The 64632-nt window shown below is 32.8% G+C and overlaps 1 protein-coding gene across 1 annotated transcript; it reads left to right on the top strand.

The window, feature by feature from the left end:
* The first annotated feature begins 1096 nt into the window (after positions 1-1096).
* On the top strand, positions 1097-60563 carry LOC142236342 (uncharacterized). The gene is made up of 2 exons (XM_075307593.1): positions 1097-2556; positions 58619-60563. The coding sequence occupies exons 1-2, from the start codon at positions 1776-1778 to the stop codon at positions 59971-59973; spliced, it is 2136 nt and encodes a 711-aa protein (XP_075163708.1). The 5' UTR covers positions 1097-1775; the 3' UTR covers positions 59974-60563.
* Positions 60564-64632: the final 4069 nt, after the last annotated feature.

A 64632-nucleotide genomic window follows, 5' to 3' on the forward strand; every position in this document is an offset into this window, starting at 1 on the left:
TACAGATGGCTTGCCAAACCAGATATTTCTTTGCGAACTTTGACAGTTTTTTTGTGCTTGAAAATATCTGCTACCTTTCCCCTTCCTTTTGCCGTATAAAACTCCTGTCGCGGAAGCTGCTTGTAGTCGGCTTTGACGTAGGTTTCGTCGTCCATTACCACGCAGTCAAATTTCGTCAGCATCGTCGGGGATCGCGCTTTGGCCGTCGTATTTTGTTTATCATCGCGATTTGGAGTCACTACCTTCTTGTAAGTCGATAGTCCGGCTCGTTTTTTGGCTCGATGCACGGTTGTAGACGATACACCCAGCTTATTTGCGGCATCTCGGAGAGAGAGGTTAGGGTTTCGCTTGAAACTACCGGCAACTCTCTTTGTCGTCTCAGCGGCTTCCGGTTTTCGATTTCCCCCCGATCCAGACTTCCTGGCTGTCGACAAACGTTCCCCAAACACTTTAGCTCGAGTAGCTCGGATTTTCGCGATGCGCGAGCAAAATTTTGACACGCTGCCCTTCTTGCTTGGACGGCATTTTGACAACTGAAGAGTGAATTCCAAAATCAAAATAGGAGCAACACACACACACAATGAGGGGTTTTCAGGTTTTTTAAATGCAAAATTGAAAGAAATACGTCAAGTTTATATTGACCAAATTTTGACCGTATCACCCTTTACTTCTGAATTTCCTGAAATTTGTAGATTTTACCAATAATGCGCCAATCATGAACTTCGTATGGCACTAAAGAGAAATTTTTGCAATTTTTAACTCCAATAATAAAAATAATAATTTTGTCTAACATTTTTTTTTTTAATTTATCGAAAATTATTTGCTTATTTTTGTGAAATTGGAATGGCATTTGCGTTTTTGATACAGTTTAGTTAAAAATTTCTAAATTTAATTAAAAATTTCTTTCCTGATGTGTTCACTATTCTTTCAGTGAAGTTATAGCAGTTTTAAGTTTCCTTGCTGTGGACTTCCTAAATTCGTAATCAATTTTATGGCAAGCTTGTCAAATGCTTTGAATCAATTACGAATTTTACTTCCTTTATTCTCTTACAATTTATAATATTTGTTAAATTTTTTCTACTTCTTACAGAAAACAAAATCAAAATGAACAAAGTAGCCTTCTGCTGCAAGGTCATAAAGCAACAAATCGATTTGAAGTCAATAATAACCGAAGCCAATTAATATTTGAACAAAATTACAAGAAAACTTCGTAAAAACAACAAACAAAAATTTCAACCTCCCCCCAAGTCAACTAAAACAACGAAAGCAATACCTAAATCTGTGAAATTATTTAGAAAATATTCGTTAAGAAGAAACTCGGAATTACCGCCCCGCCTCCAAAAATATCCTATGAATTTTGATCCGATTCTCAAAACAAATTAAACGAAGATTCTCATTTAATAGGAAACAAAACTTTGGAAAATTTCTATGGAATTATCTGCCAGTGTTTACAAAACAAAACGAGAGGCATTAAATCAGCTACACCTAAAAGGAATAACAAAAATATTAGCAAGCAGGACCGAATCCTTTTGCAGGATACCAAGAAGAAAGAGAAAAACCTCAAACTGAACACCCAAAAGGTTGTAAGACTACCCTTTTCGCCACCCCGCCCCCACTTTTCCCGCTCGCTTCTTTGAACATTCTAAATTGCTGGCATAGCCATTCATTTAAAGTGTAAGGCAAATTGGTAAAGTAAAAGGAACAGCAAAGGACCAAACGTAAAAAAAAAACAGGGAGCACAACACAACAAAACAAAAAGGGTCAACACCACAAAAATGTCTGTGGAGTGTATAGCGGCTACAAGTAAAATAGTGTTAGCCAAAAATTCTGCGGCATCCGCATATACACCATCAACACCATCTAGTGCCACATTTTCAGTTTCCACAGCATATCCAGCAACAGTCGCCACTACAGCCAAAGTTAGCCAACGCTCGTATCAACCACACGAGACAAACATCATTGTAAGCCAAGGTGGTCGACGTGGAGCACAAAATGCAAAACGTCAACATCAACATCAGCAACAGCAACAGCCATTGGCCTTCCAATCTCAACAAGATTTACAGGCGGACCAGCAACATCCAAAAGGCAACCAACAATTACAGCAAACCGCTACCATATACATTGTCAAAAAGTCTCCTGATTTATACCAGCCTTCGGCATCCCGACGCATAGTAGGCACCCCGGCAAATGAGGGTGATGCCATTGCCACTGCAAATAAGAGAAGTAACGATAGCCACGAAATCGACAAGAGCCGCACAACAAATGGTGGACCTGTGGTTAATGACAGCATTAATAAAAACTCCTCGCATCAATCTCTGGTCCACGATTTACCACCGCCACCACCACTGGCAGCCTTTTCGCCACCGACCACCCCAGCCAAAAACTGTGTTACGTTAGTCAAAGACGAAAATTATGTGGAATGGTCGGCGGCCCAGTCATTGGTAGAGATGACTTCAAAAGACAAAAATCGCCGCAATACCAACAGCAGCAATATTCACATAAATCGAGCATATTCAGCACCTGCTGTCAACATTAGCAACAGTAGCAACAAAATGGGTGAGTTACATTTGAATTTTTTCAATAAAAATACGGCTAGGTTGTACTGAGAAGGGTGGGTCATCTCTGTGTTAGGTCGATAAAGTTCTATCATTTATCTTTATAGAAAAAAGGTGAACTATTACTCAAATCTGGAGATCGGTTTATGTGAGAGCTATATATAATTATGGACCAACATTTTGCGTGATTTTTAGTAGGAATGTTATAATATCGAGCACCAAAATCCAACCGGATCGGTTACACTTTAAAGAGGATGGGATTGATTTTTATGAGTGCTATATATAATTATGGACCTATATAGACCAATTTTTACATGGTTGTTAGAAGGCTAGTAATAACATCGCGTCCCAAATTTCAATCGGAGCGAATGAAAATTTCGCCTCCAAGAGCGCCCGCTAGTCAAACCAGGTGGCCAGTTTATATGGGTGGCTAATGTTACCGGTATTGGCCATTTTTTTTTTTTTTTGTGGATGGGGACGAAATTTTTGAGTTGGCCACTTGGAGATTTGGTGGGAAATTTCAAATTTTTGGGGATTTTTATGGGTTTTTTCTTAAATCGGTTAGGCATAATAAATCTAGTGTACACGAAATTCTTTTTATTACTACATAATTAGAAGCACATCGAATCTTCAAAATGACAAAAAAAATAATAATTTGCCCATATTTATTTCACGGCATGTAATAGGGTGTATATGGAGCATTTGGGCTAAAATTGGACGCAGGACTTTATTCTGGGAGTCTATATATATAATTATAATTATATTTAATTATAATTTTACTTTGCCTGACTAAGACATTTTTCTACAATTATGAAATCATTTCGTTGGAACTCGGGCCTAAATGTTGCCCACTCATCAGTATTCCTCACTGATTTGGACAATATATCCCATAATTATAGAAATGATGAAGATGGCTGATCTTCATATTAATGTACCACCCAATTTTATTACTTAAGTATTTACCAAGTTAGAAGTAAATTTTCGTTCATAGTTTACTGATCGAAATCCCATTTGCATTTCACGTGAATTTGGGAGACGATCACTGCTGTCCTGGTTTTGTATTTCGAATGTTTCTTGATCTTATTGCAGCCCGCAAGCTGGTACGATAAAAAATTTATATATATTTTTTTCAATTTTTAAATTATTACTATATTCTACTGCAAAACAGATTTCTTTATTTTTTTTTTAATATGTCAAAAAATTTATTGGAGACTTTTGTGAGAAAAATTAATTTAAATTGGGGATTTTTGGGGACAAAAGAGTCCCAATTTAAAGATAAGTGTCACAAAAATACTGGCAACACTGATGGAGGCTATAACTAAACGTGATCCGATATGGCCCATTTGCAATGCCGTCAACAGATGAACATCGCCATCAGAGAACTGCAACCGGTGGCATTTTTACGTATTGCAATCTTACCCACACAATGGCACCCACAAAATGGCAGTGAGTATGACACCAACAGCGTTGTCACAATGTATTTTTATTTTGTACCAACATGTTTCCAAAATTGGGCCAAAATTCGTACAAGCGGACCATTTTTCCTAATAAAATTAGTATAATTTAAAAGTCGAAATTTTTACAAAATTTTATTTCGATAGAAAATTTTTTCAAATTTTTATTTCTATTCAATTTTGTCGAAATTTTATTTCTATAGAAATTTTTGTAAAATTTTTTTTTACAAAATTTTATTTCAATTTTGTCAAAATTTTATTTCTATAGAAAATATTGTCCAAATTTTACTTCTATAGAAAATTTTGTCAAAATTTTATTTCTATAGAACATTTTGTCAAAATTTTATTTCTATAGAAAATTTTGTAAAAATTTTATTTCTATAGAAAATTTTGTCCAAATTTTATTTCTATAGAAAATTTTTTCCAAATTTTACTTCTATAGAAAATGTTGTCAAAATTTTATTTCTATAGAAACTTTAAACTTAATTATATACGTATTTAATCGGTCTCTTTTAGTTTAATATATACCACGTATGGACTATGTGGTATATATTACGGTGTTAGGAAGTTTTAAGATATCTTGCCATCGGCAATTGTTACCGCAACCCAAGAAATTCGATTGTGGATGACAGTCTTCAGTAGAAGTTTCTACGCAATCCATGGTGGAGGGTATATAAGCTTCGGCCTGGCCGAACTTACGGCCGTATATACTTGTTAAATTATTACTCATATTCTACTGCAAAACAGATTTTTTTTATTATTTTTTTTTAACTTGTAAATTTTTTTAAATTATTTTTATTGGAGACTTTTGTGAAAATTTTTAATTTAAATTGGGGATTTTTGGGACAAAAGAGTACCAATTTAAAGATAAGTGTCACAAAAATACTGGCAACACTGATGGAGGCTATAACTAAACGTGGTCCGATATGGCCCATTTACAATGCCGTCAACAGATGGACATCGCCATTAGAGAACTGCAACCGGTGGCATTTTTTCGTATTGCAATCTTACCCACAAAATGTCGATGGCAGTGAGTACGACACCAACAGCGTTGTCACAATTTATTTTTGTTTTGTACCAAAATTTTTCCAAAATTGGACCAAAATTCGTACCAGCGGACCATTTTGCCAAACCAAATTAATGTAATTTAAAAGTCGAAATTTTTACAAAATTTTATTTCGATAGAAAATTTTTTCAAATTTTTATTTCTATTCAATTTTGTCGAAATTTTATTTCTATAGAAATTTTTGTAAAATTTTTATATCTATTCAATTATGTCAAATTTTTATTTTTTATAGAAAATTTTGTTAAAATTTTACTTCTATAGAAAATTTTGTCCAAATTTTATTTCTATAGATGCCATCAACAGATGAACATCGCCATCAGAGAATTGCAACCGGTGGCATATTTTCGTATTGCAATCATATAGAAAATTTTGTCCAAATTTTATTTCTATAGAAAATTTTGTACAAATGTTATTTCTATAGAAAATTTTGTCCAAATTTTATTTCTATAGAAAATTTTGTACAAATTTTATTTCTATAGAAAACTTGGTCAAAATTGCATTTCTTTAGGAAATTTTGTAAAAATTCCATTTCTATTTTTTCAAAGATTTATTTCTATAGAAAGTTATTGCAAAATTTTATTTCTATATAAAATTTTTACAACATTTTTGCATAATTTTGTATCTGTACAAAATTTTTTTGAAGTTTATTTCTGTACAAAATTTTGGCAAAATTTTATTTCTAAAAAAAAATTTTGTTAAAATTTTATTTCTATAGAGATTTTTGTGTACAGAAAATTTTATCAAAATTTAAAAATTTTGAAAAAAAAAATACAGATTTAACGAAAATGGACCAAAATCAACCAAATTCCATTTGGTCCGACCACCGGACCAAATTTAAAATTTGATAATTTTTTGGATCAATTTTGGTCTGACCGAAATGGCAATGGACACCAATTACAGTACGATCTCTCATAAAAATATAAGAAAAAACACCACCAGTATTCGTTTGCAATGTTTTTCTGTGTTAAACCAATAGGCATCGTAGCAATGCTCGGTACACAAAAAAAAGAGTGTGGTAGACAGGGCTGCCAATAAAATTTCAAGAAAAATCGTCACTTTTTTCCGAAGAAATCGTCATAATCGTCATTTCTATTTTGAAAATCGTCAAAAAATCTCTAATGTAAATAATTTTAAAACAAACTAATTTTTTGCTTAAAAACAAAAGCATATTAAGAACAGAACATTATCATTTCATCAACAAAAGCATAATGAATTCAGTTTTGCATAAACAAAAAAAAAATATGATTAGATTTAAGTTTTTATTAAAAAAAATATGTTTAATATTCACTTATGTAATCGGGCAATGATTTTCAAAATTTGATCATAAAAATCTTATTGATTGACTCTCTAATTAAGAGGTACAATTTGCTTTAGAATTTTGACAAATTTTCCATAGAAATAAAATTTTGACAAATTTTCTATAGAAAAAAATTTTGAAAAAATTTTCTATAGAAATAAAATTTTGATAAAATTTTCTATAGAAATAAAATGTTGACAAAATACTCTATAGAAATAATATTTTAACAAAATTTTCCATATAAAACATTTCTTTGGAATAAAACAACATTTGTTATATACTAACCACAAAAATTTGATCAACAACTTCAAAATATTATTTTTTTAATTAGGTAGATTTTTGATAAAATGTTCATAAAATTTTTATTTTTGGCACGAATGGCAACCGTGATACTAATACTGTAGATGTAGAATGAGGTCTACTCTCCTTTGCTGGCTCTAAACATGTAGACGAACTGTTTTTATTGAAAATTTTCGAACGGAGCTAATATCGTCATTTTTGGGGCAAAAATCGGAAAATCGGCATTTGCTATTTTTGGAGTCAAAAATCGTCAAAATGCCGATAAATCGGCAAAATTGGCAGCCCTGGTGGTAGTATACATACATTTAAGTGTGATTGCTCTCAACAATAACGACTATCAGCAGTTGGGATTAGCTTAAAAGAATCGAGAGAGTACCAAAGAAGAGAATACCAAACTGCTGAGATATGAAGCATAGATTATAGAGTAAAGGGTGATACGGTCAAAATTTGGTCAAGGGAAAACGCGTGTAAATCGGTGAAATCGTTTATTTAAAAAATCAAATTAAATTTCTTTTTCAAGTTCAATTAGTATAAAATTCAGGAAAAATATTCAGTTAGGCTTTCGCTTTTCCAAATCCGAATTGCCGCGCCTCACGCTTGACACCTGCCATCAGATTTTGTACAGCCACCTTGTCCACCTTCTTCGCCGCAGAAAGCCAGTTTGCCTTGAACTGCTGCTCGTCCTTAGCAGTTTTTTTGTTCTTCTTTAGGTTCCGCTTGACAATAGCCCAGTATTTCTCAATTGGGCGGAGCTCTGGCGTGTTGGGAGGGTTCTTGTCCTTGGGAACCACCTGCACGTTGTTGGCGGCGTACCACTCCATGGCCTTTTTACCGTAATGGCAAGATGCTAAATCCGTCCAAAACAGTACGTAACAACCGTGTTTCTTCAGGAAAGGCAGCAGACGTTTATTCAAACACTCTTTCACGTAAATTTCTTGGTTGACAGTCCCGGAAGCTATGAAAATGCTGCTTTTCAAGCCACAGGTACAGATGGCTTGCCAAACCAGATATTTCTTTGCGAACTTTGACAGTTTTATGTGCTTGAAAATATCTGCTACCTTTCCCCTTCCTTTTGCCGTATAAAACTCCTGTCCCGGAAGCTGCTTGTAGTCGGCTTTGACGTAGGTTTCGTCGTCCATTACCACGCAGTCAAACTTCGTCAGCATCGTTGTGTACAGCCTCCGGGATCGCGCTTTGGCCATCGTATTTTGTTTATCATCGCGATTTGGAGTCACTACCTTCTTGTAAGTCGATAGTCCGGCACGTTTTTTGGCTCGATGCACGGTTGTAGACGATACACCCAGCTTATTTGCGGCATCTCGGAGAGAGAGGTTAGGGTTTCGCTTGAAACTACCGGCAACTCTCTTTGTCGTCTCAGCGGCTTCCGGTTTTCGACGTTCCCCAAACACTTTAATTATATTTGTAACGGTTGATTTGGCAACTTTTAGCGATTTTGCCAGCTTTGCGTGCGAGTAGCTCGGATTTTCGCGATGCGCGAGCAAAATTTTGATACGCTGCTCTTCTTGCTTGGACGGCATTTTGACAACTGAAGAGTGAATTCCAAAATCAAAATAGGAGCAACATTTTACACACACACACCTTCAAAATGAGGGGTGTTCAGATTTTTTAAATACAAAATTGAAAGAAATACGCCAAGTTTATATTGACCAAATTTTGACCGTATCACCCTTTATACATAGATTATCCATTTCTCTCACCGAAAAAAATGTGCCAGTTCCAAAACTTAATTTTCTGACATTTCGTTTTGAAAAGAGTCAGTTCCAAACATTAATTTTCCGGCATTTGCTTGTGTGTCGTTCGTAAAGAGCAATACTGTTCAAAATAAAATTTCGTATTTTCGCGGTTTTGGTCACAATTTTTTGTGCAAACATGAGCTTTTGAGTTTTTAACTTATTTATAAATCCTCTGGTGCATCATAAACGTTCTAATTTTGAGTAAAATTGGCAAACTTCAAAAAGTAAAACGAAAGAGAATGTAAGCGTGTTCTTATTTTCATCATCGTGTCAAACATCGTTTGACACGGATGAACCATCTATATAATATAGGGTCTATGATATGAGGTAACCAATTTGAGTGATTGTTTTATTACGTTGTTTTCGAGAGACCAACACTCATACCAACAACCACCGTCAGTCGTCGGTTGCGTTGGATGTTGGTGGTTGAAACTCATTTTACCAATTGGTGTTTTAAGATTGCAAATATAGGTGTTTACTATATACACTGATCGGTTGCGTTCTCTCGGTTCTCTGATCGCCATATCGACTCAGACCTGACCACGACCCAGTATTTATGGGATGTTAATCGATATTTCGATCCCTGTTGAATTTGGAAAAAATCAGATCAAATTTATATATACACTGTTAGAAAAATATGTTTTTCATATGTTCCGATATAAAGAAAATGTGTTTCGGGCACAATTTTAAAACACAATATATTTAAGTGCAAACATGTAATGTTCCTAAACTAACACTAAATGTTTGGGACATCTATGTTAATATGTTAGAATATATTATGTTTGGGGCATGAATGTTTCATAAAAATCATATGTGTGAATGCAAACATATATAAATTGACAAATTTTGTACATACATATGTTGTGATATTTTATTCAAAGCGACAGAGAGAGTATAGAGAAAGAAATAGAGATGGAAACCGGGAGAGTTGACGTAAGATATCAACATAACACAGCGAAAGAATGAAAAGAAAACAATTTCTGTGAAACCGCTTGTATGTTTTTTCGGAAAACTGTTTTATGATAAGGCAAAAAATTTGATATGCTTAAGTCTAAATATTATTTAATTTGAATAAAGAGAATGGACATTCGGAACCAAGAGAATAGACATTTGAAAAACAAACAGCATATGTTTTCGCCTTGGGAGCAGCATTTTATGTATGTGTGAACATGTGTTTTGTTTATCATTTTGGCATTATGGGCACAATTTTTTTCTTGGTTCGTTAAAAGAAATCAGGGGTCTTCATAAAAATAACGAAAGGGCACTATACTCTTTTTAGAGTTGGGATAGTAAAATGAAATAAGGAGGAAATAGTGAAAAATTATACAGTAAAATGTATAAAAACAAAGTTTAGTTCTTCTTTATTAATAAGTAGTCCACGAGGAGTTGACGGACATCTTGAAATATAAAAGTGGGCATTAAGTTCGAGTTTTGCAGCTAAAACAATTTAAAAACAATTTAAAAAGTTTATTTTCTTTCAAATGAATTATTAAAGAAAAATAAAAGGCATTTTAGAGCGATGGTGTTAAATGCTAGTAAAAAACTGTTTACGCCTAAATAAATTTATGTTTATATTATAAAATTCTTTATGTATGTTTATACTCGACTCCACGTTCTTCGTTTGTTAGAGTTTTTGAATTTCTTCCAAATTTTAAAGTTTTGTACCAAAAACAGTTTTTTGTTACAAAATTGTTATTTTTGCAATAAAAAAATAATATTTTATCCAAAAATCAGTCAATTTCGTTTATATCAAGCACTGTTACTGACTATAAATCTTTAATAACCTACATTTCGAAGTTTCATTATAAACATTTAATATAGTATAAATATAAATGTGTAAATTAAAAACAAAAAAAATGTTCAGGGATTGAACCCACGACCCTTTGCATGCAAGGCAGGCATGCTAACCACTGCTCCACGTGGCAAACAAATGTATGTTTCTGTTAAATAATGTTATGTTTGCATGGGCTCGTAGGCGCTGCAAACTATGCTATATAAATGTAACTTATAACAATAATTATATACTGGTGACTATAACAGCTACGTAGCCCAGTGGATAGATTGTTGGCTTACAAACTGAATGGTCCTCGGTTCGATTCTCCGTGCAGGCGGAAGGTAAAATTAAAAAAAAGATTTTAAAAGTGAATAATTTCTTCAACATTATTTGTATTACAGAAAAAGGTGCCAAGAACTAAAGTATTTCGTGGAGGTGAAAATTACGAGTATTTCGTGGAAGTGAAAATTACGAGTATGGGAACAATCGTCTTTGCGAAAAATTCTTCCAAGCATATAATATTTTTGGGCTCAAAATGCTTCCAAACATATAATATGTTCACATAAAACAAACATATTAATGTTTCGGCAGTATCCAATAACATATATGCTTCCTGCAAAATATGTTTGGAACATATGTTAAAGAAGCGATTTTTTTTGAGGGTGTAGCCCCAATTTACATGTATCACTCGATTTCAATAAATGGATTCATATGGCGCTTATTTACTAACAGATTGTGATCAAATTTTACACAAACTAATTTCGAATTTGGCACAAAGTAATCTAATTTACCACCCTTTAAGTGTGCAAAATTTCATCGAAATCGGTTGGTCATTGACGGGGTAAATTTACACTTTAGTACATGACTTGGACCCAGTATGACATATGACATCGGTCCTGCCCGATTTTCTAATTTACTCGCCTGTTTCTATATATCAAAGGATTTAGAAGCATCTATGGGATATTAATTAAATGATCTATCATGAATGTATAAAAACTTTCCCAATATGACATACTCCATTCCATTTGGAACAGAATAAACGGGTTTATTTACCTTAATCGCATTACTTTGGAGCTGCCGATGATTCAATTTACTTGGTTAAAATACCCATGAAAATAAGTATGCTCAGAAAACCAAAATGTTTTTATTGACATATCCGCAAAGCCATCAGTACCACCCATCCATCCACAACGTATCGTAATACACACACATCCATCTCGAATCGCTCAAACATTCATGTATCTCCCACAATCAGCTTAAATTTGGGAAACATGAATACATATGTATATAAATCCCCCCGAGAGCGGCGGGGGGAAGAGGAGGACAAGGGAAAAGACCAGTCTGAAAGAAAGAATCAAACAAAGGAGACGCTGCTATAAAAAAAAATCTACGTAAAACTACTCGCATGACCATTATATCCATATGGACGAATACAAACACACTCACACACAGGCTTTCCATACTTTCCATAAGGATACAATATTTGGCCACCACGCACATGTTACCAACGAAAGCTTCAGAGATACAACCGTCAATGACATCAATAGTTTGACGGCATATGAATGAGAATTTTAAATAAATTCCTCCGAGGATAATTTCATAAGTCCGCTTTTATTTAAACACATGTGTCATGTTTTTGTTGTACGTATGCCCCTGTTGCTCTGCGATTTCAAGGGCCGTTTATTTGCTCTTTCTTTTGGATGGGTGGTGGACTTTTATTATTACATTGTTGTTGTTTTTGTAATATTTTCGTTTTTTTTTTTGGGCTTGGCAACATTTTAAATTCTTTTACTATATTGAAATGCTACAAAAATATTAACGGGAATACTAAGAGACTAAAAGGGACCAATGGTGGTCAAATGATAGCCTCAAAGTCTATGAAATAAAAATAATCATATATGGATTGAAGAATTTGATAATAGTACGTGTTGCTTTATTTTGTTTTTTTTTTATATAAACATTTTCGAGGGATGTATAGGTTGTAACATATAAGGACGGTGGCTTCGCGACGCTGAATTCTGATAACCACCATAATCGAACATGTGGTACACCTTTGGCGGAGCAAGGAAATTTCTCTGGGGGAGTGGGCTAAGCCAACGCACTGACTAAAAAAATACAAATGAAAGCAGTGATTAATAAATTTATACACGGAAAAAAGCTCGTCCGGTTCTTTACATTCTACACGCAGAGAAGGAATATGATCACCTCAAACATGTTTCAAGATCAAAATGTTATTTTTGTATGGTGACCATGTAACATGTTTGTCACTAGAATGTTATTTTCTCGTCAAATATAACATGCTTGCCGTAATCAGATACATGATTTCCGAGAAAATAACATGGTTGTGAAAACCATGTTACATGGTCATCACCCAAAAATAACATTTTGCTCTTAAAACATGTTTGAGGTGATCATATTCCTTCTCTGGGTGTATGATTTGGGATTTTATTATAATACTTTGGCATTTTTTAAAGTCTAAAAAGAAGATAATTAAAGCAAGGATACAGTTATGACACATTTAAATTTAAGTTTTGAATACATGTTACTAGGAAATAAGAAATAAAATTTTGGTAGATTATTTTTAGCTCGAGTGCCAACCATGACTATGAACCGATATGGACCAATTTTTGTATGATTGGAGATCGGCTGTATATATGAATTATGCTCCTCCAAGAGGCTCCGGAGGTCAAATCTGGAGAACGGTTTATATGGGGGCTATATATAATTAAGGACCGATATGGACCGATTCTGGCACGGTTGTTAGACATCATATACTAACACCACGGTCCAAATTTCAACCGGTTTGGATGAAATTTACTGCTCATAGAGACTCCGCAAGCCAAATCTGGGGGATCGGTTTATATGGGGGCTAAATATAATTATGGACCGATGTGGACCAATGTTTGCATGGTTGTTAGAGACCATATACCAACAGCATGTACCATATTTCAGCCGGATCGGATGAAGTTAGAGGCTCCGCAAGGCAAATATGAGGTTCCGTTTATATGGGGGCTATACGTAAAAGTGGACCGATATGGCCCATTTGCAATACCATCCGACCTACATCAATAACAACTACTTGAGCCAAGTTTCAAGTCGATAGCTTGTTTCGTTCGGAAGTTAGTGTGATTTCAACAGACGGTCGGACGGACATGCTTAGATCGACTCAGATGTGTTACAAACGGAATGACAAAGTTAGTATACGCCCCCCATCCAATGGTGGAGGGTATAAAAAACTAAACTGATTGTAAAATTTCAAATTATTTCCGTCATTTGCAGCTTTTGAACAATAAAATTATTTTTTATTGCATTATACTTCAGCCACCCTGTAATTTGCATTGAATTTATTTCTACGGTCATTGAATGTTAGTTCATAAAATCCCTGCAAACATTTTCTATCGAAAGTGTATCGAAGTAGTTTCGCCCTGGAAGATAAAACTTTCATAGGCGATATCTTTTTCTTATCGAGTTAGTGTCCCCGTTCAGGAACAAATGTCCTACTACTGCGATAGTGTTCTCGGGGAATCGAACCAGTGACTAAAAGAAGTCAAAAAGCGATAGTTATTTTTTTTTTAATAAAAATAATTATCGACCGCACCGAGCGTTGAACTCGGAACCTTTCGTTTTCAAGTCAGAGGTTCTCCCTCTGTGCTCGTTAACATACTCCAAATGGGGGTTTACAGTCCTTGGACATGGTTGAAAACCCGGCCCGGGGCGCGTAGACCAGACTGCAACGAGGGCGGATAGTTGTTTTCATTGTTGTTGTGCTTGAGAAAACTTCCTGGCGATCCTAAGTAGTGACATTTTAGCGTAAAGGGTGATACGGTCAAAATTTGGTCAATATAAACTTGACGTATTTCTTTCAATTTTGCATTTAAAAAACTTGAACACCCCTCATTTTGAAGGTGTGTGTGTGTGTAGAATGTTGCTCCTATTTTGATTTTGGAATTCACTCTTCAGTTGTCAAAATGCCGTCCAAGCACGAAGAGAAGCGTATCAAAATTTTGCTCGCGCATCGCGAAAATCCGAGCTACTCGCACGCAAAGCTGGCAAAATCGCTAAAAGTTGCCAAATCAACAGTTACAAATGTAATTAAAGTGTTTGGGGAACGTTTGTCGACAGCCAGGAAGTCTGGATCGGGGGGAAATCGAAATCCGGAAGCCGCTGAGACGACAAAGAGAGTTGCCGGTAGTTTCAAGCGAAACCCTAACCTCTCTCTCCGAGATGCCGCAAATAAGCTGGGTGTATCGTCTACAATCGTGCATCGAGCCAAAAAACGAGCCGGACTATCAACTAACAAGAAGGTAGTGACTCCAAATCGCAATGAAAAACAAAATACGACGGCCAAAGCACGATCCCCGACGATCCCGACGAAGTTTGACTGCGTGGTAATGGACGACGAAACCTACGTCAAAGCCGACTACAAGCAGCTTCCGGGACAGGAGTTTTATACGGCAAAAGGAAGGGGAAAGGTAGCAGATATTTTCAAACACATAAAACTGTCAAAGTTCGCAAAGAAATATCTGGTTTGGCAAGCCATCTGTACCTGTGGCTTGAAAAGCAGCATTTTCATAGCTTCCGGAACTGTCAACCAAGAAATTTACGTGAAAGAGTGTTTGAATAAACATCTGCTGCCTTTCCTGAAGAAACACGGTTGTTCCGTACTGTTTTGGCCGGATTTGGCATCTTGCCATTACGGTAAAAAGGCCATGCAGTGGTATGCCGCCAACAACGTGCAGGTAGTTCCCAAAGACAAGAATCCTCCCAACACGCCATAACTCCGCCCAATTGAGAAATACTGGGCTATTGTCAAGCGAAACCTAAAGAAGACCAAAAAAACTGCTAAGGACGAGCAGCAGTTCAAGGCAAACTGGCTTTCTGCGGCGAAGAATGTCCACCTTCTTGGCTGTACAAAATCTGATGGCAGGTGTCAAGCGTGAAGCCCGGCAATTCGGATTTGGAAAAGCGAAAGCCTAACTGAATATTTTTCCTGAATTTTATACTAATTGAACTTGAAGAAGAAATTTAATTTGATTTTTTAAATAAACGATTTCACCGATTTACACGCGTTTTCCCTTGACCAAATTTTGACCGTATCACCCTTTAAGACGATAAAACTATCACCCAAATGCTTGCAGGTATTTTTGAGACATACATAGGGATGCCAAACGTGCTCTTTTTTACAAAATGTGCTCTTAAAACAAGACAGGCCAAAAGAGCACGCAAAAGTGTTCTTTGTTTGCATCACAACAAATATTAATCAAACGCGATTCAATAAATGGTAAAAGTAAACTGAAAATACATAAATGTCGCACTAATAGATTTTCCTAGCCGTTATTTTCTAATTAAATAGTGTTTTACTTTATATATCTGAGTCGTATAAGATGTTGCTTCTTCACTTTGTATTCGGTTCTAAATGTAAACAAACTTCTTCAATAACGTTTTTCACAAAAACACCAAAAAATTACATACAAAGTATTGTAAGAAAATTAGCTTGAGTTGAAAGTGGGTTATTTTATGTTTATGGTATGAACTTTATGCTATGTTTAAATGAATTATATTTCAATAAATTGGAATTAAATGTTTTTCTTTTATTTGAAAAAGTGTGCTCTATTCTTTTCGTATGTGCTCTTTTTATAAGCTGAATGTGCTCTTTTTGCCTCTTCAACATCTGGCATCCCTAGACATACTCAAAAAAAAAATTAAAATAAATACAATAGTAAACTTTAGCATCAGCTTAACTACGGACTTTTGTTTTCAGTATGCAATCAAATTTTCTCTTCTATAATTGATCCAAACTTAAAATTATCATTCGACCCTCTCTTAAAATCATGAATCCCAGGAATACATTAGTATTCGATTTCGTGTTCATATTCGCTGGCAACGACATATAATGGGTGAATGTTGGGTGTTAACGTAACGTAACGTAATGTGGCATAATTGAAAATCGATTCATGGACTTTTATGAGTCTTAAGTGACCATCAATATGTATACCTGAAGAGCAAAGAAATATACAAACAAACAAAAAATAAAACCAATCACTCTCTCACCCGCATCCGCACACACACACACTCTCCCACAAAACTGACCGTGTTGATTGTCGGCAAACGTCTTTGGTTTACTGTCTGAGAGTCAATAACGGTCATTGTGGGGCCTCATGGTCTGATGTCTGCCAACAACAATAACAAGAGAGTATGTTTGGCTAGTCGTGTGTGAGTGTGTGTGTGTAGGTCACGCGAGGGACTTAATGCGACATACAGACTTACAGAGACAGACATTCTTTCATCCAAACACCCGTCAGTCAGCGAAAGCAGCATTCAATGGTACCTGCTTGTATGGCCTGATGATGACCCTTCTCACAAATGGCCGCCCATTTGCCACATGCAACAAGCTTTCGTATCGTGTTGGGTTAGCCTTTAGTCAACTTTTTCGAGGTCCCCATCTAGCTAACTTCCTTCCTCTTCCAGCCACACGCCCCCATTTCTCATTTCTAGTTAAATAATACAAACAGAAAATAAACACCAAACAAATGGAAATGGAAAAATTGAAATAGCAACAATGGAGAAAGCAACTAAAAGCCGAACAGGTGGCCCATAACACGTTCCACATTCCATTTCTCCAACTCTGGCCTTTTTGTTTGTTACCATTTTTATTGAGAATGTGCGTGCTTGCTAGCCCAAATAAGAATGGGATAATGCTCCAATGTTGATAATGATGACGGCTAGAACGCTGGCTATACCGATGAGGAGGAGGAGGAGGAGGAGGAGGGAAGATTTTCACTTATAATTTACCAAGGCTCTAACTAAGAAAATATTAATGAATGTTTGAGTAGATTCCAGGACACGTTGCCGTATTTACTTAAAGAAAATTTTGTTAAAAGGGTTATAATGACGACAACGAAAACGATGATTGCTTTGGCTTATGACGGAATTTGTTTCCGTTTCACCTGCTTCTCCAATTTTTTTTTCTTTTCATATCCTTGACACACAGTTCTCATGGCTATTTGACATCAATTCCTCCCTTTCTAATAATGTGGTCTAAGTCTATTAATTCCTTAAAAGGAGGTGAAGACTTCCTAATATACTATTAATGCGACAACATAGATCCTATGGGGCTTAGGGGAATTAAGAAACACTCATACGACCTGGTGAGCACATGGATATGTTGCGAAAATACTATGAAATATTAAAATAAATCAGTTGCTAAAAGCAAAAATAGTTTTTGACTACGTTATAGGATTCGCATTCTCACCTAGCATATCAAGGGTCACGGGTTCAATCCCAATTCGACCGAATACCAAAAGTTTGTCAGCGGTGGATTATCCTCTCTTAGTAATGCTGGTGATATTTTTTATTAGTTCAAAACGTCTCTAAGTGTCATTGAGCTAAACATTTAATCGGGCAGCACTTATTGTTAGGAGAGAAGTTGAGCACTTGCACGCAAAGAAAAAAAACGTTTGGAAAACGTGTACCGAAAACGTTTTTCTTTTGTTAGAGTTTTTTGAATTGCTTCGAAAAGTATACACTTTTATCAAACACTGTTCTTTTCTAAATTTAGGTCTTTAATAAGACACATTTTACAGTTCATAGTAAAAATTTAATATAGTAGAATGTAATGTTGACAATTTTTTTCGGAATCTTCCGATCATATCTGGAATATATGTAAAAAAAAAACTTTGGTCGAAGCAGGGATCGAACCCACCCTTAGCAAGCAAGTCAGACGTAGCAACCACTGTTAAATAAACTTTCTGTTAAATAAACTTTGTTTAATCGGCTCGTGGGCGCCGCAAGCTATGCTATATAAATATAACTTAGTTATATGGGTAATTGTCTATTGATGACAATAATGGCTACATGGCTCAGTGGATAGTGTGTTGGCTTACAAATTGCATGGTCCGCGGTTCGATTCTCCGTCCAGGCGAAAGGTAAAAAAAAAATTTTAAAATTTATAAAATCGTATAATTTCTTCTACATTGTTTGTGTTACAGAAAAAGGTGCTAAGAACTAAAAAACTTCGTGGAAGTGAGAAAGATTTGAGGGAAAATGCAATTAGCCAGAAAAATTTTTTTTGAGTTAGTCTTTATGAAATTGTTTTTACATCCTGGAAAAGAATAAACGTTTATCAAAAAAAAAAAAAAACTTTTCTTCCAAATACACTTCCTTTCAACGAAAAGCAAATGAGAAACGAACTTTGTTTGGCTACTCTCCCTCTAGATAAATTTTAACCCCCAAAATATTTATCGGTGCAATTTTTTTAGTCTTCATACGTTTGAAATGCATATAACTTTGTATATGCGAAAGCCTTTATTTACATTGAATTCTTAAAGAACGGACTAAAAAATTAAAATCTGGGATACATGAGTTCGTGAATCGAAATATATGTAAACCAGATATGGAAACCTTGTATTAAATATTATCCGACAAGAACCCTCAAAATTTCTATTTATGTTCGTGGGAAAAGAAATTTTAGACCAAGGAAGTTTTCATTTATTTTTAGAACTATTCTTTGAAACCAATAAAGTTCATTGAGGGTAAACGTATATACAGCCGTAAGTTCGGCCAGGCCGAAGCTTATGTACCCTCCACCATGGATTGCGTAGAAACTTCTTCTAAACACTGCCATCCACAATCGAATTACTTAAGTTGAGGTAACGCTTGCCAATGGCAAGCGTTCTTAAAACCTCCTAAAACCGTCCATACGTGGTATATATTAAATCAAAAAAGATCGATTAAATACGTATATAATTCAGTTTGACCGAATTTTCTATAGAAATAAAATTTTGACAAAATTTTCTATAGAAATAAAATTTTAACAAAATTTTCTATAGAAATAAAATTTTAACAGAATTTTCTATAGAAATAAAATTTTCCATTTGTTTTGTTTTGTTATTGTTGGTTTTGTTCTTTAAGCATTGTTGTTGTTTTTTATTTCAGCTTAAAACCATACATTGACTAAACTACATGAGTAGCTTAACCAACAGAGGAAAAGAATGTTTGTCAAATTTATTTGGGCAAAGCCCTATAGACTGCAAGATGGTTGGATGGACGCACGTTTCGGAATTACCACATTCCTCATCAGCATCCTCTACTTGCAGCAAAACTATCAACCAATTATCAGAATAAATTCAGGCAGTTTATTAAACCCAAAAAAAAAAAAAAAAAACACACTTGAACCCTCCGAAAAAAGGTTTTACATTGATAGCCGGCTTATGCCGAAATAAATTCGAAACAAACATATCTCTTTTCCTATGCCACTGTCAAATCATCGATTTGGTTAAGCTACTCATGTAGTTTAGTCAGTGTATGGTTTTAAGCTGAAATAAAAACAACAACAAATAAAATTTTAACAAAATTTTCTATAGAAATAAAATTTAAACAAAATTTTCTTAGAAATAAAGTATTCACCAAATTTTCTATAAAAATGAAATTTTAACAAAATGTTCTATAAAAATTGAATTTTAACAAAATTTTCTATAGAAATAAAATTTTGACAAAATTTTATACAGTAATAAAATTTTGGTAGATTATTTTTGGCTCGAGTGGCCATATACTAACATCACGTACCACGGATTGCATGAAATTTGCTTCTCTTAAAGACTCCGCAAGCCAAATCTGGGGATCAGTTTATATGGGGCTTTATATAATTGTGAACCGATGTGGACCAATTTTTGCAGGGTTGTTAGAGACCATATACCAACATCATGTACCGAATTTCAGGCGGATCGGATGAAATTTGTTTCTCTTTGAGGCTCCGCAAGCCAAATCTGGGGATCGGTTTATATGGGAGCTATATATAATTATGGGCCGATGTGGGCCAATTTAGCATGGCTTTAGAGACCATATATATATATATATATATATATATATATATATATATATATATATATATATATATATATATATATATATATATATATATATATATATATATATATATATATATATATATATATATATATATATATATATATATATATATATATATATATATATATATATATATATATATATATATATATATATATTTATATATATGTTATAACTTCCCAGCAGAAAACAGTGTCGCCATAAAAAATACTGAAAATGTTCTCCTTGCATCCTGAAGTGGCGTAAAATTGCCACAGAAGCGATTAATTTAACATAGGACGGATGTTCACCATTTCAACAGCTGTTGCACTGAATTTGCATCACTTCTTGAGGTGTTATACGAATGTAGTGTTTTTCATGTCAATTCAAAAATTTTATGATATTTTGCTACATAAATAATTTATATGATTTTTTATGCATTCCGAAACGTTTGACTTTACAATTGAAGACTAACCCCCATTTTCATGAAGCTCCGTTAGTGTCACGTTAGCTAACGAACTTTTAAATCGCGCTATGGACATATCTGTCACCTTGCCTATATATTCCATATGCCAGTTAAGAACTTAACTGCTGAAAATGTTTCAGTTAAAGTTAAACAGCGAGAAAATATTTCCATTTTTTCTTTCTGCTAACTGGCAGTTAAAGCCTGACGGAGCTACATGAAAATGGCCGTAAATGTGTTTTAAAAAATAAATTAAATAAATTAAAAATTTAAAGATTCAACAATTTTTTAATTGAAGCAAAAAATAATGGTATCAAATAACTTTTTAATTGGATCAATTAATTAATTGAATCAATAAATTTTTAATTGACTAATTGTTTAATTGATACTATCATTTCTGTGATTGAAGACATATCAATTAAAAAATTATTTGGATCAATTAATTTCGTGATTGAATCAGAAAAAAAAATTTTTTTTTGTGTTGACCACAAATCTAAAAAGCGTTCACAAATAGAAGTTACCGTTAACACGTTTTTAAAGACTCTGACGGGCTTTTAATGTGAATGGGCTATAAAGACAAAAATTTTTTTTTACCGGGCGAGGGTTTTTCCGTGTATAATTTTATTATTCACTGCTTTCATTTGAAAATTTCACTGCGTTGGCTGAGAGGCCTAACTACGGTCACACCGTATCGTAACAAATTCTGAAAATATATGTATATTCTGCAAGCAGAATGTGTTTGTGAGTAAATTTTAAAGAAACAATTTTTCTTGTTGTTGAGAGTGCATATAATGTCCTTTAGACCAACACTTTAGCTCAGGATTCAATATTTAGCATCATATGTATGTTAAATGTGATTATATGCACGTAAATTTACGTGAAAGTAAATTCAACTTATGTGTGTATGCATTTAAATGTGTACATTATTTACAACTCATAAATTTATTGTATTTGTTGTTTTCTATTTTGCATTACTGTTGTTGCTTTTAATAATGTTTGAAATTGGTATGAATAACAACACGTGCTTTTAATTACATTTCAAAGTTAGTTAAACGGCAACAACAATAACAACAACATTTGGCTTAGTCTCCTAAGCCGAAGACATCATCGTTTCAGGCCACGAAACAAAACTGTTGCTGCTATTCGGCTGTTTGGTTACTGTAAATAGCGAATACGAATATCTCTTAAGCAGTAATCAACCACCAAGCCACACCACATAGATATGCCCATATGAACATATCCTATCTTTTGTAGTAACATAAAGGTGGGTCGAGCATGTGTTATTAGCAGCGTTGCCAATTTAGCTTTTTTCCCGCTAGATTTGGCTTTTTTTGAAGACGTTTAGCGGGAAAAAATGCATTTAGCTTTTAGCTTTTTTTCTGGCTTCTTTTCATGACCCTTTTAGCTATTTTTGGCTTTTTTTATTTTCGACATGTTCCTATTGAAATATGGATAAAACTTCGTTTTTATCTAAGCCTTGCTGCCAGAATAAGGTTTTTCACATGTTTCAAATCTCAATTGAAACATTAATAATTATTCCAGCCATTATGCGGGCATTTTTGCAGCAAATACACCTTGTGGTAAAGTTCTTGCCTCATATTCATAAAAGTTATCGTAAACTTTAAATCTACTATTACCATGCAAATTCCTTATATAAACTGTCAGTAAATTATTAGGAATATTAGCATTTGACTCGTTTATCCTTTTTATGTTATTTTAATATTCTAAAGTTATTATGATATTACTAAATTAAAATAGTAGATGTGAATTGCTTTGTACACTGAAAAAATATTGTCGTGAGGCCAAAGATGGTTATATAGCATTTGTGAATTTCTCTTATATAAACTGTTTTCCTTGTCCAAAAGCCGATAAAGTCGTTTTGTCCTTATAGTTAAGTGATTCAACTTAAAAATGGGTATCTTTTCATGAAAGAAGGCTAGGGTCAATTCTAAAAAATTCTTTAAATTAATAGTCTTTAAATTTGTGGAGTTTTTGTATCTTGACCACAAACCAAAATAACGTTAAAAAATAGAAGAGGTTTTTAAACATTTTATTTTAAAAACGTATACATAAAATAATTTCTATTTAAAGTCGAGTCTGAATTTGAAAATTTAAGTTTTCGTTAGCACGTTTTTAAAGCACTGTGATAGCTCATGAAGAAAAAGTTGAGAAAACGAATAAATTCAAATTTGACTCGGAATCAATACAAAAATCATTAGTGTACAAAATCTTTGGAACCGAACATAGAAATAATTAAGGAAATAAAGTTTTGAATGTGGTATTATTTTTTTTAACACCAAAAAATGCAATAAAAAAATCGTAGTGATAGGATCAAAACAAATCTGCTATTTATTAATGGGATGGATTTACATTTACGAAAATTGGACAACAATAGGATTGGGAAATTTTCGAATAAAAGTTATTCATTATAAACTTGCAAGACAGTTAGAATGGGTTTTATTCTCTTGGGTAAAATTAAGAGAAGTGTACACGTTCACGAATTTATCATTAATTCAGTTAAAACAAAATATATAGATATTTTCTAATGCATGATTAACCAGCTGACAATTGCAAGTTCACTGGGAAAAATGTTTTTACAAGGAAATGTAAACGAAGGACTTCCAGTAAAAATTTGTGATAGTAATCAAACTGTATCGAGTACGCCAACAGAGCTAATATGATTTAGATTTTCTTACAGTCTCACAGAAATGGAATTAAATTGAATACAATTAAAATAATATGCATTTTAAATGAAATAAAGCCTTTAAGTTTGTTAAATTTCAATCAAAAATGTGACTTTTGCTACAAAAAAATTTAGCTTTTTTTCTAGCTATTTTTTTTAATTTTTTAGCTTTTTTTGGCTAGTTTTTTGGACAAATCTAGCGGTTTTTGGTGAAACAATTCTGGCAACGCTGGTTATTAGATGAATGCACAATTTTAAAAATTTTTGATATAAGTTCATCTTAACCATTTGAAAAAGACCTCCAAATCGATTTTATGTGTATCTCTTCACACTTTGAGGCGAGTTATTAGAAAGAATAATATTTATTTATTTAAGGTTTTGTATGGGTCCCAACACAGTCTGGTTATATATACCCTAAAATCTTATTCACTATTAGCAATATACATATTTTATATACATATATCAATATAATTTCAAAGAGAAAGAATAATATGACCGTTTTATTCACACGGCCAGAAAATGGGTATATTTCATATATTTCAATAGAAAAAATATATGTTTGGGATTCACTTTTTTAGCCATGTAATCATGATTTAAGACAACTACACCAAAGAAAAAATGCTTTCCTCTGGAACGAAATTTTAGACAAACGAAATTCCCCATTCTTATAATCTATTTTCTTTTAGAGCAAATAATACCGAATTTGTGATAAGCGATTCAACGATAGTCTCTGATATTTTTTATTCGCTTTAAAAGGAATTTTTTTTGGCGTCAAAAGAAAACTGGCGTTTTTTTATACCCTGCGTCACATTGTGGAACAGGGTATTATAAGTTAGTGCATATGTTTGCAACACCAAGAAGGAGACGAGATAGACACATGGTGCCTTTGGCAATAATTCTCAGGGCAACCCTGGTAACGATCGATCGTGTTTTTTGCAACCTGTCTCAATCAGGTGAAAAAATAAATAAATTACGAAGTTCGCAAAGTTTTCGTGATAAAATAAGTAACATCGTCTTGGCTTAAGAGAAATTTGCTTTCCAAATTTGTTCAAAGATGCCCTTGAAACATCGTAGAAGTGTTGACACAACAAAATTATATTGCAACCAGTGCAAGTTAGAGATAAATGAGGAGAAAGATGGCTTTATTGAATGTGACAGGTGCGGTAAAGCTCTTCGTTCTCAATGTACACGATTGGATAAACGTCAGTTCGAACATCTATTGAGCAACACTTTTCTGGACCAAAGGAAAATATTGATAATGGAGTTAAAACTGAATTAAAAGAAATCAAAACACAGTTGTCAGCAATACAGGAGACCATGAAGTTTATGTCTCAGCAATATGACGACATATTGAAAGGTGTGACGGAGAATAAGAAAAAGATATCTATCATTGAGAAAGAGAACGCCTCACTCAAAAGAGAAATAGTAAGGCTTAACATATCTGTCAAAACACTGAATGACTACCGAGTGAGAAACGATTGTGTGGTAAACGAGTTGAAGGTTGCTGATGGAATATCGGCTGCTGAGGCAGTGGTGAATTTGGCAAAAAGCTTTGATGTTGATGTTAAATCTGAAAACATTGAAGAAGCTTATTATATGCCTAACATGAATAAAAGAGATCCAGAGAGGAAAAAAGCTGTGGTGAAGTTCTCCAACAAATTGACCAGAGATGCCTTTATGTCCGTAAAACCTAAACTGAAGACAAAAATATATTAATGAATTCTTAAGCAAGGAAACATTGGATTTATTTAACTATGCTAAATCTATTAAGAATGTTGGATTTCAACATGTTTTTGTTGTGAATGGAAAAGTATACTATAAAAGGAGTGATATCTCAAAAAAGCAGATTATTCGTTCTGTGGACACTTTACTTTTAAATGCTACCAGCACAAGGCCTCGGGAGAGGAATAAGATTCAGAGTAAGCGGTTAGTTGAAGTACTTGATGATGATTCAAATGGCGATGATGATGATGGTGTTGAGTACACATCACCAAATTAAAATTTCGTATTTATATTAATTACTTTTGTTAAATATATAAGTTTGAAGTCTCTTTTATATTACCTTATGAATGGAAATCATTATTTTATTAATATATCAGATTACAATAATCATTTTTATCACTTGAATTATAATTTTTTTGAATGTTATGTCAATTAATATTAGAAGTATCTCATCAATTGCAAAATTCAATCGATCTAAATCAATGATTGCTTCATTTTCGAGACTTCCAGATATTATAGCCGTTCAGGAAATGTGGTTCCTAGAAAGTTTACTTCAAGTTTATAATATCCCCGGTTATTCTTGTGTTCACTGTTGTAGGTTTGATGGCTACGGGGGAACGTCTTTATATATTAGCGATAAATTGAAATATTCTCTTGAATTTTCACAAAGCTCAGATTTTTTTGATGTTGTTGTAGTTAAAATAGATAGTATTCGCATTGACTCAAAACCACTAAGAATATTATCCTATTATAGGTCTCAAAAATGTTCAGAATTGCTGTTTATATCGAAGCTTGAACGAATACTGGGGTTTGCAGTTAAGAATGCTACTTTGATTCTTGGGGACTCGAATATTGATCAGAATAGGGCTACGGAATTCGGTAATTTAAGGGATACATTTCTTAGTTATGATTGTGAAAGCTGTCATAGTTTAATCACTAGGCCAGGTTCCTGCGTATCTATAGAACATGTATTTTCCAATATATCTGAGAGGGTTTACGTGGATTCCATTGAATGTGGATTATCAGATCATAATATTGTCAACTGCCGAATTCAGTACGAGCACATCCCAAAGAAATATATTGAAAAATCAAAGTTTGTATTTGATATGAACAAAGTTAAGGAATATTTGGAAGTAAATATGGTGCATTTGGAGGATGAAACCCCTATTGATCATACGGATACATTTATAAATACATTATCAAAGGCTATAGAAAATGCAACAACAGAAGTTAGATCAAGATTGCTTATGAGATTCGAAATGATGCCATGGATAAATTCAAATTTGCAAAAATTAATTCTTTACAAAGAAAAATTACTTGCAAAAAGAAGGAAATCTAAAAGCTGTAGATAAAATTAGTAAAATAGTCAGGGTGGCTTCTAGATTGTCAAGGCAAAGTTACTTTTATGAAAATTTGTTGAAAGTGAGTGGGGATACATCAAAGACGTGGAGGTTTGTCAACAATGTTCTTGGTAGAAAAGACAAAAGATCAGTCCCAGATTTCTCTTTTAAGGGTCAAACTATTGTAGAAAATAGAATGAAAGCAGAAGTTTTGAATAATTTTTTTATACATTCTGTTCAGGAATTGAAGCAATCCATTGTAGAATATTCCGGTGATAACTGCAATAATCTGAGGACTTTATGCCGGACTCAAAATAGGTTTGTTTTAGTTCATTGTACTTTACAGGAAATTTATGATATTGTGAGTGATTTGAAGCGGAATAAATCTCCTGGATATGATAATATATCATCAAATGTTGTTATTGAGTTCAAGGAGTATTTATGCCCATATTTAGTAAAAATATTTAATGTTATGGTTGACTCAGGAAATTACCCCCAAAGTTTAAAAATTAGTAAGGTTATACCAATTCCGAAAGTTGGAGGTGCACTTTCTATTGATCAATTTCGGCCAGTGAGTATTTTATCAATAGTTGACGTGGTATTGGAGAAATTATTACATAGAAGCATATCTAAATACCTAGATGATAGTAACACAATATATAGATACCAATTTGGTTTTAGGAAGGAGTCTGGAGTAGAAGAGGCTACTATGAATCTATTGAATTTTGTATGTAAGAGTTTGGATCAAGGATATAAGTGTGTTGGTGCCATATTTTTGGATCTCACTAAAGCTTTTGATATAACTGATCATGATATACTTCTTGAAAAATTATATTACTATGGGATTCGAGGAAGAGAATTACTGTTACTACGGAGTTTCTTGTATAATAGGAAACAGTTTGTACAAGTTTCCGGCGAAAGGAGTAGTATGTGTGATGTGAACAGTGGAGTACCTCAAGGTAGTTGTTTAGGGCCGCTGTTGTTTGCAATTTATATATTTCAAATCTAGGATTGGAAGGCTGTATGTTTATGTTTGCGGATGACATATGCCTTCTTTATCCGTATAGAAACGAGCTTGTTTTGAAAATTTCAATGGAGCGTGATATGTGTTTAGTCCTAGAGTATATGAGGATTAACAAGATGGTATTAAATGCGTTTAAGACCAAGCTAATTAGATTCAGACCGAATTCACATCAACTTCTCCAGGACTTTTCGATATCTAAAGGTGAGCATGAGGTTAAGGAAGTGAGCGAAGTAAAGTACTTAGGACTACATTTGAAGTTTAATTTATCTTGGGACTTGCATATTGCTTTTATAAGAAATAAGGTATCCCCGGCTGTTGGGATTTTGAATAAACTTAGGTATGTCTTAAACACTGAAACCAAGATGATGATATATCAAGCATTAGTTCACAGCCATATTGGGTTTTTGGCGGGAATCTATGGTCACAAAAACTCAACTGAGTTACAATCACTGCAACGCATGCAGAACAAGGCACTAAGAGCGGTTCACAACTTGCCGCGGAGATATTCTACAGTGGATTTGTATGGGAAAATTTGCAACACAATTTTGCCAGTACATTATCTGTACAGATATCAGATACTTATTTATGTTTATAAATCATTGAATAATATAGGATATCACACTATTGGATTTTATCAGAATCAGATTACGTTTAATACAAGGAATAGAACACAATTACGAGTAGCTAGATGTAGGTTGGAGATGTCCAGACAACGAGTAGAATGCATTGGTTGCTCCTTGTTTAACAGATTACCGGTTGATATAAGGAACTTGTTACGGCTATCGCAATTCAAACGGAATGTGAAGAATCATGTTCAGGCATTTTTGAATTATTTACAATAATCAACTGTATTAATATTAAAATATTAGATAGTGTTAGGTCACTTCTTAATTAAAAACTTTAGAGTAGTTGTTATCTTGCCAACTTGCCTCAAAAATGTCTTAAAGGCGCTGAGGCTATAAAATGTATTGTTATGTTTTTAATTGAAATTTTAAATAAATAAATAAAAAAAAAAAAACGACCCACCTTAGTACTCAGACACATATATACATACACACACTCATAAACGAATTAATATATTTTGGTTTTTGGCAAAACTGAGAACTGGGAGAAGCAAATACATTCCTCGATGAATTCAGCCCAACAAAAACAACTACATTCATATAACGAAAAAAACTGTTGCCTATTTTTAGGTGTTCCAAATATTATACTCGCCATGTATTTCATAACTTTCCCCAGAGTTCCGCTTCCTTTTTAAAATGTTTGCCTTCGAGGCAGGAAAAAAAAGAGCAACAGAAAACAACTACAGCAACAACAAAAACAGCAACATTAACAATGACTATGGCTAATGTTGTGCTTGAGGTGGTAACGTTGTCACATTTAAACTTTTAAATATTTTCTGCCCCATCTCCAGCACCATCAGCAAGCGTGTGGGAGCAATCATAAGATACTGGATATGATACACGACCATGCCACCAAAATTACATGGAAAGGAAGTATGCCAGCACTTGTGAGAAGGAGGAGCAAGTTCGTTAAGTGTGTTCCCAACACCGGGCTGGGGGGTTATATGGATGGATATTTTTTTGTATTATGCCAATGAGACGTGGAGAAAAAACGCACAAGGAGACGCACCCGCATGGAAATTGCTTTATTAACCAAATTTAATGGCACTTTTCTAATAAGCTGTTTTATATTACTTTAGAATGCCAAGGCATACTGGCACCCACCCATGCACCCCCTCCCGCCTCTTATGACAGCCTACAGACCAACTAATAGCAACAGCTATCATCGCATTCATGAACCGCAACAGCAACTGGCACTGTCACCGTTTGTGACAATACCAGGCAAAGATCAAGTAGTGGAGAGTAGTGCCAGTGATGGTGATGATGATGATGAGACCAAGGAAAATGTTTTCCATGCCTGATATTAATAGATGATACTGGAATAGGCTTTTCACTTTGGAATACCTCCATTTAGATAGGCAGAGAAATGGGAACCATCCTCCAATAGCAGTTGGCCATTAAACCATGGCAAACATATTCAAATTCGTAATACTTATGCCAAGTAAAGTGGAACACCCTGCGGGAAAATGGAAGTTGTTCTCTTATGATGAACTTGCATAAATAGATGTGGGAACAATTTTTTTTGCGATTGTGTTTTTTGTTTTGTTTGTCATCCTACAATTAATTCAGTATGTACTTCCTTATGTTGGCCAAATACCCTAGGGCAAACGAGGCAGATTTGTTTAGGGACTTTGTTCATTTTGCCATCAAGGTTATTCATGTTGTAGTTCAGTATTCTGAACTTTTTGTTTAGCGTAAGTTAGCTCAAAATTAGCTTTCAGTGAAAAAAATAAATTCTTTTTTTCCAAGCCTATGTTTAGCTGAGTCCAAATATAACATACAAAAAAGTATTTTCAGATTTGGATCAAAATTTTATTTCTACAGTTTGATCAAAATTTTATTTCTACTGTTTGATAAAAATTTTATTTCTACAGTTTGATCAAAATTTTATTTCTATAGAAAATGTTTGCCAAAATTTTATTTCTATAGAAAATTTTGTCAAATTTTTATTTGTATAGAAAATTTTGTCAAATTTTTATTTCTATAAAAAATGTCTATAGAAAATGTTGTTTTATTTTTATAGAAAATTTTGTAAAAATTTTATTTCTATAGAAAATGTCGTTTTATTGTTATAGAAAAGTTTGTCAAAATTTTATTTCTATAGAAATTTTTGTAAAAATTTCATTTCTATAGAAATTTTTATTTCTATAGAAAATTTTGCCAAAATTTTATTTTTTTTTTTTGAAAAATTTTGTCAAAATTTTATTTCTTTAGAAAATTTTGTCAAAATTTTATTTCTATAGAAAATTTTGTCAAAACTTTACTTCTATAAAAACTTTTGTCAAAAGTTTATTTCTATAGAAAATTTTGTCAAAATTGCAATTCTTAGAAAATTTTGTAAAAATTTGAATTCCTTAGAAAATATTGTCAAAATGTTATTTCTATAAAAACTTTTGTCAAAATTTTATTTCTATAGAAAATTTTGCCAAAATTTTATTTCTATAGAAAATTTTGCCAAAATTTTATTTCTATAGAAAATTTTGTCAAAATTTTATTTCTATAGAAAATTTTGTCAAAATTTTATTTCTATAGAAATTTTTGTAAAAATTTAATTTTATAGAAAATTTTGTCAAAATTTCATTTCTATGGAAAATTTTGCCAAAATTTTATTTCTATAGAAAAGTTTGCCAAAATTTTATTTCTATAGAAAAGTTTGCCAAAATTTTATTTCTATAGAAAATTTTGTCAAAAATTTGTTTTATGGAAAATTTTGTCAAAATTTAATTTCTATGGAAAATTTTATCAATTTTTTTTATGGACAATTTTATCAAAAATTGTATAGAAAATTTTGTCCAAAAAAAAATTTATACAAAATTTTGTCAAAATTTTATTTCTGTGGAAAATTTTGTCAAAATTTTATTTCTATAGAAACTTTTGTCAAAATTTTATTTCTATAGAAAATTTTGTTAAAATTGCATTTCTTAGAAAATTTTGTAAAAATTTAATTTCCTTAGAAAATATTGTCAAAATGTTATTTCTATATAAACTTTTGTCAAAACTTTCTTTCTATAGAAAATTTTGTCAAAATTTTATTTCTGTAGAAAACTTTGTCAAAATTTTATTTCTGTAGAAAATTTTATTTTTGTAGAAAATTTTGTCAAAATTGTATTTCCATACAAAATGTTTTCAATTTATATTTCTATAGAACATTTTGTCAAAATTTCATTCCTATAGAAAACTTTGTCAAAATTTAATTTCTAAGGAAAATTTTGTCAAAATTTTTCCATAGAAAATTTTTCTACATTTTATTTCTTTAGAACATTTTATCAATTTTATTTGTATGGAAAATTTTGTAAAAACTTTATTTCTATAAAAAATGTCAAAATTTTATTTCTATAGAAAATGTTGTTTTATTTTTATAGAAAATTTTGTCAACATTTTATTTCTATAGAAAATGTTGTTTTAGTTCTATTGAAATTTTTGTAAAAATTTAATTTCTATAGAAGATTTTGTCAAAATTTTATTTCTATAGAAAATTTTGTCAAAATTTAATTTCTATGGAAAATTTTGTCAAAAATTTGTTTTATGGAAAATTTTGTTAAAATTTAATTTCTATGGAAAATTTTATAAATTTTTTTTATGGACAATTTTGTCAAAAATTTTTCTATAAAAAATTTTGTCAAAAAAAATTTATAGAAATTTGTATCAAAATTTTATTTCTATAGAAAATTTTGTCAAAATTTTATTTCCATACAAAATTTTGTCAAAAATTTATTTTTATAGAAAATTTTGTCAAAATTTTATTTCTATAGAAAAATTTGTCAAAATTTTTTTTTGTGGAAAATTTTGTCAAAACGTTTTCTATAGAAAATTTTGCCAACAATTTTTTTACAGAAAATTTTGTCAAAATTTTATTTCTATAGAAATTTTTGTAAAAATTTTATTTCTATAGGAATTTTTGTCAAAATTTTATTTCTATAGAAAATTTTGTTTTATTTTTATAGAAAATTTTGTCAAAATTTTATTTCTATAGAGATTTTTGTAAAAATTTAATTTCTATAGAAAATTTTGTCAAAATTTAATTTCTATGGAAAATTTTGTCAAAAATTTTTTGTGGAAAATTTTGTCACAATTTAATTTCTATGGAAAATTTTGTCAAAAATTTTTTTTTGTGGAAAATTTTGTCAAAACGTTTTCTATAGAAAATTTTGCCAAAAAAGTTTTTATAGAAAATTTTGTCAAAATTTTATTTCCTTAGAAAATTTTGTCAAAATTTTATTTCTATAGAAAATTTTGTCAAAATTTAATTTCTATGGAAAATTTTGTCAATTTTTTTTTGGGGAAAATTTTGTCAAAATGTTTTCTATAGAAAATCTTGTCAAAAAAATTTTTATAGAAAATTTTGTCAAAATGTTATATCCTTAGAAATTTTTGTCAAAATTTTATTTCTATAAAAAATTTTTTCAAAACTTTACTTCTATAAAAACGTTTGTCAAAATTTTATTTTTAGAGAAAATTTTGTCAAAATTTAATTTCTATGAAAATTTTTTATCAATTTTCTTTTATGAAAAAATTTGTCAAAAATTTTTCTATAGAAAATTTTGTCAAAAAAAATTTATAGAAAATTTTGTCAAAATTTTATTTCTATAGAAATTTGTATTTCTATAGAAAAATTTGTCAAAATTTTACTTCTATAAAAACTTTTGTCAAAATTTTATTTCTATAGAAAATTTTGTCAAAATTTTATTTCTGTAGAAAATTTTGTCAAAATTTTATTTCTATAGAAAATTTTGTCAAAATTTTATTTCTATAGAAAATTTTGTCAAAATTTTTTTCCATAGAAAAATTTGTCAAAATTATATTTCCATACAAAAGTTTGTCAAAATTTTGTTCTCAAAGAAAATTTTGTCAAAATTTTATTTTCATACAAAATTTTTTCAAAAATTTATTTTTATAGAACATTTTGTAATTTTGTTTTGGGCTTTAGAGCTGGCGGAGTAGGACTTCCCATGTAAGTCTTTCAAGTTTTATGGGGTTTGCAGCATGTACCCGAGCATTATTGTGCTGCATTTGTGGCCATTTATCACACAATACTTGGGTCAAACGATCAATTGAATGTAACGATCCTGTGATCGTTACACTCAGTTGTAGCAATTTATAATACACTACACCCAGCTGGTCCCACCATATATTCATCATAATCTTCTTTCCGTGGATGTTCGGCTTTGTCGTCGATGTTGAGGCATGACCGCGGTAGCATTTGATTTTTTTCGCTTGGACTTTTCGTAGTGGATCCACTTTTCATTACCAGTAATGACGAGCTTCGTAAAATATGTCCTTCGTTAACTTTAGTGCAGCTGTTTGCAAGTGAAAAATCCCCATTCGATGTGTTTCAACTTCAACTCGTCCTGTACTAATTTTCTTAGGTTTGGATCATTCCCATTAGTTTCAATCGACGTGAAGTAGCTTGGCGTGTAACATCGATCGAGAGATGCCTCCCATTCAACATTTTTAAACTTCTCACCATTTCTGAAACACACAAACCACCTTTTTTGTCCCTTAAAATAGCTAAGGAATGAACTTATGACATGAATACATATTTTTGGATTATTGTCATGTTTATAGTCCTACAGCACAATTCCCTTAAAGCAAAGAAGAATGTGTTTGATTTAAAAAAAAAAATAAATAATAATAATTAACTGAGATATTCAATTTTCGGATTAAAGTTAAAAATGCTTAAAAATTTGCTACGAATTATTTTGAGAATTTTGATTCTTTGGTTTAAAGTTGTTGTTTGTAATTAAGGAAACATTTTTTACTTTAGCGAAGTCCTTACGGGAAGGTCAAATTCTTTGGATCCAAGTAAAAATTGTTTGAGCTCTGCTGCTTGGCTTGTAATTTATTCTATAATCAAGGTCAAACATTTTAAATAAAATTTTTTTGAATGTATTAATTGATATTCAAAGCCTATCTGAGCTTATTGAAAATAATCCTAAATTGTGTATATTCGGATTTTTATTTTTAGTTTTAGTTTTCCCACTGAATAAAGCCATTTGATTTGGTCCCTTCAATTGATTTTGTTAAGTGTACGCCATTATTAAGGATATGTGTCATAAATACATTTCCATTTATTAAAAATTGAATTAACCATAGCCAATATGGAATTGAATTATTAAAAAGCATTTAATTGACTTAATTAAATCAATTTATGTTGAACATTTTTATGGTAAACAACATACTTTTCACAAAGCTGCCATTGAATGTCACTAAATCCAATCAGGCATTCAAATCCTACATGTCCATATCTAAAAAGGAAAAAAATCCCATATTCTGTCATGTGCTTATGTTTATACAATAATTGGACTTTGAATTGCATTTCATAGCAAAGGAGGGTTAGTTTATGGTCTTTTATATTCCATCACTCGTTCCATACGCGTTCAGTATTTTAATAGAACGAATGAGAAATGAATGAATTTTTGTAGTATAACGCTATTATTCATATGATTATGGTCATAAAACATGTATGAATTAATATTTAATAATATTTATTGCATTTTGTTTACAAAGAACTCAAACATTCGTAAGTGATGTATAAACTAGACTAGAGGGGCCAGTGTTTAAACAGTTCAAACATATTCACTCACGACCAATCAAAAACAAAAACTCAATAATATACACACTCTCACGAACGAAAACATAACTTGCTATGTAGTAAAGCATTTTTTTTTTTTTTTTTTGAAATCATAAACCCCAAAATTAAATCATAATAATTTCTGCATTGTAATAAATTTTCCAGATCCTTTGACGCAAATTTGTGAGGAGAGAGAGTGAGAGAGAGAACTGGTAATGGCAGTTTCTTATTTTTAATTTATGTTTCTTATACATGACTAAACTGCAAATGCCATAGACAAAATCTGGCGGCTGAAAAACCAAAAAAAAAAACTCGTGGCATCTGTTTGACCCATTAAGCTGTTGCTGCAATTTTACTTTCTTCTGACGCCAGAAGCAACACAAGCCACCATTTTTTATATTCTCCCAAAAGAATATTGAAACACGCTACCAACTCATCAATTATATTGAATTGTTTAGCTTTTGCAGTTTTCTGCCATAAGAAGCACACATACATTCTGATCAGTACCTATAACTACCGAGGTGGGCAACATTTTATGGATACATAAGCAAGGAATCCTTTAAAGATTTTTGTAGTTTTTCCGAGCCGCTTTTTTAAAACATAGAAATTTTTTAACGATCCATCTTGCATCAAATATAGGCTCTATAAATTTAAAATTAGGATATAGAGATCTCATGAAAAACATGTATTTCAATGCAAACAAGTAGAGGCTCCGCAAGCCAAATCGGGGGATCGGTTTATATGCGGGCTATATATAATTATGGAATGATGTGGATCAATTTTTGCATGGTCATTAGAGAATATATACCAATACCATGTACCAAATTTCAGCCGGATCGGATGAAATTTGCTTTTCTTAGAGCGATCGCAAGCCAAATTTGGGGGTCCGTTTATATGGGGGCTATACGTAAAAGTGGACCGATATGGACCAATTTTTGCATGGTTGTTAAAGACCATATACTAACACCATGTACCTAATTTCAGCCGGATCGGATGAAATTTGCTTTTCTTAGAGCAATCGCAAGCTAAATTTGGGGGTCCGTTTATATGTGGGCTATACGTAAAAGTGGACCGATATGGCCCATTTGCAATACCATGCGACCTACATCAATAACAACTACTTGTGCCAAGTTTCGTTCGGAAGTTACTACTTGTTTCGTTCGGAAGTTAGCGTGATTTCAACAGACGGACGGACGGACATGCTCAGATCGACTCAGAATTTCACCACGACCCAGAATATATATACTTTATGGGGTCTTAGAGCAATATTTCGATGTGACAAACGGAATGACAAAGTTAATATAAACGTGATTATGTTCGCGAGCATTTCCCAAAATTGTTTACTCACTATATTTGTAACATTAACTGTTGCTTTGCTCGCAAGTTTGTTCAGCTCAGTTATTAGGAAATTATTGCTCTTGTTAACCAATAAAAATTTTACTTTGCATTATCCTTGAAATATAAAGACCTTCCTTCTTACATTCATATTGGATAGTTATAGGGTTTCGATGGCACCACCAAGCACCAAAATACAAAAATTGTCTAAACTAGAAAACAAAACGCCAACCAAATATTAGCCTAGTAAGTAGAGAGAAAAAAATTCTCAACTTTTTGGCAATTGGTAGGCATAAAGTAGCTCATTAGCAACAACAGTTTCCTTGCTGCAATATCGAGAAAATCAAATTCAATATAAAACAAAAAGCTGCTTGCCATAAAAATCAGAACAAATTTGTGAAATCCATGAACCGAAACAAAAAGAATGGCATGCAATCGAAAGGTCTGGATATAAAAGGAATGCTTGATTTAGTATTCATAATTTGCTAATATGATAATAAAATTAGAAAAAATTAATCAAGGATATTAAATTTCTCTAAAAATAATTTTCAACAGGTTTTCGTAGCACATTGAAAAAAAAAACTATTTATATAATATGAAACATTACGCAATATTAAGGAACAATTTCTTTAACATAAAGAAATTTTAATGAAATTAAATTTCATAATTTTTGTCTTAAGAATTGTTCTCTCTAAATTAGAATACAAGATTTTGAAATTTGCGTCGCTCCGGTAAGGTCGTATGAATTTGAAGTAAAGCACATTTCCCCTCAGGTAAAGAAAAACATTTTTGATTTAAACAAATAATATTTAAATTGACTGAGATGTAGAATCTTTGGATTAAAGACAAAAAACTAAGCCAATATTTATTTGGAGGATTTTGCATATTTTTTTTAATTTGATTAAAATTTATTTTAAGAGGGGGGTGAAATCTCGATATATGAGATCTAATTTGTGATTCTAATTTAATAGATAGCTCCCTAGAAACTGTCTTTGTTTTAAAGAACCACTATCTTTGGTTTGGAATCAGTACTATATGTGCAAAAAATCATCGAAATCGGTTCAGATTTAGATATAGCTCCCATATATATGTATAGCCCGATTTTCCCAAATTTGGCCATAGAACCCTTATTTATTAACCGATCTTAATAAAAGTTGGCTAGACCCAGTCCTCTATAGTACTAACTATATGTGCAAAATTTCATCGAAATCGGTTCAGATTTAGATCCCATATATGTATCACCCGATTTTGAAAAATTCGCCCCTAATAACCTTATGTTTGACCATACAGGCCTCATTTCTTAACTGATCTTACTCAAATCTTGCACAAGGTAACCTTTTGTGGTATTAACCAAACCCTCAAAATATTATGCAAATTGGTTCAGATTTAGATATAGCTTCCATATATATATGCATCGCTCTATTTTCCCAAATTTGGCCATAGTACTCTTATTTATTAACCAATGTTACTCAAATTTCAAATTTTGATGTACTAGCCGATCGTAATTATACGTACTTGTAGCTCTTACATAAGAATATTGCTCGATTTTTACAAATTTGTATTTATTACCCACACTAATTTGACGATTTTCTCTTTTTTAATAATGGGCTCAATATTAGTGGCATACTAACTCCGTAGGCGCAATATCAACACAGCCAGTGTTGCTAGAAGTAGGGGAAATTCCCTATATCTAGGGTTTTTCTAATATTTAACGTCTTGTAGGGACGTAGGGCCACAATGTAGGACATTTTCACTCAACACAATTTGTAATAATTTTTACATTTTGGTGGCTCTAGAGGAGGAAATTAGAGGCCGGCAAGGCTTGATCTTTAACAATGTGTGGTAAACTTTATTCCTGTAGAGAATTTTGTCAACATTTTATTTCTATACAGCATTTTGTCAAAATTGTATTTCTATAGATTTTTTTTTCAAAATATTATTTCTATAATAAACTTTCTCAAAATTTTATTTCTGTGTAGCGGCCGTATTTATTTGCTATCATATGTACTTTATACTATGTGCATTTTTAGTAATTATAATGAACGTTTTGTATTAAAATTATTTACCTAACTTACATTTCTGCCCTCGAAGGTTTAAATTTTTACTGAGAGAAAATATGTTTCATTTATTCCAATATTCATTTTCAAATTGTTTCACTGGATACTAGACGATATTGAAGATGTAACTCGTCCCTTTAAAAACCATTGCACTTTAGATTTAAGTCGTCAGTCATCATTCACAGAAGAACCTGAACAAATAAAGACTTTAAACCGAACCTTACAGCCTTTTCTTTTTGGGAAAACTATAAACTAAAAAAAATATCCATATAAAAAACAATATAAACACCAAGACACTATCTGACCCTCGGGACTACAGTGGCTGGTGTATAATCTGAGGACGAGTACTGATTTTCTTACTCGTACCAGATTAATAAAATATTATTCATTTAAAATACAGCTTATTACATTGGCGCCTGTTATCTTCACCAGTAGGAGGCTGGATCTTGGTATTTTGTGTCACATTCCTATTTTCCTTTTGGTCATTATCTATCGAAGAACCTGAATTGTTACTGCTGGAACTCATCATATTCTGGTTTTCAGAATTCATTAAACCCGCCGTAAGAGAATTCATAGTTGTTCTAGGCATTTTATCTTTTCGCGGTTATTTACTTTGTTTTCGTGTATAAGGCAACTCTATTACAAAGTATCTGATGGTGGGACTATCAACGTCTGTGTGAGAATATCACAATACTCCAATAAATTGATAGTAAGAGAAATGCTTAGAAATCCAATTTAAAGAGAGATGGATAGCACAAACGAAACCAATAGCAGAGACAATGTTTAACGAGAGCAACCAAACTCCCATACAACATAAGCATACGAATAGTGATAATGAAACAGTCGTTTGCTGGGCCACAATGATGCGACGATCACAACAAAGCAACAACACCACTGATGGGAAGGAGAGAAGAGATGTAATTCTCATGTAGCAACAACAAACACGTGCTGTCTAGACTTTTGCCAGACTAAACAAATATATCAACAATGTCACGTGAGTTTGAAGACGTAGGGAAGCAACAAAACAACCAATTTTGGTGATGATCCAGTAAACGAAACGGTGTTTGTGTCGGCATTCAATTTGTTGTCTTCAAAATAGCTCGAAAAGCATATGATATTTTGCAGCAATTTTATACAATATTGCACAAAATATCCGATTTAGATTTTGTTGGGCGCCAATGTAATAAGCTGTATTTTAAATGAATAATATTTTATTAATCTGGTACGAGTAAGAAAATCAGTACTCGTCCTCAGATTATACACCAGCCACTGTAGTCCCGAGGGTCAGATAGTGTCTTGGTGTTTATATTGTTTTTTATATGGATATTTTTTTTAGTTTATAGTTTTCCCAAAAAGAAAAGGCTGTAAGGTTCGGTTTAAAGTCTTTATTTGTTCAGGTTCTTCTGTGAATGATGACTGACGACTTAAATCTAAAGTGCAATGGTTTTTAAAGGGACGAGTTACATCTTCAATATCGTCTAGTATCCAGTGAAACAATTTGAAAATGAATATTGGAATAAATGAAACATATTTTCTCTCAGTAAAAATTTAAACCTTCGAGGGCAGAAATGTAAGTTAGGTAAATAATTTTAATACAAAACGTTCATTATAATTACTAAAAATGCACATAGTATAAAGTACATATGATAGCAAATAAATACGGCCGCTACATCTGTGTAATTTTTTCTCAAAATTTTATTTCTATAGAATTTATAGTCAAAATTTTATTTCTATAGGAAAATTTCTCACAAAAATTTGTTTATAGAAACTTTTTCCAAAATTTTATTTTTATAGAGATTTAACGAAAACGATTACTAATTTGGGTAGAATTCTACCAACTGTGGCAACCGTGGTGGTAATACAAATTTATATTCTAAGTTATATACGTTGCATATTCATGTTTTAAGATAATAAAGTACTTAGAACCATTTTTGTTTTGTAAAATTTTTTTTAAATTTAACGAAAAATATAGTAGGGAAAATTGTTTGGGAATGTATGGGAAAGTAGGGAACTTTTTTGTCCTTGTAGGGTAAACCGAACATTTTCCCTGGCAATATTGATTATGAGCTATAGTTAGATTGATACAAAGCACCCATAGACATGTACCCCTTAATTTTCTAAAATATTCAACTGCGGTTTATCTCCCAGACCTATATGTTACCCCACAAATGCTTATGATTACTAATTCTGTAATGGTGGTTTAGGGTATGATATAGTCGGCCCCGCCCGACTTTCTACTTTACTTACTTGTTTTTACTTGATTCCGAACGAAAGAAGCGAGACATTATAATTTAAGACGTAGGCCAAAAACCTTTGTTGTTAGCACATAATTTTTTTATATTTATTGTCATAATTTATTATGATTGTAAATCTTGCAATAAAAAAATATTTTAAGACATGATTCACTTATAAATTTTTATTTATTAAATTTTTTACATACTTCGTCATTCAATATCAAAGTCCTACATAAAATTGTTAGGCGCAACTTAAAATTCCAAATTCAAACTCGTCTTCCGGTACAGACGGTGACAGACAAAGTAAAGCATTATATTTAAATTTTTTTTCAAAACCTAAAAATGTTGGAAATAACAACAAATTTTAGAATCAGTTTAGATTTGTTCGAATTGGCTACCTTTGGCAGGAACTGGGGCCATCAAACGGTCGACAAAACCATCAAACGCTTTATGAAAGTGGCGAAGTGCCGCTTGCGATTATCGACACATTGGTAATTTTTCAGTGCCAACCATATTCTTCAAAGTTCAGCGGATTAGTGTCTGAAGATATTGGTGGCCATTGCGCAATGAAGCGAAGAATCTTTTTTCAAGTTTTTCTTCTCAAGCAACTTCATAGATCTTTCCAGTCTTTCTTTTTTGTGCAATATTTTTGCGACAAAAATGTTCCATGTTCGCCGTCCAAAAATATTATTATGCTCTTGAAATATGTTTGAGGCGATTAGCATGCCCGCCTTGCATGCAATAGATTGTGGGTTCAAGCACTGCTTCGACCAAACACCAAATCTTTTCAGATCACCTCTCAATAAAGCTGTTGTGTGTGAGTGTTTCAAAGCTTCTCTATGTGATTTAACTGCAATGTGAAACGCCACATTCATCATTTTTACAGATACTATCAGATTTCCCATAGAAATATATTCCAATATATTTCCATAGACTATATTCCCATTTTATTCCAATGTCGATTAATCGATTTTGTCCTACATCGAAAGCCAATTAGTCATATTTGACGATTGCAAAATGTCGTCATTTTTGTTGATAAAAAGTAGATATGAACCAGTGGTTCATTAGTAATGTTTGGATATAAAAATCTGAAATTCTCATTAAAGGCAACAAAAATTTTAAGTATTATTTAAGTATTGGGGTATAACCCCAAAGGAAAATGTTGCTATTTGCAATTCCGAATACCAGAACACGTTGGTACGTTTCATAAGAGATACGAGGAAGATCGTCTATCTAAAAAAATATATGATTGTTACCTTATCCTCCTTATTCAAAGATTTTGCGCTTCACTCAAGAATTTTTGTATTTATTCCGAACAATTTTTTTCAATTTCTTAACTTTTTTTGAATATGTTAACAATGCAATCGACGAACAAAATTATATCTTATTAAAAACAAGTAAGGGAAGTCTAAAGTCGGGCGGGGCCGACAATAACATATTATACCCTGCACCATTTTTTAGATCTAAATATTCGATACCATATCACATACGTCAAATGTGTTGGGGACTATATATAAAGGTTTGTCCCAAATACATACATTTAAATATCACTCGATCTCGACAGAATTTGATAGACTTCTACAAAATCTATAGACTCAAAATTTAAGTCGGCGAATGCATTAGGGTGGAACACAATGTTAGAAAAAAAAATATGGGAAACATTCAAATCTGAAGCAATTTTAAGGAAACTTCGCAAAAGTTTATTTATGATTTATCGCTCGATATATATTAATTAGAAGTTTAGGAAAATTAGAGTCATTTTTACAACTTTTCGACTAAGCAGTAGCGAATTTACAAGGAAGATATTGGTATTTTGACTATTTTTGTCGAAATCAGAAAAACATATATATGGGAGCTATATCTAAATCTGAACCGATATCAACCAAATTTGGCACGCATAGCTACAATACTAATTCTACTCTCTGTGCAAAATTTCATTTAAATCGGAGTAAAAGATTGGCCTCTGTGGTCATATGAGTGTAAATCGGGCGAAAGCTATATATGGGAGATATATCTAAATCTGAACCGATTTCAACCAAATTTGGCACACATAGCTACAATGCTAATTCTACTCCCTGTGCAAAATTTCAACTAAATCGGCGTTAAAAATTGGCCTCTATGGCTATACGAGTGTAAATCGGGCGAAAGCTATATATGGGAGCTATATATAAATCGGAACCGATTTCAATAAAATTTGGCACGCATAGCTAGAATGCTAAGTCTACCCCCTGTGCAAAATTTCAACTAAATTTGAGTTAAAAATTAGCCTCTGTGGTCATATGAGTATAAATCGGACGAAAGATATATATGGGAGCTATATCTAAATCTGAACCGATTCAGCTGATATTTTGCAAGTTTTTCGAGACTCATAAAATATTCGGATGTACTGATTTTGAAGAACATCGGTTGATAAATACGCCAATTATGACCAGATCGGGGATAAATATATATAGCAGCTATATCTAAATCTGAACCGGTTTTTTTGCAAAATCAATAGCGATTGTCTTTGTTCCAAAAAACGACCTTATGCCAAATTTGAGGACGATCGGACTAAACTGCGGCCTGTACTTTGCGCACAAAAATACATGAACAGACAGACAGACAGACGGACATCGCTAAATCGACTCAGAATTTAATACTAAGACGATCGGTTACTAAACGATGGGTCTCAGACTTTTCCTTCTTGGCGTTACATACAAATGCACAAACTTATTATACCCTGTACCACAGTAGTGGTGAAGGGTATAAAAATATGGGAAACATTTAAATCTGAAGCAATTTTAAGGAAACTTCGTAAAAGTTTTTTTATGATTTATCGCTCGATATATATGTATTATAAGTTTAGGAAAATTAGAGTCATTTTTGCAACTTTTCCACTAAGCAGTGGCGATTTTACAAGGAAAATGTTGGTATTTGGACCATTTTTGTCGAAATCAGAAAATCATATATATGGAAGCTATATCTAAATCTTAACCGATTTCAACCAAATTTGGCACGCATAGCTACAATGCTAATTCTACTCCCTGTGCAAAATTTCAACTAAATCGGAGCAAAAAATTGGCCCCTGTGGTCGTATGAGTGTAAATCGGGCGAAAGTTATATATGGGAGCTATATCTAAATCTGAACCGATTTCAACCAAATTTGGCACGCATAGCTACAATGCTAATTCTACTCCCTGTGCAAAATTTCAATTAAATTGGAGTAAAAAATTGGTCACTGTGGTCATATGAGTGTAAATCGGGCGAACGATATATATGGGAGCTATATCTAAATCTAAACCGATTTCAACCAAATTTGGCACACATAGCTGCAATATTAATTCTACTTCCTGTGCAAAATTTAAAATAAATTAGGGCAAACCTCTGGCTTCTGGGGCCATATAAAAGCATATCGGGCGAAAGATATATATGGGAGCTATATCTAAACCTGAACCGATTTCAACCAAATTTGGTACAGATAGTTGGAATGTTAATTCTACTTCCTGTGCAAAATTTCAAGTAAATCTGAGTGCAAGATTGACCACTGTGGTCATATGAGTGTAAATCGGGCGAACGATATATATGGGAGCTAAATATAAATCTGAACCGATTTCAATAAAATTTGGCATACTTGACTACACTACCAATTGTAACTCTAGTGCAAAATTTCAACCAAATTGGGGTAAAACTCTGCCTTGTGGGACAATATTAGTCCATATCGGGCGAAAGATATATATATGGGAGCTATATCTAAATCTGACCCGATTTCAATAAAATTTGGCACACTTAAATAAAGTACTAATTGTTCTTCTCGTGCAAAATTTTAAGCAAATTGGGCCATATAAGTCCATATCGGGCGAAAGATATATATGGGAGCTATATCTAAATCTGAACCGATTTCTTCCAAAATCAATAGGTTCTATTCTGAGCCAAAACACATACTTGTGCCAAATTTGAAGTCGATTGGACTAAAACTGCGACCTAGACTTTGATTACAAAAATGTTTTCACAGACAGAGGGACATGGCTATATCGACTAAGGAGCCCACCCTGAGCATTTTTGTCATAGACACCATATGTCTATATCGTCTCTTTCTGGGTATTGCAAACATATGCACTAACTTATAATACCCTGTTCCACAGTGTAGCATAGGATATAGAAATCATGAAAATGTCTTTTTTTACAATCGTAGACATAACCACATTCCTTAAAGTTTTAGATTCAAGTCTTATTTTTTTCTTAAAAATATTTTTTTTTTATATTCTGATACAAAATAAAACTAATACTCAAGTCCTTATTTAAATATTTCTTTATATATTTTAAATATTTCTTTATCTATATAAACTCCAATTGCTTTACCTCATTCAAATGAATGTAATGGAATAAATTTCTATTATGTCAAATGGTAATGGTATAATGACGTCATTACATCAAGCTATTGTACACTTTCAATTTAATCTGTCCACAGCAATTACCCAAATCCCTCTCAATATTCTAAGCATATGGAAAATCTTCTAATGAATGAATTAATTGAGATGTGATCAAAATGAACACCTTTGTCTTAAGTATTACAACACTGTTGTGTTAAATCTCTCTCCCCTCTCTCCCCCTCTCTCACCAACTGAGTGTTTCTCACACTTATTCTCCTCATCATTTAACCCAAATTGGATTAAAAGAGCACTTTATTGGTTTCTAAACCGAAAAATGCAATTAAACTTAATACCCATGCATATTTGGACAGACCCCAAGACAATCCCCCCGGGCAGTTAAATACTCTTCGTTAAAATCCGAAAAAAGGGAAAAACAAATGGAAACGTGTGCGTTTCAAATCCTAAAACTTTGTTACTTTTGCTTTGCATATTGAAAATCATACAAGAGAAAGGATTTTGGAAAATGGTGATGTGTGTAATATGCACAGACACACAAACATTCACTCTCTGATACAGATAAATACACACACACACACACACAAAACTAATTCCCCAAAATTTTTTAATTGGAATTTAAGTACACATAACAACTTTTTTATTGTTGCTGCTGTTACTAATCGGTAACGGAAATTGTGTTGTTTGCGATAGAGAGTGAGAGAGAGAGAGAGAGGGAGAACAATGTGGTTATACAACTAACCTGGCTTAGGTGATAATCATAAGTAATAAAAAATAACTGTTATACTCGTTCATTCAGGTGATTAGAAAGTTCATAAGAGCAATTAAAATGGAGTTGAAACATATTAGAATAATGCCATCATAAATAGAAATGTTAACAATTTTTATATTAGCTGCCAATGAGAGAGATTCAATACGATTGTATGTGTACTTCCTGTATTTTAATTTAAAAACAAATTAATAGCTTTGTCCATAAAAATTATAAAAATTTCAAATATCGAATTGTATTTTAATCCATTTTCAGTGTGTGTTTATATATTTGTTTGGAAGTTCTAAATGGAGATCTACTTAAACCCTCAATTTTATTGAAATGTATAGGAAATATAGAGTGATCTAAAAACAAATTTAATCCACGGTAAAAATGTAGGTTCATTTTATAAAATTGTAACTAATATATTTTATTATTTGAAAACATGATACAAATAAATTAATACTTTTTGTAAGATTAAAAAAATGATTAAAAATAACAATAAAAAAAATAATAATAATAATAGTCAAAGGGTTAATTACAACATAATACAAATAAATTAATAGTTTTTGCCAAATTGAAAAAAAAAAATATTATTAAAAAGAAATAAATTATCGTAACATTTTTTACAATGTCGTTACAATACGTTTACAAGAAGTTTAAGCTTGCCTTAATTAAAAAAAAAATATGTTCATTGTATACATGATGGACACAACTTAAGTAAAATTTATTTTTATTTTAGAAAAATATGATCCATTTCGTGCAAATTTAAGAATTAAGAAAAATTGTGTTCTTTGTTTGTATAAAATTGTTATTTTCCGTTTTTCATTAAAGTAAGCAAAAAATAATTTAAATTAAGAACAATTTCTTATATTTGATAAAATTTAATCAAATTTAAATTTTAAATCATAATAAATTATGATATTAAATAATTTCTGACGAATATTTTTATCCACAGAGTGATTTTTTTAAATTCGAAACATGCACTAGAAAAACATGTGAACCAACCAGAAAGCAAACTATTGGTTAATTATACCCTGCGCCACACTGTGGAACATGGTATTATAAGTTAGTGCATATGTTTGTAACACCCAGAAGGAGACGAGATAGACACAGGGTGTCTTTGGCAATAATGCTCAGGGTGGGTCCCTGAGTCGATATAACCATGTCCGTCTGTCCGTCCGTCCGTCCGTCTGTCTGTGAACACATTTTTGTGATCAAAGTCTAGGTCGCAATTTAAGTCCAATCGCCTTCAAATTTGGCACATGTTCCTAATTTGGGTCAGAATAGAACCCTATTGATTTTGGAAGAAATCGGTTCAGATTTAGATATAGCTGCCATATATATCTTTCGCCCGATATGCACTAATATTTACCCAGCAGCCAGACTTTTAAACCGATTCGTTTGAAATTTTGTACAAACATAACACTTAGTCGTATAGTCAAGTGTGCAAAATTTGATTGAAATCAGTTCAGATTTAGATATAGCTCCCATATATCGAAATCGGTTCAGATTTAGATATAGCTCCCATATATATCTTTCGCCCGATATGGACTAATATGGTCCTAAAAGCCAGAGTTTTGGCCCAATTTGGTTGAAATTTTGCACAGGGAGTAGATTTAGCATTCTAGCTATGCGTTCCAAATTTGGTTGAAATGGATTCAGATTTAGATATAGCTCCCATATATATCTTTCGCCCGATATAGACTAATATGGTCCTAGAAACCAGAGTTTTGGCCCAATTTGTTTGAAATTTTGCACTAGGAGTACAATTAGTAGTGCAGTTAAGTGTGAAAAATTTGATTGAAATCGGTTCAGATTTAGGTATAGCTCCCATATATATTTTCGCCCGATATGGATTAATATGGTTATAATAGCCAGAGTTTTGGCCCAATTTGGTTGAAACTTTGCACAGGGAGAAAAATTAGTATTGTAGCTATGCGTGTCAAATTTGGTTGAAATCGGTTCAGATTTAGATATACCTCCCATATATAGCCTTCGCCCGATTTTTACTCATATGACCACAGATGCCAACTTTTTGCTCCGATTTAGTTGAATTTTTTCACAGGGAGTAGAATTAGCAATGCAGCTATGCGTGCCAAATTTGGTTGAAATCGGTTCAGATTTAGATAGTACATTAGTCGACTTAAATTTTGAGTCTATAGATTTTGTAGAAGTCTATCAAATTCTGTCCAGATGGAGTGATATTTAAATGTATGTATTTGGGACAAACCTTTATATATAGCCCCCAACATATTTGACGGATGAGATATGGTATCGAAAATTTAGATCTACAAAGTGGCGCAGGGTATAATATAGTCGGCCCCGCCCGACTTTAGACTTTCCTTACTTGTTTTAGAATTTAGTTATTGAAGTGGGGAAAAAATAATTCACTAAGGAAAATTTTCTTATATATTATACAATTTAACCAAAATTAGGGAGCCAACGTGGTGCAATGGTTAGCATGCCCGCCTTGCATACACAAGGTCGTGGGTTCGATTCCTGCTTCGACCGAACACCAAAAAGTTTTTCAGCGGTGGATTATCCCACCTCAGTAATGCTGGTGACATTTCTGAGGGTTTCAAAGCTTCTCTAAGTGGTTTTCACTGCAATGTGGAACGCCGTTCGGACTCGGCTATAAAATGGAGGTCCCTTGTCATTGAGCTTAACATGGAATCGGGCAGCACTCAGTGATAAGAGAGAAGTTCACCACTGTGGTATCACAATGGACTGAATAGTCTAAGTGAGCCTGATACATCGGGCTGCCACATAACCTAACCTAACCTAACCAAAATTAATTAATGTTCATGAACTAAAATAAAATTAAATCGAATATAGAATATTTTTGTTGACATTTTATCTTAGGGGTCCTCAGTATTTTTATTTATTTTTTTTTTTGTATTTTATTAAAAAATTTAAAATCGTAATTAAGTAAGTTATTAAATGAGCAAGGTACTAACAACAAAGATTTTTTAAATCATAATTTTTTACCAATATTCTTATCAAAAGAGTGATTTTGTAAGTTCGAAACATGCACTCGAAAAACATGAAAAACAGAAGGCTAAGTATGGGTTAATTTTAGAAAATTTAATTCTAGAAAATTCTTTATTACAAACGCCGATATCACACAAATAAGTAATAAATTCTAGAAAATTTGGTAGATGTTTTTATACCCTTCACCAATACTGTGGTACAGGGTATAATAAGTTTGTGCATTTGCATGTAACACAGAGAAGGTAGAGACCCATCTTTTAGTATACCGATCGGCTTAGAATTAAATTCCGAGTCGATTTAGCGATGTCCGTCTGTCTGTATGTTGATGAATTTTTGTGTGCAAAGTCCAGTTCGCATTTTAAGTCCGATCGTCCTTAAATTTGGCATAGGGTCCTTTTTCGGTTCAAAGACGATCCCTATTGATTTTGGAAAAAATCGGTTAAGATTTAGATATAGCAGCCATATATAAAACTGGTCATAAATGACGTATTCATCAACCGATCTTCTTCAATTTTCGTATAATTGAATATTTTGTGAGTCTCGTAAATTTTACAGAATATCAGTCAAATCTTTATATTTGTAAATTTTACTACAAATGCGTCTATCATGAACTTCGTATGTCACTAAAGACATGTTTGCAATTTTGAACTCCAATTTTTTCCTTCAAAGCACAAAATTTTCCTTAAGAGGTGAAAAAAAAAAATTAATTATGTCTAATAAGTTTTCTTGAATTGGTCGAAAAACATTTACTTATTTTTGTGATATCAGCGTGATGCCAGCGTTTGTAATTCTGTTTAGTTAAAATTTTCTAAAAATATTGAAAATTTTCTTAAATTAACCAAATGTTTTCTTCCTGGTGGGTTCACTGTTTTTTGAGTGTAAAGAATGCAGTTTTAAGGTCATGAATATGAACATTATTTTAATTAATTTTTTTTTTTATGTTAGCCTGATATCAATGCAAGCTGGTTTAATGTCCAAATTTTTTATACCACATATTATTCAATTCGATATTTATTCGAACTTATTGGACAATATGATTAAGGAAATTTATACTAATAAGTTATTGAAAATAAATTGCCAGACAACAATATATACAAGCCTAACTATACATATGTTTCATCGCTGGATAATAGCCTTCTTTATTTTAAAGAAATGTGTCCTCGTTTTTTGTTATTATGTCAATATTTTTTCAGTGTGGTTTTGGCGATTTTGAAGATTTCTGCCAACACTAAGTACCCTTTGAAATTTTTATATCCTAAACCACATAGTGGTCAGGGTATAATAAGTTTGATCCACCAAAAAATGTGCCTACCAGAAATATTGATTTTAGACCCCATAAAATATATACCGATCGACTCAGAATCACCTCCTGAGTCGATCTAGCGCTTGGTGTCCGTCCGTCCGTCTGTCCATGTATTTGTTGTTCACATGATTCCGGTCGCAATTATTAACCGATTTTGATGAAATTTGGCACAGGGAGTTTTTTGGGCACAAGGACGAACGCTATTGAATTTGAAAGAAATCGGATCAAATTTAGATATAGCTCCCATATATATGTATCGACCGATTTCGACAAATGTGGTCACGTTGCGCGTTTTTTCAAACGGATCGTCACCAAATTTGGCAAAAGGTAATCTTTTCCATCGCCCTTCAAGTCTGCGAAATTTCATCCAAATCGGTTCAGATTTAGATATAGCTCTCATATATATGTATCGCCCGATTTTCCCAAATTTGGCCACAAAACCCTTATTTATTAACCGATCTTACCCAAATTTAGCTAAATGTAGTCTTCTATAGCACTAACTATATGTGCAAAAAATCATCGAAATCGGTTCAGATTTAGATATAGCTCCCATATATATGTATAGCCCGATTTTCCCAAAATTGGCCATAGAACCCTTATTTATTAACCGATCTTACTAAAAGTTGGCTAGATCCAGTCCTCTATAGTACTAACTATATGTGCCAAATTTCATCGAAATCGGTTCAGATGTAGATATAGCTCCCATATATGTATCACCCGATTTTGAAAAATTCGCCCCTAATAACCTTATGTTTGACCATATAGGCCTCATTTCTTAACTGATCTTACTCAAATCTTGCTCAAGGTAACCTTTTGTGGTATTAATCAAACCCGCAAAATATTATGCAAATGGACTCAGATTTAGATATAGCTTGCATATATATGTATCGCTCGATTTTCCCAAATTTGGCCATAGTACTCTTATTTATTAACCAATGTTACTCAAATTTCAAATTTTGATGTACTAGCCGATCGTTCTTATACGTACTTGTAGCTCTTACATAAGAATATTGCTCGATTTTTACAAATTTGTATTTATTACTCACACTAATTTAACGATTTTCTCTTTTTTAATAATGGGCTCAATATTAGTGGCATACTAACTCCGTAGGTGCAATATCAACACAGCCAGTGTTGCTAGAAGTAGGGGAAATTCCCTATATGTAGGGTTTTTCTAATATTTAGCGCCTTGTAGGGACGTAGGGCAACAATGTAGGACATTTTCACTCAACACAATTTGTAATAATTTTTATATTTTGGTGGCTCTAGAGGAGGAAATTAGAAGCCGGCAAGGCTTGATCTTTAACAATGTGTGGTAAACTTTATTCCTGTAGAAAATTTTGTCAAAATTGTATTTCTATAGAAATTTTTTTCAAAATATTATTTCTATAAAAAATTTTCTCAAAATTTTATTTCTGTGGAATTTTGTCTCAAATTTTTATTTCTATAGAATTTATTGTCAAAATTTTATTTCTATAGAAAAATTTCTCACAAAAATTTGTTTATAGAAACTTTTTCAAAAATGTTATTTTTATAAAGATTTAACAAAAAAGATTACTAATTTAGGTAGAATTCTACCAACTGTGGCAACCGTGGTCGTAATACAAATTTATATTCTAAATTATATACGTTGCATATTCATGTTTTAAGATAATAAAGTACTTAGAACCATTTTTGTTTTGTAAAATTTTTTAAATTTAACGAAAAATGTTTATGAATATAAGTAAATACTTCAAAAGCAAAAGTTTCATATTTTGTTAAGATCTTTATAATGGTTATAAGAGATGGGCATCATAGGGGTATACGAAGTGAAATAAAAAAATTAAAAATCAAATTTGACGTCGGAGTCAAAAATGACCAATGCACGAACTATAGCCCCTGATCAACCACGAACAACGATATGCGTTTCTTTTTAATCGGACTTCAAATGACGACACAGCACAATAAATTGTATTTCGGGGGGTCGTAGGGTGCACGGAAAAAAAAGTTTTGGTGTTCTGAAATTGTCTTCGAATATGCTACAAAACTGGGGGGTGACCGCATCAACTTTTTTTTTCCTTTAGGCCGTGACCCTATCTAATGTACCCCTTAATTTTCTTAAATATGCAACTGCGGTTTATCTCCCAGACCTATATGTTACCCCACAAATGCTTATGATTACTAATTCTGTAATGGTGGTTTAGGGTATGATATAGTCGGCCCCGCCCGACTTTCTACTTTACTTACTTGTTTTATATAGAATTTTCAAATCCTTTATAAGCTCTCTATTTCTTATTAAATTCTAGACCTTATTATCACATTCACTTATTTTTATTTTAAATGAGTCTTTTCTCGGAAAATTCTATAACACACATAAAATTCCAACCAAGTCTTCCGGCTATGTCTAAAGTGTGCTTATGGTCAAATCTAAGGTGAGTTGAGTTTGCTATATGGTAGACCTTGTGTACTTGCTGCATACCTGGTATGGCTGGGTGTTTAGCTACATAATTGACTGACAATTGAGTGAAAATATTTTTTATGAAAAATACACACATTCCTTTCATGCCATTATCCTGCCATGGACACAGTTATTGCCCTATCACATATATAAAAGCAAATATGATGTCTTGGAGAAATAGCAAAAACCTATAGAGCAAAGGAAAAGGTCTTGTCGTGACAATTGGGGTGCCCAGCAGTATGCCCTAAGGCCATGGGAACGAGTAAGTCTTATTATTTTCTCTATTGCTTTTGGTATGTCCGTCCGTGCGTCCAACTCTTGTTGACTCTGCTTGGATGGAAGCCTAAAGTTTTTGTGGTTATTATTTTCAATGAGATTTATGAGGATATTTACAGTCTTATTAAGTATTATGGCCTATAACTGTTTACATGAAATCGAATTTCAAGTTTTCACTTTACCACAGGGATGACCTGACTAACCTGCCAGCCATCCAGCCTATCCCCCATGCCACGGTGATTACCTGCACGTCCATTGCCTCACAGTCGTATTTGTCGAAGATATTATTGGCGGCCTTTCAGCCTGGTCAATAGACTATTAGGACTGCCGTTATTATTTGCAAAATAATCATCAGCAAATTTTGTTATCGCTTTTTTTCGGCCTTTTTCGTGTACAAATTACAAAAGTCAAAGACAGCAATAATTGTGGCTAAAACTACACACGTTTTAGTATTAGCCACTACTGTTAACTCACATACACTCACCTACCGCTGTCTTGCCTTAGAGAAAAGTGGTAGTGGCATTGATGGTGCTGGTGGTAGATTTTCTCAAGGATATTTGTACATGAAATTTATTAAAGATAATGACCAAATTGTCTATTGTATAGTGGATGGTAGTTGTGCCAATGAGAATCCCTTAAGGATAAATGCAACTCTAACTAATACCCCTATAATAATAATATATATGCTTATTTATGTGTGTATTTGTGTGTTTGTATAAACATGGGGTCCTAAGCTTGTGTATGAGTACAGGAAAGTATCGTCTCACACACACCAACAACAAAGGACATATATTAATAAAACTAATTTTTGTGGTCCAATGTTCCCCCCAAAATTTATACAGTGAAACAATGATTCAATAAAGAATTATTTGGCTAATCGCATACCAACCATAATAATTTTTTTTTATGGAAAACTCTCTTAAAGTCAATATTAAATTTGTATATAAATACATCTAACCAAAGGACTAAAGTAGTAGAATAAGTATTTTGCATGGCTTATGATTCTATAATTAATTTAGTTTAATTGATATTTCACTATTGTGATTGAGCATTCACCATGATCGTGGCTAAAGTTAGTTGGTTTGCACGCAAACAAAATAATTCTTTCCTCCCAAATGAAATTTTAAACAAACAACGATTGTTTCCCACTTGCTTTTCGCTATAAGGAAGTTTATTTAGAAGAAAAGTATATAATGGTGCAATGGTTAGCATGCCCGCCTTGCATACACAGGGTCGTGGATTCAAATCCAGTTTCGACCAAACAACAAAAAGTTTTCAGCGGTGGATTATACCACTTCAGTAATGCTGCACGCAAAAAAATAATTCTTTCCTCCCAAACGAAATTTTAGACAAACAAAGTTCGTTTCTCATTTGCTTTTCGCTGTAAGGAAGTGTATTTGGAAGAAAAGTATATACTTTTTGTGATAAACGTTTATTCTTTTCCAGGATGTAAAAACAATTTCATAAAGACTAGCTAAAAAAACATTATTTTCTTGCTAATTGCATTGTCCCTCACATCTTTCTCACATCCACGAGGATTTTTAGTTCTTAACACCTTTTCCTGTAATACCAACAATGTAGAAGAAATTATACGATTTTATAAATGTTTAAAATTTTTTTTACCTTTCGCCTGGACGGAGAATCGAACCGCGGACCATGCACATTGTAAGCCAACACACTAACCACTGAGCTATGTACCTGTTATGGTCATCAATAGATAAATATCCATATAAGTTATATTTATATAGCATAGCTTGCGGCGCCCACGAACCGAATAAACAAAGTTTATTTACCGGAAAAAACATTTAGTTTGCCACCGTGGAGCAGTGGTAGCTACGTCCGACTCTCATGCCAAGGGTCGTGGGTTCGATCCCTGCTTCGGCCAAAGTTTTTTTTTTTGCTTTTGTTTTTTTACATATATTCCAGATATATTCGGAAGATTCCGAAAAAATGTTCAACATTACATTGTACTATATTAAATTTTGAACTGTAAAATGTGTCTTATTAAAGACCTAAAGTCAGAAAAGAACAGTGTTTGATATAAACGAAATGGACTGTGTTGTTATTTCAAAAATAACTTTTTTTATTGAAAAAATAAAAATTTTGTAACAAACGAATTTTTTTGGTGATAAAAGTTTAAAATTTTCGAAGCAATTCAAAAAACTCTAACAAAAGAAAAACGTTTTCGGTACACGTTTTCCAAACGTTTTTTTTTCTTTGCGTGTGGTGACATTTCTGAGGGTTTCAAAGCTACTCTAAGTTGTTTCACGCCGTTCGGACTCGGCCATAAAAAGAAGGTCCCTTGTCATTGAGCTTAACATAAAATCGGGCAACACTCAGTGATAAGAGAGAAGTTCACCAATGTGGTATCACAATGGACTGAATAGTCTAAGTGAAACTGAAATATCGGGCTGCCACTATACCTAACTAACCTAAGCTAACCTATATAACAAGTTGGCTGATAAGTCCCCTGTCTAACAAAGAAAAACACATTTTTTTGTCAAAATTCGTTTTTATTATTCCACATAGTTCCCTTCAAGAGCGATACAACGATTATAACGACCTTCCAATTTGTTGATACCATTTTGGTAGTACTCCTTCGGTTTTGCCTCAAAATAGGCCTCAGTTTCGGCGATCACCTCTTCATTGCAGCCAAATTGTTTCCCTGCGAGCATCCTTTTGAGGTCTGAGAACAAGAAAAAGTCGCTGGGGGCCAGATCTGGAGAATACGGTGGGTGGGGAAGCAATTCGAAGCCCAATTCATGATTGTTTGCCATCGTTCTCAATGGCTTGTGGCACGGTGCGTTGTCTTGGTGGAACAACACTTTTTTTTTCTTCATATGGGGCCGTTTTGCCGCGATTTCGACCTTCAAACGCTCCAATAACACCATATAATAGTCACTGTTGATGGTTTTTCCCTTCTCAAGATAATCGATAAAAATTATTCCATACGCATCCCAAAAAACAGAGGTCATTACTTTGCCAGCGGACTTTTGAGTCTTTCCACGCTTCGGAGACGGTTCACCGGTCGCTGTCCACTCAGCCGACTGTCGATTGGACTCAGGAGTGTAGTTTCATCCATTGTCACATATCGACGGAAAAACTCGGGTGTATTACGAGTTAACAGCTGCAAACAACGCTCAGAATCATCAACACGTTGTTGTTCTTGGTCAAATGTGAGCTCGCGCGGCACTCATTTTGCACAGAGCTTCCGCATATCCAAATATTGATGAATGATATGACCAACACGTTCCTTTGATATCTTTAAAATCTCTGCTATCTCGATCAACTTCATTTTACGGTCATTCAAAATCATTTTGTGGATTTTTTTTGATGTTTTCGTCGGTAACCACCTATTTCGGGCGTCCACTGCGTTCGCCGTCCTCCGTGCTCATTTCAACACGCTTGAATTTTGCATACCAATCACTTATTGTTGATTTCCCTGCGGCAGAGTCCGGAAACTCATTATCAAGCCAAGTTTTTGCTTCCACCGTATTTTTCCCCTTTAGAAAACAGTATTTTATCAAAACACGAAATTCCTTTTTTTCAATTTTTTTCACAATAACAAAAGTTGCTTCACAAAAGACGCTCTATCTCACAAACTAATTAACTTACAGACGTCAAATTTTGACACGAATCATTTGAAGGTTGGTACTATATAAAAATATTATGCATTTAATACTAGCGACGCCATCTATGTGTCACACCGGGGACTTATCAGCCAACCTGTTATACCCAGCAAAAAAAGCGTCGCCATAAAAGTAACGAAAATGTTCTTTATGGATCCGGAAGTAAGTCTACAAATAATTACGAATCGATATGGACTTTTTGCACGGTATGTAGAGAGCCAGAATTGAAATATGGGGGTCGCTTATATGGGGGCTATATACAATTATGAACTTGATATGGACCAATTTTTGTGTGATTGGAAATCGATTTATCTGAGGGATATATATAACTATAGACCGATATGGACCTAGTTATGCATGGTTGTTAACGACCACATACTAGTACAATGTACCAAATTTCAACTCATTCGGATGAAATTTGCTCCTCCAAGAGGCTCCAAAACGAAATCTGGGGGTCGGTTTATATGGGGCTATATATGATTATGGACTGATATGGACCAATTTTTGCATGGGAGTTAAATATCATATACGATCACCACGTACCAAATTTCAAGTAGATCGGATGAATTTTGCTTCTCCAAAAGGCACCGGAGGTCAAATCTGGGGATCGGTTTATATGGAAGCTATAATTATGGGCTGATAGGAACCAATTCCTGTATGGTTGTTGGATACCATATACTAACATCACGTACCAAATTTCTACCGAATGGGAAGAATTTTGCTCTTCCAAGGGGCTCTGGAGGTCAAATCTGGGGATCGGTTTATATGGGGCCTATATATAATTATGGACCGATACCGACCAATTTTTGCATGGGAGTTTGAGGCCATATATTAACACCACGTACCAAATTACAACTGAATCAGATGAATTTTGGTCTTCCCAGAGGCTCCGGAGGTCAAATCTGGTGATCGGTTTATATGGGGGCTATATATAATTATGGACCGATATGGACCAATTCTTGCGTGTTTCTTAGAGACCACATTCTAACACCATGTTCCAAATTTGAACCGGATCGGATGAATTTTGCTCCTCCAAGAGGCTCCGGAGGACAAATCTGGGGATCGATTTATATGGGAGCTATATATAATTATGGACCGATGTGGACCATTTGTTGCATGGTTGTTAGGGACCATATACTAACACCATGTACCAAATTTCAGCCGGATCGGTTTTTATGGTCTCTAGCCCCCATAAAAAACCGATCAACAGATTTGACCTCCGGAGCCTCTTGGAAGATCAAAATTAATCTGATTAGTTGAAATTTGGTACGTGGTGTTAATATGACCTCAAACTCCCATGCAAAAATTGATCAAAATCGGTCCATAATTATATATAGGCCCCATATAAACCGATCCCCAGATTTGACCTCCAGAGTCCCTTGGAAGAGCAAAATTCTTCCCATTCGGTTGAAGTTTGGTACGTAATGTTAGTATATGGTATCCAACAACCATTCAGGAATTGGTTCCTATCTGCCAATAATTATATATAGCTCCCATATAAACCGATCCCCAGATTTGACCTCCGGTGCCTTTTGGAGAAGCAAAATTCATCCGATCTGCTTGAAATTTGGTACGTGGTGATCGTATATGATGTTTAACAACCATGCCAAAAGTGGTCCATATCAGTCCATAATCATATATAGCCCCATATAAACCGACCCCCAGATTTCGTTTTGGAGCCTCTTGGAGGAGCAAATTTCATCCGAATGAGTTGAAATTTGGTACATTGTACTAGTATGTGGTCGTTAACAACCATGCATAACTAGGTCCATATCGGTCTATAGTTATATATATCCCTCAGATAAATCGATTTCCAATCACACAAAAATTGGTCCATATCAAGTTCATAATTGCATATAGCCCCCATATAAGCGACCCCCATATTTCAATTCTGGCTCTCTACATACCGTGCAAAAAGTCCATATCGATTTGTAATTATTTGTAGACTTAATTATACATAACTTTTTTGTCTAATATATACCACGTATGGACTAACTCACAACAACGATGTTAAGAAGTTTTAAGATACCACAACCCAAGTATTTCGATTGTGGATGACAGTCATTCGTAGAAGTTTCTACGCAAACCATGGTGGAGGGTACATAAGATTCGGCCTGGCCGAACTTACGGCCGTATATACTTGTTTTTTCTTTGCATGAACGCAACAAAATATATGAAAAGTGGACAGTAGAATAAAATAGAAATCATAATGGACAGGAGCCCTGAATGGGAATGTATGGCGATTCTCATTCCCATTTTCGACCGAACACCAATAAATTTATCAATGGTGGTTTATCCCCTATACACCCAAAGAAAAAGTACTTTCCCCTTAAGGAAATTTTAGACAAACGAAATTCGCATTTCTTATAAATTATTTTCTTTTAGATCAAATAAATCCTAATTTGCAATAGTAGTTGTCTCTAAACTTTTTATTTTGCATTTAAAGATAATTTTTTAGCGTCAAAAGAAAACTTAGTTTGTCTAAAATGTCGTTCCTCAGAAAAGACTCTACTTTCAATCGCAATTCTCTATTAGTCAAAATTGACTTAACAAATTTTGATATTAAAAAAAAAAGACCAAACTACTTTTAACGAAGCAAATATCGAAATGTGATATGGGCATTAACGAAAGGAACGTAGATCGTTTTATTCGTAAAAATCTTTCAAAGTCGAATGTTTACTTTAAACAATGGACTTTTTCAAAATTTGAGAAAAATTGTACTAAATTTTATTTCTATAACCTCGTTTCCTAATCTTCTTTTTCTTGCAGATACCCAAAGGGAGCAGCAAACTGTGGCCGCTCAAAAAGTTGCCCAGAAATATGGAGCCCGTAGCATAGCCGAAGATGGTAGCAAGGTAATTTTTTATGCACCACCAGCCGGTGGTATTAGCTCAAATGCTGGACAGCAACGTAATGGGACCAATCACAAGACGGTTATTAAAATCGAAAACTCTAGTTCCACGCAAGTGCCAACGCAGCTCTATCGTGAGCGAAGTGTTGAAGAAACGGAAGCAGCCCATGATTTACTTTCGCTGTCGCAAAGTCTGCCGCCCCTGACGCCACCATGTGTTGTAACGATAATGCATCAGGACATGAATGGATCGACGGCAAATGCCACAAGTAAAATGCAACAAATGCATGAGATATCAAGTTCTTCCAATAAGCATCAATTACAATGTGCCGCTGTTATAAAACCCGATAATCTGAACGTCTTCATCGATACCGACCAAAATATGGCCACATCGGCCACCTCAAAGATACGCTACATCAGTAGTTCGTATGATCCCCATGCTCCACACCATCACCATGGAATGGGCACTGCGAATACTTGTTCTCCGCTGACACCGCCCAATTCCGACCATTCATCTGATATTGATATCGATATGTCTTCCTCCTCGGAATCCGGCCATTCACAACCACCCCATGGCATGTGGCGTTCCGAATTCATGCCGGACCAAGGAAAAACCGATCTAAAGATCAACCTCAATATAATAGATGGCCGCACAAAGGCATGCAAAAAGAAGGGCGAACACATGGCCAAATCCGAATCATCGAAAAAATCGAAACGTGGCTGTTACAAGTGCTCCGAATGTGGCAAGCAATATGCCACCTCGAGCAATTTGTCACGCCACAAGCAAACGCATCGATCACTGGACTCACAATCGGCCAAAAAGTGCAATACCTGTGGCAAGGCCTATGTCTCCATGCCTGCCCTGGCCATGCATTTGTTGACGCACAAGCTTTCACACAGTTGTGAGATATGTGGCAAGCTGTTCTCTAGACCCTGGTTGCTGCAGGGTCATCTACGCTCGCACACCGGTGAAAAGCCCTATGCCTGTGTCCACTGTGGCAAGGCCTTTGCCGATCGTTCCAATTTGCGAGCCCACATGATGACCCATTCGGTGGATAAGAATTTTGAGTGTAAACGATGCCACAAATCATTTGCCTTAAAATCGTATTTGAACAAGCATCTGGAATCGGCCTGCATCAAAGATGTGGGCCAGCAGTCAAGTGATGATCGCGAGGATGTACAAAAAATCGACGATGACCAATGTCTGGGACGCATGGCGGTAGAGTCTATGTACTCTAGTGATGAGAATGATGAAGATATAATTGTGGCTTAGGACGAGGTTTTATCGTGGAGCAAGGTTACCAATGCCAGTGCTAATGGTGAGTGTAAAGAAATGCAGAGATGGTAGTAAATAAATGTGCAGAGATGGTAAAAAAAACATACAATGCGAATCCAATGAAATAGGCTCTAAATGAATGAAGAATTGAACCCTACAGCAATTTCAATTAAAAATTTTATAGATTTAGCAACTGAACATACATAAAAAAATTACAAAAAAATACTCGTATGTTAAATACTCAAGTCATTATATGCATATACACACAAAAGATTAATTTCTAGTCATGGTTTTTTGTATTGTGTTAATTTTTTTGTTATTGTAGGATTTTTTTGCCAAAAGTTTTTGTTTTTATTTTGAATCTTTTTGGACGTTTTGAGGACTTTTTTTGGGGTACCAAATAATACCACCGTGTGCATTTTATAGTTAAATTGTATCTAAGACATGGAGACTATTAATTCTAATAAAAATAATTAAAAATAAAATAGCTTATCTTATTTTTTATATATTATTCCGAATTAACAAAAAACAAAAACCGTAGGCAAAATTATCTGCATTTGAATTTACTTTTAATTTGTATATTTATCACTAATTCTCTCGTAAGTTGGTTTTTGTTGTACTTTAATAATTTAATTTTATTTTGCATTTTTGGTATTTTTATTTATTTCCATTTTTATGATTTAATGATAAGAACACTAGAAGCGTTCTTATGAATACAAAAGTATCTCAATAATTTATTGTATATGAATTCAGTAATAAAACAAAAATATTTATTCTTAAAATTTTTGATATTTATTTAAATTCTTCAGGTTTTCGGTCTAACAAAAAACAAAACCTTAAAAATTATTTTTGAAAAATATAAAACCATTTTTTTTACAAACAATTAAAACAAAAACATACAAATACAATGCAAGGCAATTTTTTTTTATTTATACATTAATACATAAAAACGTAGTTTTAGTTATTTTTTTAAATTAAGATTTAGATCTAGAAAAAACAGTGAACCCCTAAAGCTGATTTTAAAAAAGGCTTGAGCAAACAAAAAACCAGAAAAACAAAAAAAACCTAAAACAACTTAAAGTAAAAATCCCATGCAACGAATATTATGGAACATAAGTAGAAATTCTATTTATACAAAATAAACAGATATTATATTAACATAAATAATAATAATAAAAGCAAATGTAAATTATATTAAAAACAAAATAAGCAAAGCAAATATTATATATAATTATATTGAAAAAGAAAAATATATACATTCATATATATATGATATATTTTAAAAAATCATTTATAAGAAAGATACACAAAAATATAAAAGAAAAAAAAAATAATTTTAAGCTAAACAGTTGTAGAAAAATCGCCAATATGAAAATAGCAGCATTACTAGACTCAGATAAAAACGAAGCCTAACCTAACCATGAAAATCTCCATAGAAATTCCGTAAACATTTTTTTTCTCAAACTTTTTATCTCTACATACATCAGCTTAAATATACGGAAAATAAATACAGTGAAATCTATCAAACTTGGACACTCTGAAAACCGGACACCTCCCAAACATGGACACCTCTACTTGATAGGTTTCACTGTAACATCAAAATGTTTCTATTTGAAATTTTAATTCTATTTTTGGAACATGTTAAATTAAAAATTAATTCAACTAATATTTTAATTAAAACAAAACTCAATCAATAAAATTAATAATATCAATTAATTTTTTTAATTGACATTGGGGATCCATACTACAGTGAAACCGTAAGACGTCACATTAATATTAACATCTCATAAGTCGACACCCCCAAAAGTTGGGATAAAATTTATGCGACCAGGGGTGTCAACTTCAGAGGTTTCACCTTACAATTTCTTCGACTGAAGAAACTTCAATCGAAAATGAATTGAATGAATTAATTTCGTGATTGAAGACAATACATATTAGATTTTTAGAGTCGATATAACGATGACCGCGTGTTGAAATAACGCTAATTTCCGAGAAAAAAAACCAAGTTATCGACTTGAAACTTGAGACAACACAAAAAAACTATTTTTTGTCTTCAATCACGAAATTAATTGATTCAATTAATTTTTAATGTCTTAATTTTGAAATGTCTTCAATCACAGAAATGTTAATATCAATAAAAAAAAATTAATTGAAAGTCAATAAAAAAATTAATTGATCCAATTAAAAAATTAAGTGATACTATTAATTTTTGTGATTGATTTTGAATCAATTAAATTTTTAATTGAATATTTTTCAAAACTCAATTAAGATTTTAATTTGAAAAATTTTCGTAATTTTTTTTTTTCTGTGAAGTAACTGTTATTGTGACGTATGTTGGATGGTATTGCAAACATGAAGTAAATTAAATTTGAGCTGATGTATGTGACAACCATAGCTAATGCGAATGACTGTCGTTGTGGTGCCAAGTGATTTAACTTAAATCGAACAATGCAAATTTATTACAATTTTTATTAAGTGATTTTTAATTAATTTTTAGTATTTTACACTAGAGATGAAAATATCGTTTCAAAGGACTTTGTAAAATTTGTTCATATCAGTCCATAATTATATATCGCCCCCATATAAACCGATCCCCAGATTTGACCTCCGGTGCCTTTTGGAGAAGCAAAACTCATCCGATCTGGTTGAAATTTGGTACGTGGTGGTAGTATATGATATTTAACAACCATGCCAAAAGTGGTCCATATCAGTCCATAATCATATATAGCCCCCATATAAACCGATCCCAAGATTTGTTTTTGGAGCCTCTTGGAGGAGCAAATTTCATGCGAGTCTGTTTAAATTTGGTACATTGTGCTAGTATATGGCCGTTAACAACCATACCGAACTAGGTCCATATCGGTCTATAGTTATATATAGCCCTCAGATAAATCGATCCCCAATCACACAAAAATTGGTCCATATCAAGTTCATAATTGTATATAGCCCCCATATAAGCGACCCCCATATTTCAAATCTGGCTCCCTACGTACCATGCAAAAGTCCATATCGATTCGTAATTATTTGTAGACTTACCTACACATACCACGTATGGACTAACTCACAATTTAGAAAACGATTTAACCCTCTAATGCCCCAATTTTTTTTGCCAGCTGATTAAATATTCAATGTTAGCGACACAAAATCAAGAATACGAAACAAGAACAATTTATACGGTAAAATTCAGTATATGCTGCCAAGCCTCTTGAACAGTTTTAACTAAGTTTTCTTTTTATTTTACCCAATTTTGTTGTCTTAAGGTGTATTTTACTAAAAGCTTCATGATTTATCGAAGCCCGCCTAAAGGCGGGATTGGGCATTAGAGGGTTAAGATACCACTATCCAAGTAATTCGATTGTGGATGACAGTCTACGCAATCCATGGTGGAGGGTACATAAGATTCGGCCTGGCCGAACTTATGGCCGTTTATACTTGTTTAATTGTTCGATTTATCTTAAATTCATTCACCATGATCACGGTTATTTATATCAATCACAATAGATCATTATTCCATTTTTCCATAATAGCATTTCCAACAATAGAAATAAGCTCAAATAAATAGTTTGGAGAAATTACAAATATATATATTTCTATAGTTTAGCAATAATATATAAAAAAGAACATTAGAAATGCACAAAAATTAAAGTCATAATCAATTAAATATCAGACTAGAAATTCTTATACACAACCATGCTCACAAGATCAAACAACAAGAAGAAGAAACAAAACAACAACAACAACAGTCTCATCTCAAATTTTAAAATAGGGTCCAAATACAATATTAAAGAAATTTCAAGAAACCAATATTCGAAGCTAAAACAAAAAAAAAAAATAGAAGAAAATTAAAACACAACAATTCTTTAAAATCAAAATAAAAATAGAAAATTATTACGTCCATATAGGGTAGCAAAAAAGAGAACAAGCAGAATGAAACTCAGAAACAAAAATTGAAATCTTCAAATCTCAAAACTATCCCTTAAGATTTGTCTGAAATGAAAAACTCAAAAAAAAAATATATAAAAATTCAAAGACTCGATTACAGTGGCGTATTACTTTAATGAAGAATTAAAACAAAACCAAATCTACAAAAAATAAAATATATTTCCCAACTCTGTAACAAGAACAACAACAATTGCTAGAAACCCTACAGATCTGTAAAATATATGTTAACCTTACACATACTAACATACAACTACTATAGGAAAATTATGAACTTAGATGAAATCAATCTCTAAACAAAAAACCCCCTTTTACGATAAAAAAAATTCTTCTATTCAAACAATTTCAATTATAGAGAACTTTCAATTAGAACAAATAATTATTTAAACAACAACAACAAGAAAAAAATATACAAAATAAATTTGAAACAATATGAAACATTCAAAACAAAAGAACATATCAAAAGGACAATACGTATTGTATAAATGAAATTATAATAAAACAAAAATACACTTAATATTCTATACCAATATGAAAACAAAAACAACAAGAAAATATAATTTTACTTAAATTTTAAATTAAGATAATTGAAGTTTTTTAAAAGCTGATTTTGCAATTAATGCTTAGTTCTAAATTAAAAGCTTTTTGGAAAAGTATAATTTTGAAGAACAAAAAAAACAGTTATATAAAATTTTGGGTCAGAATTTTCATTTACAT

This window comes from Haematobia irritans, chromosome 4, assembly GCF_050003625.1.
Source record: "Haematobia irritans isolate KBUSLIRL chromosome 4, ASM5000362v1, whole genome shotgun sequence".
Classification (NCBI taxonomy): domain Eukaryota; kingdom Metazoa; phylum Arthropoda; class Insecta; order Diptera; family Muscidae; genus Haematobia; species Haematobia irritans.

Excerpts from the sequence above, each read along its gene's own strand:
- LOC142236342 (XM_075307593.1), top strand. The coding sequence starts at position 1,776 with ATGTCTGTGGAGTGTATAGCGGCTACAAGTAAAATAGTGTTAGCCAAA. Across the intron at positions 2,557-58,618 it reads CAACAGTAGCAACAAAATGG|ATACCCAAAGGGAGCAGCAA; the intron begins GTGAGTTACATT and ends TTTTTCTTGCAG.